This window comes from Cupressus sempervirens, chromosome 7 (assembly GCF_028749045.1).
Source record: "Cupressus sempervirens isolate cs-2001-9-10 chromosome 7, ASM2874904v1, whole genome shotgun sequence".
Classification (NCBI taxonomy): Eukaryota; Viridiplantae; Streptophyta; class Pinopsida; order Cupressales; family Cupressaceae; genus Cupressus; species Cupressus sempervirens.
The window spans coordinates 230445918-230518006 of NC_143124.1; positions in this window are offsets into that span (position 1 = coordinate 230445918).

The following is a 72089-nucleotide window of genomic DNA, read 5'->3' on the forward strand; positions in this document are numbered from 1 at the left end:
GAAAAAAATTTATGCAATGATGATATGTGGATGGAACAACCTTCATGGAATGAATCCATGGGTGACTGAGGAGGATGTTATATGGAAGATTTAAATCAACTATGTGACATAGTGTTTCTTGAGTAGCTAGGCCAACTCTGATAGGGAGCAAGATGGTTCCTTCATTGGTGCACTCCAAATTGTCATATGCCTTGATGTTGATCACTTCATTGATGATAGCTACCTCAATATATCCTACCTGCTGATGAACTTTAGAGTACATAGATTCAAAGCCAATCCATTATCTATCATGACACATTTTATTGAAAAGTTAGAAACCATGAAAGCTATGTGAAGTGGGAGGATATGATTAGGTTCAATTGCTAGGATATCAATGGTCTTGAAGGATAGGGAACATGAGCCTAAAAGATGTCCAACCAAGTTGCGAAACTCACTGGCATTTATTTTGGAGGGGATACATGACTCTTGTAGATTACTGTCAAGGATCTCTTGATAAAGTGGGCTTGTCTGTAAGAGATCTAGGATGGAGATTTAGGATGGCATGTTTCCAAGATGTTCCAAGATGTTATATAGTCCTAATGAAGGTGATTCTGATGGAGATTCTTGAGATGGATGTGGTTGTGATGGTAGCAGTCTAGATTGTGTAGATGTAGGTGGGCCAACTATATTGAGTCATGTCCAGCGGGTAGCAACTGCACACTGGTTATCTGGTCCCTTGATGTTTACGATGTTGATGGATGACTCAACTTTTGATATGTAACAAATAAGGCTACCATAGTATAAGTATGTTGAGGTATAATTCTGAGATGTATCTCGATTATCACCTTGTTCACTCGGAGCATTGTTCGGTTTGTTGATGGGAGGGTTTGCAAGTGCTTTTCCTTGGTTTGTGTTATGAGGAGGGAAAGTATTTTGATACATCATTAATCCTACATTAGGTGAGGGTTGTGCCTCCACTATGATCTCCTTCTGGTTAATGAGGTCCTGTACACAATCCTTAAGCTGCATGCATTTCAGGGTAGTGTGTCCTTTGACACGATGGAATTTTCAATATTCATTATCCTTGTACCAGGATGCTCTAGACTAATTGGGTTCCAATAGTTGTGTTTATGGATATTGAACAATGTTATCCTTGGAAAATTTTTCAAAGATTGCATCAAGAGGCTCCCCCAATGGGGTGTATGTGTGTGGTTGCCTTTGGACATAGGGTTTAGTGCCTACTAAAAGTGTGATAGCATTAGTTTGGTTATGATGCACAGGTACTTGCTGATGGGTCTACACAGGTGGCTAGTGATACACAGAGGGTTGTTGTTGACAAGGTTGTTGTTGACAAAATGTGGTAGGAACATTGGTAGCCACCCCAATAATATGACCTCAGTCTTGGGTGTTTTCTTTGTACAGTTTGATGACACCATCCTTAATGAAGCCTTGTTCAAGGCCTATCCCATTTTCCTTGATGTCCTTGTATGTTTGCAAATAGTTCATAACCATACGATGAGTGAGGCTAGGGTGTGCATTGTTTATGAACATCTTGAAAAGATGATGCTCATGGATGGTACCAAAAATCTTGGTTGTGAGAATCTGCCAGCGTTTCAAGTACTCTACAAGGCTTTTTCCTCCTTTCTATTTAGTATGGACTAGGTCCACTACAGATAGTTCAGTTTCAACGAGATGGGTATACTGAGAAACAAAGGCCTCAAAAAGATTTGCAAAGGTTTTAATAGTTCCCTAAGGGATACAACAGAACCATTCCAAGGCTAGTCCTCCTAAGCTCTTGGGAAAGAGCCGTATGAGGAACACATCATTATAGGCTACCTCCTGACAATGCATATAGAATTCCTTAACATATGTGACTGGATGACTTTTCCCCTTAAATTTGTTGAACTTGAGGATCTCAAAATTTTTAGGAAATTGTGTCATCATGATGGTTTTGTCAAATGGGTATGGGAAATCATTCTCAAATTTGAAAGTTTTGGAGTCTATCCCATCCTTGAGAGCTTTGAGAGTGTTTTTCATCTCTTCCCATTTAGAGTTTATAGGTTGGGGAGGGAGTGCCCCTGATCTCCATGCCCCCAGTATAGGATACATACCAGAATTTGAAGTTTGATATGACGAATCCTAATGGCCATATGTTGTGTATGGAAAAATGGGTTGTACTACTAGTGGAGTGGATGTTATGGCTTGTTGGAATGTGGCTTGTGCATACTATTGCATTTGTTGAGGAGATGGTTGGTGTGATAGGTAACCATGAGGTTGTTTCCCTATGAGGTAGTTTTGTGTGGGTGCTTGAGCATACTGCTGGTGTGAAGACTATGGCTGAGATGGTGGTAATGTTGGTAATGCCTATGCCCTACTTTGGGAATATATACCATGCCCAATATATGTGGGTTGTGTGCCTGCCTGAGAGTATGACTGATTTTGAATAGGTGCAAGGTAGTTAATCTGTGGAAAAGTATTCATTGTAGGGAATTGCAATGGTGGTGGGTTGTGGCTATTGCCTAAAGGTGGCATGGAGAAATAGTTGGTAAGAGGTGGGAGTGAATAACTCTGTGAAGTGGTGGATGATAGTGTCTGAGGTGTAGACATGACTACAATGCTAGGGGGAAGACTAGTGATAGGTCCCTGTGTTGCAACAATATCCAAGGTCCCAAAGGAAAAGTGCCTGAAGAGCTTTGGTTAGTTACAAAGGCATTGATAGTGATGTTTGGTGGGATGGAAGATGAGGTATTTGACCCTAGTAGTAGGATGTGAGCAGTAGATGGACTAGATGTGATTTGGGGTGGAAGCAAAAAGGTAGTGTTGCTAGATGCAAATGGAGGATTTGATAGAGTAGAAAAATGAGTGGTGGAAAAAAATGTAGATGGTATACTCAAAGTTGGTTGGGATGTAGTATGCACTAATGGTTGAGTGAGAGTGGGATGGTTTTTTTGTGGAATGGGAATTGGCACCTAGGTTGAGGATATATTTGGGTCTACTATTCTACCTGAGGTGGTTGGCATCCAAACAATGGGTGAGTAGGATGTGTTATGTCAATATGTGGTTGACACCCAAACTCAAAGATGCCAACATTATCCCATAAGAAATTTTCCATGATGGTTTCCTTGTTTTGATCTATGATGGCATTTATGATGGTAGCATGACCAGGTTGGTTCATGAATGCCTCGATATCTATGGATAATCCTTGCTCTTCTAGGATTTGTGGTGGTGGATTTGATGACATCATGGATACTACAGGGTACAACTGAGCTCAAGGTGTGTTACCACTCTGACTAGGATCCATGTCTTTCTTTTTCCATGTGTTCCTATCAAAATGTGTGGTGGGTGGCATAAAAGGATGATTTTCCTAAAGATGACAATGCAAAGAGGGATGATGCTAGATATGTATGATGCTTGAGGAGTCTAAATGACATGGTGCTAATTGCAAGAGATCGTGTTTCCCTAAAATATGGATGTGGAAATGTGAGGGTGATGTGAAATATGTGGACCGAACTTTTGGCTCAAAGCAATGTGGGACACAAATGACAATTGGTTTCTAGCAAATGCTATGTTCCTATGATAGTGAGATATATGATGTAAATTTTTTTTTAAGTAAGTGAGGTAATAATGGGAGATGCTAGGATTTTAACAATACATGTGGAGGATTCTTTTTCAACAACCTAAGATGGGAGGAGATGATCTAACCTTAAATGCTTGTGTAGGATAATGTGATTCCTATATGAGAGATGAAGCCTATAAGTGCACAAGTGTGTGTGGAAAAAAGGGGGGACCTAATCAAAATGAGTAGTAGTAGAGTTATTTATAAGGCTTTGATTAACACCACATCAGAGGGTTAGGTTTTGGATTTTGTAGTCCCACTCAGTTTGTAATGCAACCTTTGCACTATCTTTCTCAATTTGATCTAGTTTGGCAATCCTCGAATTGGGGGTGTTTTTCTTTTGCTTTGCTTCGATTTCTTTATAAACTAGTATTTGGGGAATCTTGACCTTTTTAAACTTAGTCTTGGGATGGCCTGACATGAGATATTTCCAAGAGATTTTGATCACAACTATGGGGTTTTGAAGGTAGCAACTATGCTAAGTATATCTTTGAGACCTTGGGTTGGAACATAAATCAATTGAGAAATACAGGCATTGGACTTCAAGATTTTCTATGAATGAGTTTGGCTAACAAGCTTCTAGGTAAGGAAAAAATGTCACATTTTCAGTCAAGTAGGTTGATAGGAAAAGGTATTTTGAAAAGAGTAGCTTTTGGATCTTTAGAGAAAAAAAGGTTTGTTGGTAACTAGACTTTGTTGGGTATGTTTGTGGGTTTCTAGGTAATAAGTATAGGTGAAGATAAACCAAGATAAGAAGACATTTGTTGCGAGTGGGCTTGCTAACAATCATTTCTCATATGGAAATATAAGATCTTTTAAAGATAAAATGTGATATTTTTGGTCAAGTAGATTGATAGAAAAAGGTAATTTGAAAAGAGCAACTCTTGGACTAAAAAAGGATTTGTAACTAGGATCTGCTTAGTGGTTTTTGCTGTGTTTTGAGAGAACAAGTATAACTTTTTGATACAAAAGGACAAATTGAACCAACGAGACAAGCAGTTGTTGTGAATGGACTTGCTAACAACTGTTGTTCAAGATAACAAAGGTGGAACTTCTTTTCTGATATGGGGATTATTATGAGAAAGTTTCTCAAAGGAAAAAGCAACTTTGAGAAATACAAATAGTTGATCTCTTTGGCAAAAGGATTTTGATAATAACCACTAAATTATGTATGTTCAAAAAATGTTTTTCATAGGTCTTGAGTGCAAGTAAGATAGTTCAAACACACACTTAATCCCTAAGGTCAAAATTTTGATTGCAATATGCTATTCAATGAACCACAACTTGGTGTCTCCTGATTATAGTGTAATATTTCCCTCTAATCGAAGAGGTGAGTCAATACAAGAGTCAATTGAAAAATGATACACATTAGAGAATCTTCAAGGCATGGCAAATAGAAGTTCCCCTTTTATGAGAACAACAACCCTTGGAGATGAAACCAAAGTGGCCTTATGCCTCTACGAAGGGAGCATAATGGTGAGTAATCTTGGGGGATGCTATTTCCCCTGTACCGCAAATGAACATACCATGGAAAAAAAAGGTGAAATAATTTTGACTAAGAGGGTTGTAAATGGGTTTGTGGAGTCTCTTAAATGGTTTTTATTGGATGTGATCCACTTAAAAATCTATTTTAGACATGCTAAAATTGTGGGAAATTTTTCCCACCTTAGGCTAGGCCCAAAAACATTTTTCCTGAACTTAAGAGATAGAGCAAGAAATTTTACCTTCCCCCTAATTTATATACTGGCCAGACTTTTTACTAGTTTAAACTTCTCGCCAAAGGGGATGTGCTTCCTAGAGGTGGATGAACTTGCTAGAATCACTCCTAGGTTGTTGCAAATGATCTCACTAAAAACTTCTAGTACATGTGTCACATATTTTAAATGGTCTTACTTTGCATGAAAAGAGAGAAGTCCAAGATGTGTGGAAATGCACAATCTCAAAACACGTGAAATAGGGGATTCATTATTATTTGGACACTTTAATCCTCTATTCTATGATTTTAAAAAATACATGTGTTTAACATACAAAGATTCATTCCAAATTCACAATTTCATCAACAAAAGGAAATTGAGTCAAGAAAATGAATATCGAGCACTAAAGCTTCAAAGAGGATAGAATAAGAGCATTTTAACCTTTAGGGCATTCAAGATTTGATGAAGTTTATTTTAAGCCCCAAATTTGAAGTGTTTGCACATAATTCTCATTAACACCTTAAAATGAAATGTTCATCACAATGGTTAATTTTAATCTTTAATCATTCATTCCATAAAAGACAAAAAGCAAGATTTGTTCAATTTTAAGTTGTTTAAAGGAAGATTATGATAATAAAACCTACAGAAAACAAGTCAGCATAAAAAATTGCATAGAAAAATATTAGAATTCTAAGCAAACCAGCTAATAGTGCAAACCCATGGGTTCAGGCTATGATCCTGTAGGCACAGGAACATAGGAAAGGGTCGCGAGAACGCAATACAAAAACTGGTGAAAACTGCAAAAAAATAGGCCACGGGCTAAAATGGCATAGTACGATCCCATGAGCAAGTGATCTCGTAGGAAAATTTATGAGAATTCCCATATGGGAATTCTTTAGCAAGTTTGAGTGGTCAACATTAGAAATGGTTTTGAAAATTTGACTTGGTTGAAGGTCACATTTCTACAGGTAGTTATCAGTGATCTTGCAGGCAGTTCTAGCAATCCTGCAAAAGAAAAATTGGTAGGGATGCAGAGCTAATCTGGGACACATTGCAATAGCTAGTTGGGGATGAGTAGAAAACTCACTATCACAAGTACATGTTCCCACTACGAATAGCCACACTCTCGCGGTCACAGGATCACAAACCAAGCTTGTTTTTAAATGTTTAAAAATGAAAAATGATTAGATGGCCAGGAGCACAATTTCTAAAGGATGACCTACATACCTAAAAAAAAATTAGCAAAGTTATTACAAAAACACACAAGAAAACAAGGTTACTTTGGTTAGTTAACACAAAAAACCCAAAAATTGATTAGATTGACCCAAGTGTGGCATCCCACCAGGCATGCCAAAATGTATAACCTAATTTAGTAGTGTAATATGAATACTACCTATCAAATGAAAGCATTAACAATACCAAACAAGCAAACACATAAGATAGGACCGGTTGTTATCACCACAAAAAGAAGCAAACCAAGAATAGTAGGCTCCTAATGGTATAACACATGATATAATGGATTTGTCTCTGATTAAGATAGATATGTATACTCACAAGTATGCTCAAGCTTTAAGTGGATGGATGGTGTGAATGAAGCAAGGTTTCAACAATGGATTCATGGAGTGCTTTTAGCATTATAATGGTATTTTGGTAGTTTTCAAGCTCTCAAAATAGCATTATAACTTTGCATGGAAGGTGGCTTCTCATAGTGAAGGGAGAGGGTTCAATTTATAGGCCAAGGGGTAGAGGAGTGGATGGTCAAGATGTAAAAATGATGAGATGGTGAGGGATGATCAAGATGCACTCAAAAGGGAGCACATGGATTGTGCTTGTTTAAGGCCAATAGGGAGGTCACACTTGTTGCAAAGAGGATGAGTGTGAGAGGATAGGATATGGGTTGGTGAAGGTCTTAATGAGATGTGTAAGAGATGTGTAAGGGTCATTAATGAGGATGTAAGAGGTGTGGTTGAGTTTGTTGACTGTAGCTTGGGTTAGCAAGTCTTAACCCATGTTTATGGTTGTGCACATGATTAGAAAGGGGATTAGGATTAGCTTAGAAGGGGGGTTAAGAGATGAGTAATTTGGCTATGATGGGATGGGTTAGTTAGGAGGCTAAGTGAGGTTAGTATGGGTGAATGGGTTGGATTAGGGGTTAGGATAAGGCTTAGGAAGGGTTTTAGGATTTTAGATATTTTATTAAATGATTTATTCAATAAAATGGGAGTATGGAATTAAATTGAATAGATTTGAGGATCTATTCAATTTAATAGAGGAATAGGGATTTAATTCATAAATTGATTTGGGGTGATCATTAGATTTTATCAATTGGACTATAGTTAATTAAATAAATTAATTAAGGGATGATTATTAATTAATTAAATAGTAAATATTCAATCAATAATGTCATAGGATAAAACTAAATATGATTACTTATTTATGTAATCAAATTTAGGTGTCTACAACTAGTACTCGGTTAACATTATTTTTTGGCACTCAATTACTATTGACACAACTTGATCTCCTTGAAATTATAGCAAGAAAAACTTGATTCTTTTTCATTTCCTTTTCAAATTGTTTCCCATTAACCATGAAAATTTTCATAGTAGTACAAACAACCTCATCTAGACTTTTAGTCAAAGGCAATAATATTTGTTTCTTCGCATTCACCCAAAGAGCATATTGATTCAATCTTCCATCATGTATAGCATATCTATCATATTTTGAAAGTCTACCCAAAAAAATATGACAACAATCCATAGGCATAATATCACACAAAATTTCATCAAAGTAATGCCCAATCTTGAACATCACAAGGAATTGCTCACTTACCAATATCATATGCTCATCTTTGCTCCATGAAACATGATAGGGTTTAAGATGTTTCAACCTCTACAACTATAACGTTGTAACTAACTCTTCTGATGCCAAATTTTTAGAACTTCTACTATCAATGATTACCTTGCAACATTTTCCAGCCATCTTATATTTTGTATTGAAAAGATTTCTCCTAAGGATAGGTTCTTCATCACTTCCCTGATTACCTAAGGTTCTTCTCACCATCATATTTTCTCCAACCCCAAGTCCACTTGGTGAACCCTCATCATCTCCTTGAATCACATCATTTTTATTACCTTGCCTACTTTTAGATGATCTACATTGAACAAATACATGTCCCTCTTTACAACATCTAAAATAATTACCATGAGAACCATCTCTAGAATAAAAATTACCTCTTCCTCGGTAAGAACCAGTACCACTTTAGTAAGAATTATCACCATTCCAGTAGGTCTTTTCTTTGTCATCATTCTTCCATTTAGATTTTCCTTTATCTTGCACAAAGTTATTAGATCAACCACCTTCACATAGGATCTACCTCTGCCTCTTTGGAATCTACCACCTCTACCTCTTTGTCTTTGTTCATGGTTCTTTGTCAAGATCTCCTTAGCTTTCAAGGCATATCGATATGCTTCTTCCACACTCTCTAACTTCACAAAAGTTATTTAATCTAGAATTCCAGATCCAATCCATTTATGTAGCTTGCAATTTTCTCAACATCATCATACACATGTCCAAATTTTATGTCCAATCTATAAAATTCTTCAGTATATTCCTTCACACTCATGTCTCTTTGTCTCAAATTCTACATCTTTTGCAACAAGCTAACTTGGTAATTAGAAAGAAAGAATTTGTTCTTTATCTTGTTCACCATCTTCACCCAAGTTTTGGTCTTTTCCTTTCCTCTCCTTTGTTTATAAGTTTGAAAATGCTTCCATCACAGTGAGGCATGCCCTTTCAACCTAGTAACTATAATCTTCAGCTTCCTTTTATCATGAATGTTTTCATACTCAAATAACTTCTCCATATCAATGATCCAATCCAATATAGTATTAGTGTCCAATTTCCCATCATAAGGAACAACTTCTACAATAGAATTTGAATTTTCCCTGGATAATACTCTCAACAACCTTGCTTTATCTTGATCTTCTTCAGGTTCTAGATTAGGGTTTGGTGCTACTGCTTAATCATCACTTACAACATCAAGATGTGCTCCTCTCATTTGGGCTATCTCCATAGCATCTAATTTGGCTGCAATTTTCCTCATGTATCCAATATTACATTATTACCATTTCCTTTACCTCAAACCATCTTTACAAATCAGGTTCTTGCAATATCATAACCCTGTACAAGTTATAGGTCAAATCCATAGATCTACAACCCTACAACCCAATTCACTTAGGGTTCTACATGATCCAATCACCACAAGGATGAATCTCAATCTCTAATACCACTTGATGCAGTGAGAGACAAAATAACTAGGGCCAAGTCACACCTAGCTATCCAATCCACCCTACAAGAGTTAAAATAGTGGAAACAAATGACAAGGAACAACACTAAGGAAGGAGAGAACAAAATTCTTATTGATTCATTAGATAATTCACATACCTGCCCAGTTGTAAGGCCTTCTAGGTTACAACCAAATACAAAAATTATAGCTTCTAGATTCACAATCCAACTTTATATTCACATTCCAATCCTCTAAGTCTCTTGAATCTGCCTAAAAACTCAACCCTAGACTTCCTTAAATACTTTTATAGGCATAGGTTGGTCTATCAAAAAATTAAATCTTACATTTAATGAATGCATAGCCACAAGTTGGCTCATATCAGATATTAACTACCTATACCAAAATTAAATGCAAGCAAGCTCAACCCGAACTGGAACTAGACACAAATAACTCAGCAAAGAAAGACTTCACAAAATAATGGCACTCAACACCACACAAGCTAGACATCCAAAGATTCACTTGAAATTAACTATGAACTTGACATCCTTCAATACTCAACAACCACAAAGGACTCAGCAATCAAAGGATCACTTGGCAACCAAAGGAATCACTTGACAATAATCAAGAACTTGACCACCACTAAATGCTTGGCACCAATTGGCATAATGAACAAAAGTACAAGATTACAAGGCAACTCAGGATGCTCCTACATCATTAAAGGATTTAACTGATGTACTTGATAGAATTAATAAGTGGCTGATCTATGATCCGCAACTATGATTTGTTGAATGAGGTTCCTTAAATTGAAATGATCACCTGGCTATGATAGATAAGTCTCTATTGTACCATATACTACTTGTAACCTTCAACTCACACTCTTCTTCTTATACTTCTTCATATACTCAATGAATAATGCATTTGGATATGATACAATAAATTACATACATATCAATCTATTTAACTGCTTACTAGAGTTAGCTACAATACCACATTCATCATAATTCATGTTGGCCTGATTTTTTGCTTACCAATTTTTTTGCAAAATACCTATGAAAATCAAGAATTTCTTCATCCAGATTGCCTAGGGTTTTAGAAAAAATGTCATTCATGTCAAACCCTAGTGCTTTGCTTTGTTTTGTTTTTTGACTACTTGTAGCCTTCAATTCACACTCTTTTTCTTATACTTCTTCATATACTCAATGAATAATACATTTGGATATGATACAATAAATTAAATACATATCAATCTATTTAACTGCTTTCTAGAGTTAGCTACAATACCAAATTCATCATAATTCATGTTGGCCTAATTTTTTGCTTACCATTTTTTTTGCAAATACCTATGAAAATCAAGAATTTCTTTGTCTAGATTGCCTAGGGTTTTAGAAAAAATGTCATTCATGTCAAATCCTAGTGCTTTGCTTTGTTTTTTTTTTTTTAGGGTTTATGGTTTAAACCTTTTGTTATGGGATACATTTAAAACCATGCATATGTTCATATCCCTAAGTTTTCGTTTGTTATCTCTTTTATATATGTCTTGCCCCCTTATCATTCTCAAGTTGTGATGTTGCAATTACTTGATTGCAACATCATCCCATTTATTATGCTAACAGTTTGTGAAGGTGTGACTATGCGATGGTGGTTATATTTCTTGGTTTGTGGAGTTTTGCAGCTGTTAAGGAGAACTCTATGCTCTATGATGCGACTAAGTGATTAGAGGTAGTGTGGTTGTCATGGCTTCATGGGGAGAATTATGTAGTCACATTTTATGTTACAACTAGGTGATAATATTAGTCATGTGGTTAATTACAGTATGTCCAAAACATTACATGAGTTTAATGGTTACCTATGGTTAATGTTGCAACTAGGCGATGGCTTGGTTCAGGTGCTCGTAGGGTTTACATTGAGTTAAGGATTTTAGGTCATGATGGCATGATCAAGGTTTAAATTTCTCTTTAGTCACATGATTGCATAGAGTAAAGACTAACGTAAGGTTTGAGCAATGATGGTGCAAAGTTCTTGGGATCACACATTGATTTGAGTTAAGGTGAAATCATGGGTTAGGATAATGAGGAAGCGATGATTTGCCACATGGAGATGGTGAGGCTGTCATGTACCCTTTTCAAAATAATTAAAAATAATAAACTTTGCTAAGGCAGGCAGGCTCCAAAAAGGTGATGGGTTAGAAGATTCTGTTAAGGGTTTGGTTAAGGCTTTCTCATCCTCAACCTTACAGGAAGCTATCAAAAGAAGCTTGCAACTTGAAACTTGCGTGCCTATAAAATTAGTCACTAATCAAAAACCCCCAAATCTTTGGCAACATAAGGGAAATTTTCAAAAAAAGACTTTTCCAACACTACCACCAAAAGATGTGAAGAATGTGGCAAAAAAGAAGGTAGATGAAGAGACTAGGAGTGAATTATGAAGGAAAAAGCTTTGTTTTACTTGTAGAGAACCATGGGTTCCAGGACATAGATGTTTGGGGAAAGGTCAAGTGCACTATATTGAAGTTGCTTCAAAATTTGATTCAGATGAGCATGAGGAATTTCATGATACTAAGGAGGAGGTAGAAGAAGAGAAAGAAAAAGAAATAAGCAAGGATGGCACTTTAGCAGCATTATCAGGAGTCCCAAGATACCATCCCTTCCGAATTCGAGGGGTACTAGAAGGGAAAAGGTTGACAGTTCTTCTTGATAGTGGGGCAACTCACAATTTTATTGATGAGGGATTTGTCATGAAAAGAGGGCTTAAAGCAAAAGATTTTGAGGGATTCAATGTTACTGTAGCTAATGGATTCACTATGCCTTGCACACGGGTGGTGAAACAACTCAAGATGACCTTAGGAGATTATGAGTTACGTGATGACTTCTATGTGGTTGGTATTGGGGAGATAGATCTTGTATTGGGTGTCCAATGGTTGCACTCTATTGGAGGCTATTGCACGAACCATCAAACTATGGAGTTTAAATTTCATTCCAATGGGAAAGAAGTCATATTGAGAGGTTTATCGAATGGAGCACCTAGGGCGATCTCTGCAAAGAGGATGGAGAGGACTTTTCGAAGAGGACAAGTAGCATGGGCAGCAGGAGTCATGATCCATCCAACAAACTCTCCAAAGAATCAAGGTAATTTCCATTTTGAAATTCAAAGTATTCTAGATAAGCATAGTATAGTTTTCAATGACTTGCCTCCAGGGTTACCACCAGATAGAGGTTTTGAGCATGTTATAGAGTTAGAACAGGGTGCCAAACCAGTTATAACAACCCCATACCGCCATCCAAGAGGTTATAAGGAAAAAATTGAAAAAACTATTCAAGAACTCTTGGACATGGGATTCATAAGGCCTAGCTCTAGTCCATTTGCATCATCTATGGTACTTGTCAAGAAAAAGGATGGTACAATGAGGATGCGTATAGACTATAGGGCTCTAAACAAGAAGACCATAAAAAAGAGGTATCCCATACCATGCATAGATGAACTCATTGATGAGTTACATGGTGTTGTATACTTCTCAAAAATTGACTTAAGATTAGGGTACCATCAAATCCGAATGAGGACTGAAGATGTGGAAAAGACTACTTTTAGATGTCACTTTGGGCACTTTGAATTTCTTGTTATGCCATTTGGCCTCACTAATGTACCTGCAACATTCCAATCTTGTATGAATAAGGTATTCAGCCAACATCTTCGAAAATTTGTTTTGGTATTTTTTGATAATATCTTGATTTACAGTAAAACATGGGAAGAACATCTAAAGAATATAGACACTATTTTGGGAATCTTGGAGTAGCAATCCTTCTATGCTAAGCTATCTAAATGTGAGTTTGGTTTGATAGAGATCCTATATTTAGGACATATAATAAGTTCTAAAGGAGTACAGGTTGATCAACAAAAAATCCAAGCAATTTTGGATTGGCCTCCACCCACCAATCTTACATAGTTGAGAGGTTTCTTCGGGTTGTGTAGCTACTATAGGAGATTTTCCAAGGGATTTTCTCAGCTTGTTGCCCCCTTGACTGATTTGACAAAGAAAGGAGCTTTTTTTTGGACAGAAGAGGCACAAAAAACTTTTGATAAGCTTAAGGAGGTAATGAGTTCATGCCCTGTGCTTGCAATTCCAGATTTCTGTTTACCTTTTATTGTTGAATGTGATGCTTCTGGAGAAGGTATAGGGGCTGTCCTAACTCAAAGGGGACATCCAATAGCATTTGAGAGTAGAAAATTAAATCAATCAGAGAAAGGTTACTCCATCTATGATAAGGAAATGTTGGCAATCATGCATGCACTTCATAAGTTTAGACAATATTTGGTATGTGGGAGATTCATTGTAAAGACAAACCATAATAGCCTTAGGTTCTTCTTGAACCAAAGGGATTTGAATGATCGTCAAAAAAAATGGGTAAGCAAATTGCAAGCTTATGATTTTGATATTGAATACATGAAAGGAAAGAATAATGTGGTTGCTGATGCTCTCTTAAGAAAGCCCACTTTGTGTTCCTTATCATCTATCTCTGCTGATTGGAAAATCTCCATAATTTTAGAGTATGCTAAAGATTCCTTTGCCACCAAAATTTTGGATAAGTTAGTGGATGATAATAGGTACAAGGTTGTTGATGAATTGATTCATTACAAGAATAGGATCTTCTTAGTGCCAAGATCAAAAACTAAGGAGAGGATATTGAGGGCCTTTCATGACACACCTTTGTCTAGTCATCAGGGATACTTCAAGACATACAGGAAAATTCAAGAGCGGTTTTCATGGAAGGGTATGAAAGAGGATGTCCTTAAACACATTAAAGAATGTATGGTATGCCAGCAAAGCAAGAGTGAGCAAAATTTTCCTGCAGGGTTGTTGCAGCCACTTCCTATTCCTGAACAAAAATGGGAAAGTATTTCTATGGAATTCATCACTGGGTTGCCCAAGGTTCAAGGTAAGGATTACATATATGTGGTGGTAGATAGACTAACTAAGTATGCACATTTCTTTCCTATCACATCTAATTTCAAGGCATCACAAGTGGCCGAATTGTTCTTCAAGGAAATTTTTAGATTACATGGCTTGCCTAGAAACATTGTTAGTGACCGAGACAGTAGATTCCTCAGCTCTTTTTGGAAGGAGCTCTTTCATTTGGTAGGAACTGAACTCACTCCCAGTACTAGCTATCACCCTCAAACAGATGGACAAACAAAGATAGTTAATAAATGGATAGAGGGATATTTGAGGAACTATGTTTCAAATCAACAATATGCTTGGGTGAAATGGTTACACCTAGGGGAGTATTGTTACAATACATCTCATCACATGTCTATTGGTATGCCTCCTTTTCATGCTCTTTATGGTTATGATGCCCTTTCCTTTTTTGATCTAATACTTTCTGATAGCAAAGTACCTGTAGCAAGTGATTTCGTCAAGCAAAGCCAAGACATAATAAGGTCCCTCAAGGATAATCTACAACATGCACAGAACCAAAATTTTTTTATATACTGATAGGAAAAGGATTGAAAGATCTTTTGAGGTGGGAGATTTGGTATTTGTTAGGTTGCAGCCATATAAGCAAAGCACCTTGAAGAGGAATGGGGCAGAGAAACTCAAGCCAAGGTTCTATGGGCCTTATAAGATCATCAAGAAGGTAGGAGAAGTAGCTTATGAATTGGAGCTCCCACCAAATAGCAAAATACATAATATTTTCCATGTATCTTGCCTAAAGAAGGTTCTAGGCCAGAAAACTATGGTATCTACAGAATTACCACCTCTTGATGATGAAGGATAATTAGTTTTGATACCAGAAGAGATTTTGGATACAAGAGAGAAAAGATTGAGAAACAGGAGCGTCATAGAGCATTTGGTCAAATGGAAAGGATTACTACTAGAGGATGCAACTTGGGAAGGAGCACATATTCTTGATAATTCCAACCTTCATTTCTTAAGGACAAGCAATATTTGGGAGGGGAGTACTTGTCATGTCCCCTTTTCAAAATAATTAAAAATAATAAACTTTGCTAAGGCAGGCAGGCTCCAAAAAGGTGAAGTTTCAGAAAAAGGGGCTAATCTTTGGAAACCAATGGACTAATAAATAAAAAATATTATTAAATTATATTTTATTAACCCCTCTTGGATTTGAGTTAGGGTTATGCCGTATTTTAAGGGGTTTGGAGGCATTTTGGGATCATTCTAGAACTTGATTTTTGCTGATTTTCTTGTTGTTCTTTAGAGGCTGCCAAACCTGTGGAGAAGGAGACCCAAGAATGAGAGTTTGGAGGTTTCCAAGAAGGCTAAGGATGGGAGTTTGAAGCCATTCCATGTGCATGCTCATACAGAGTTTTCCTTTGTGCTGAATAGTGCCGATTTGTAGGTTTTTGCGGTTGTTTTTGGTTTGAGTTTAGTGTTTTCAGTTGAGTGTTTCATATCAGTTTGGGTTGCTGCTGTATTTCAGACTTTAAGATGTTAAAATAGAGCTGAATATATGTGTTGGGTCGTGATTAAACTTCTGAGATAGTTTATGAGTGTTTTTGTGGTGTTTCCGGGCATTTTTGTGTTAATTTCGGGAGCCTGATTGAGCATAGTTTTGTCCTACAATTGTGAGCTGTTGTGTAAAGGCTATACAAATCTGGAAATTTCATTTTGTAGGCTGTTATTCTGCTGAAATTTCTGTAAAAATGTCCATTATCAGATTTATTAATAATTTGTGAAGTTGTGAAGTTTTTTGGCACTAATTTGGACATACCCGATTTGGGTTTTATTGAGAAATTGGCGGATCATTGTAATATTGGTTGTTTGATTTTAAAGATCTGATTTGAGGCTTGAAATATCATGAAAAATCAGTAAAGGGACATTTCAAAGGCCTTCTTTATTTTTTTAGTCAAAGAACACAAGATCAATGACTTATGATTGATCACAAAACTGACAATTTCAACCTTACAAGAGCACAAGTTTTCAACACATGGAGGAATGAAGACAAAGCCAAAGGAAGGCTTTAGTGTTTCCTGACCATCATATCTTCTAGGATCAACTATAGGCATTTTCCTAAATTTTTAAGATTTGCATAGTTTAAAGAAAGCAGGGATACGCCAAGTTGACATGTGTACTAGTGGGTCTAAGGTAGCAACAATAAAAAATGTTTATCACATGTTCACAAGGATATAAAATTTCAAGAATTTTAAGTTGTGAAGCTACGACAAGTTGCATAGTAGTGGAGTTTTAACCCTTCTCACATGGTCGCATATGGTTAGCTTTAACCCTACATTTATGTTGCAATAATGCAAAATATCTTGGTTCACATGGTCACCAGAGTTGAATGATAACCATGGGTTAATGCAATGAAGATGTGACATTCCACCATATAGATGGACACAATGATGTGGAAATGCAGTGTCAGAGTGAGTTGGTATATGATTGGTCATATGTACAGATGCAGTTATCAAATGAATGTTATCTCTCAGCTGTTAGATGGTCAAAGATCTTGGGTTGTTGCTTTGTCAAATTTTGAAAGTGTGCAGAAGTTAAAGATGTGGAAATTCAAAATTGGTTCACGCCTACTCTTTTATTACCTTTACATCCTAACTTGTCCCATTTTATCATTTCACTAACTTTGATCTTTTGTCCAACTTGATCATCAATTAATCAAAGTTTAAATTATCTTAGAATCAATTCAAAACCATTTCAATGTCATCATTTCATCATTGATCCTTTAGGCATTATTACATCCTTCAATGCCTTATCAACAGTCATCAATACATGTCAAGTATCCTTGGCATATCATCATTTTTCATCAATTTGATTTTCAACATTATTGAGTCCTTCAATGTTTAATCATGTCTTTATTCAATCAATTTAATAGCATTGACTATGTCTATTGATGTTATTATGATCAATCGTTTCAATCAATTTCAATCAATCTTGTGACATTTACAATGTTTATTAAATGTCATATGTCATCAACCCTTGTCATGTGTCCTTGACAAGTCATCATTTCTTGTCATTCATCTAGCATCATCTATTTCATTCAATCATTTCTTCGGTTCAATACAATATCATCACATTTGATTTGTATTTTCGTCATGATCCTTTAATAGGATTAACTTGCATTTATTTCATCATCTTGGCCAATCGATTTGTTCATTTCTCCTATAGGATTAGATAACCCATAATCTATTCCTATTTCCAATTATTTAATTTTATCCCCTCTTATTAATTATTCCTATTTACTAACCTTTATCAATTAATTAATCTTTATTAATTAATTGATTCTATTTTCATGAATCATGGGATTTCCTAATTTCCTAAATTCTAATTTCTAATTTCCTAAATTCTATTTCCCATTTCTCATTTTTTTCAATTTTCAATTTTCCTAATTCTATAATTTATAATTTCCACTTTAGAGGGAATTATGAGTTTTTAAAATTCAAAATTTCCCACTCTTACTCATTCCTAATTTTCAGTTTAGACCTCTTACATCTTTCTACGCATTTTTCTTACACTTTCTTCTTCCATTTTTCTTAAACACTTCTATGCATAATTCTTTCACATCGTCATAATTTTTCATATTGTGTCATAATTTTCTAAATTTAATTTCGTCATAGAAAATTCCAAAATTCACATATGATTATGACATCTTTCTCTTTTCCATTCTTTCTTTCCATTTCTTTCATTTGGCTTTGAAATCCTATAAATTGAGTCATTATGCACTTGTTTTTGCTAACACGATCCAAGTATTCTCGCTATCATATAATCTTGCTATCATATCATTATCTTGCTTTCAATTATAGATGAATCTTGTCAAGTAAAGCTACATCAACATCAGCTCTATAGAGAAGAAAGGATAACATTGGAACATCATGTGAAGGGAGTGTTTTTATGAGTTTTTCATGTTTATTTATGCACCTTTGTTTCAATGGCTTCAATGGTAGATTAGATTGGTTTGCATTTATTTAAAAGTTTGTGGTTGCTTTGACTATGTAAATTTACCTATTTTCTAGTCCTACATTTAGTGAACCCAATGTGAAACATACATTCTAATACATATTTACTTGTTGTTTAGGTGCAAGGAGGAAGATCTATGTTCTTTGGAGTCTAACCTTATTTACTTGCAGGATCTCTTACTTTTGGATCCAAAATGAACAACAAAGTCACCTACCTTAAATAGGGATTTAAAGGATCTAATGTCATCTAATCTAGCCTAATTAGAAAGAGAAAAGAAAAAAAAAATTTCAAAATGTTTTTCTATTTGCAACATATCTTTATTAATATATTATATCTCATTTCCTAATGCTACATTTTGTGCTTGCAATATATAATGGACTGTATTCATCATTGATGGTACTGGGAGTTTCTCATCATCAAACACATTAAATTTGTTACTACATCGTTTTGCTCCACTATTTTGCAGCTCAGGTCTGCATTCCATTAATTGAATAGCCCTCTTTTTAAAAACCTTGCATTTTCAGCATTAAATATTTCTTGGTTTTGAGCATTAATAACCTCCTTCATTGCAGATTTTTTGCTCTATTTTTTGAGCTTTAGATCTTTTAACAAATTCACTTTAACTTTAGATATGGCACGTGAGACTTAGAATTTAAGGTTTTTATTTTTAGATTTCAGATTTTTGAAGTTATTAAATTAGATTTTTCTCTTAATTTTTTATTTAGTTATAATAATTAGAATAGATGTAGATTTAGTTTTTAATTTATGTTTAGATTAGATTTAAATAAGTGGGCCGAATTTTTTGTCAATTCTAATTTAGTTATTAGGAATATATTAACATCTAGTTTTTAGTTTAAAATAAATTTTTAGTTTTCTAATTTAGATTAGATATTAATTTTAATTTTAATTTAAATCTGATTTTTAGTTTACTTTGGATTTTTATTTTTATTTTTATTTTAATCTAACATAACTTTAGGTTTGTCTTGTTTTGTTAAAATAGATTTGTTTTGGCTTTTAGAAACTAATTTTTAATTTTTAGAGACTAATTTTTGTGTTTTTTAATGCAAGAAGGAGACCTCCATTTTTTATTTGACAAAGACAAATACCAAAAACTACTAATCCATTTGATGCAAGATTATGATGAAGACCTTGTGTGTTTGTTAAAACATTGTGTATAGTTTTTAGTAGATTAGCAAATGTCTAGTTTTGGTGCTCTAAAATAAAATTTTCTATTCTACTTGGTGTTTTAGTAGTGTTAATAAAATCCCAAAGGGTTATACAGATGTATCCAAGCTCCCCTCGCCTTCGTGGATCTTGGGTGTAAGAGAAATCTGTATAATTCTTTTAGACAAGCCTACCTTTTTGATATTGGGTATTCAAAGGATGACTTCAGAGTGGTAACAAGCCAAAGCCAGGTCTCCACTCTAACCATTCTATAAAGGATCGATTGTGGGTAATGCCCAATTGATGGTATGGCTGGGTGATAGCTCTCCTCTAGTACTCTTAGAGGTGCATCAAACCCTGGTTCTCAGGGCTAGGAGACCTCCTATATATGTTTATCATCCACCAACTGAATAGAGTGTCCCAGACTAAAAACCTTTGTTGTAGTGACCAAAATCCTTCTATCCACTAGGGTCACCCATGCCCATGAAGACATCTCACACTCTCATTGTCCTTATTAGAAACAACAATCCCTTTGGAAGTGATGCATGTTGGGAAGTGGATCTAGATATGCCTGAGAAATGAGTGCACTATAAGGGGGAGCCTATGCTACCAAGATTCTAGGCTGTTTTCTCTGGACAAGCATGACTAAACTTTGGTTCGAGTGAGAATTCAGTGGATACAATCCTTTTAGCCTAGGTTGTAGTTTGTTTGTTCATTTTTAACAACAACCATTCTATCTATTATGTCTTCCATGAGTGTTTTCATTAATCAAGATAATTGCAAAAAAAATTGTACTCACAAAAACACATTGAGACCTTTGAAACATAATTACGAACATACACTTGTTGACATTTGAAACAATTACAAACATAGAAACTTGTAGCCTTAGTGTTCATTGGCATGACCCATAGGAATCATTTTCATCTTGCATAATCATCATTCTATTGAACTTAGGATATCTTGCATGGCTTATCCTTCACTTTCATTTTTCATCTCTTAGTCCTTAGCCCTCATTTTGATCCTCTCATAAGTCAAATTTAGCACCTAGGTCCTTGCATATCTCTCATAATCTTCACTTTAGTCCTAATTTTGAACCTAGGATATTTGAATTTGGTAGAAAAATCCAAACAAAATATAGGTCTTAGAGCATTTTCTTGTATGGATGAGTAAAGGATCTTGATCTTGATCTTTGTCATTTGTCTTTTATCATTTATCTTCTGAGTCAAATTTTGTCTATGTCTTGATGAATTTGACTTGGTCCTTTTTGATCTCTCTTTCTTGGTCAAGATCCACTGCTCATCCTTATAATGTTACACTCTTTGATTAATATTTTCCAAATATTTTCCTTCAAAATTCAAAACCTTTGCATATCTTTAGTTGCATTTTTCATAACCTTTGTTTGCACCTTGCATAAACCTCATTTTTTTCAAACTTTAGTTTGCATATCCTTAGCTTCCTCATACTCATTTTTCCTATTGGTTCATACCCTCTTAGTTTTCATATCATTTTAATTATCCTTCAAAAATATGAAGAAACAAAAGTGCATTTTCCATAACCAACCATTTCCAAAAATTTCACATATCAAACTCTGTCAACTCCAATCCTTTCAAAAACCAAACTTTTCTTTGCATAGGTTAACCTTTCCACAACTCTTCATATCCCAACAACATCAACTCTTTTCATATTTGCATGCTTAAACCTTAGTTTCATTATCCAAAAATCAAAAATCCAAAAAAAAAAAACATTTTGCATAATCCCTTAGTTACATTTTGCATAAATCCAAGTCCAAATCCAAACATTTTGCACGCATGTCCTTAGTTTGCATTTCAAAAATTCCAAAATCCCAAAACCCATATATTTTCATCTCATAGCTTAGTCCAAATTCAAAAAACATTTGCATGCATTTAGACCTTACCATGTCTTAGTTCCCATTTACATCTCTTAGTCAAAAATCAAACAACATTTGCATTTTCAGCCTTTGCAAAATCATACCTTCATTGCATTTTCATACCTTATATCCCAAAAAAAAAAAAAACAAAGATCTTGCATACCTTAGTTCATTCTTGTACTTAGGTGCATACTAGGATATCATGCTAGTTTTCAAAAGGGCTCAATTATCCAAAGAACCACAAAGTCAATATCAACCTATCTCCACACCTCAAGCAGAAATACAACAACCTTCTAAGACAAGATGAAATAAAACACAACAACCTCAACAAATTGGTCCTATAAGCATGTATCCTCCAATGGATAACACCCAAGAATTTCAAAAACCTACCTTCATGGGAAATTAAATAGACACTTCATTGTTTGCAAATTACATGTGTAACTTGGGGTTTCCACCTAGCACTTCACCTTCATATGGACTAGTCCAATTGGTCTCACCAGAATTTGTACCTATGCAACCAGGATTTGGAGTGTACCCACAACAACCCAAGATGAAAAAAGTGGTTCGTTTGATTTTGACAAACCTAACACAAGTATATTTCATTCTTCAAACCCACAAATGGAACCTTCAAACAATTTACAAACCATGCAAAACACCTATGATGACTCTTCTGATGATGAGTTTGGAACCCTTATTGAACAAATGGACAAAGCATTTCAAGATAAATCTTGTTGAAAGAACATCAAACACATTATGACTCAAGAAGTATTAAAATTCAATCCTAGATTAGAGGAGCATAAGTCTAAGAATTGAGAAAATCTAAACTTGGAAGAACTTCCACCTTTGATCAACTTAGACTTAGACAAAGGGAAACAACTTTTGGACCCATCAACTACAAAGGTAACATCTAAAAGACCTAAAAAAGAATCAACCATTGAGGTTCCATCATGAACTACCTTTGGATAAATCAACAAAAATACCCTTTTTGATGCACCTCCCATACTTCAAGAAGAAAATAATCTCAACAATGCCCCACAAAGGTACATTAGAGGTCGACCTTAATCGAATGATTCATCAACAAGAGATACTGTAGGATAACTAAGGATATGTATACAATGGGAATGCCTGATGTACATTTTTTGAAAGATATTCAATAAAGTACCCCTTTGCTTTTAACATTACCAACTATGACAATGTCAACTAATATGGGGTCAACTATAAATGCATCCTGTTTAACAACAACTATTGTTGCAAGTGAACCTGTTGAATTAAAACAAAAGAGTCTCATTGACATTATGCTAGTTCCACCAAAGAACATACAACCTAAATAGAAACAACAGTTTCAAAAAAACTAAGTGAATATGATGTCGCAAGGAAACACCTTAGAACCTCAAAAGTATAAGGTTCAAGATCTTAAGATGCGATTTGCACCTTCAAGACATAGTCATCAACCAAAGCAAAAAGAACAAAAAAAAAAAACAATACATGATTCAAGCATCCAATCCTCCAATTACACAACATAATCAAAATGCACATTACATACATGCGATGTGGCAACAAAAATACAACAAAAAAAAGAAATTTATGCCTAAAAACTACGAACAAAAAATGAATAGTTATAAAGATACATGTCATGGAACCAACAATTAGCAAAACAACAAGAATACCAACAAAAATTACTACAACAACAACCTTATGTGCCATAAAATTTTTAACAAATACCATTACAAAAACATCATACATTTGTAGACATCAAACAACAAGTGGAGGTACCCCAAAAATATGTACAAAAAATTACACAACCACAAAAATAATCATTTTGCATTCGTGGTGCTAACATACCACCGCCACCTAGTGATGGATCCCCATATGCTTTAGATTTAGATGCATCAGAATAGATCCAACATGACTCTCATCGAAGTAAAAGGTCAACCCATAATCAAAAAGGGAAAACAACTAATTTTGATTCCATGCCTAATGATGAGATGTTCCAAAAGCTTAAACAATTGACTAAGCAAGTTGAGGCATTGGAATTTCAATGTAAGAAATTTTTATACACTGAATGGGATTTATGTCCTAATTTGTTTGATAAAAGTCTATACATGCCTCCATTTCTAGAAAACTTTGATACACCAAGATTTGATAAATACCGAGGCAAGGGAAATCCAATTGACCACATTAGAGATTTGTGTGCCTCTTGTACTGAAATAGGTCAAGAAAAAACATATCTTATGAGGTTATTTCCTCGAAGCCTTGGTGGACCTACACTTGAATGGTACTCTAAACTATTTGGCAACATCAAATCTTGGAATGATATGGTAGAAAAGTTTATATCCCATTTTCCATTCAACATAAAAAATGAAGTTACATTATCTGATCTATGTGCAACAAAGTAAAAGATTGGAGAACCATTTATGATATTCTTACTATGTTGGAGAAATCTTGCTAGTCAAATTCCAATGGCTATCCCAGAAGAACAACAAGTGAACTTATGAATTGAGAACCTAGTTCCTGAACTGATGTATGAATTTAAAATAAAGAGTTCTAGCACCATTTCCAAGTTAATGAAAAAAGGAGTTAGCATTGAAGATGCCCTTTTTTGAAAGGGGTTCCTAAAGATCAACAAGGATACAAACAACACGAGCTCATACACTAATAAATAAAATTTCTTTTCTAAAAAAAATAATGTCACAAATGATGGTATTATGGATGTTTGAATGATTAGCACTACACAACCCAAGTTTTCTATCAAGGGTTCTATTACAAATAACACACAAACTACATCTCAGACAATAACTCAAACGAAAACCTTTGATACCTCATCTCATAATCGATTTAGAGAACCTCCCAAAAATAAGAACCATAAATTTACACCCTTGATGTTGCCACTTGATGTTTTCCTAAAATAATTGATCCAAAATAACTTTATACAATTACCAGTAGTCAAAGATGAACCATAAGTAAAGCCTTCTTGGTGGGATGACAAGAAGTTCTATGATCACCATCAAACAAAAGGACATAAGAAAACTTCTTATCTTCAACTTAAACATGTAGTTGAAGACTTGATAGACCAAGGATTGGTTGAGATGGATCCATCATCATTATTATCCTCCAATACTGATCACACCATTTTCAAAAATCCTTTGGTGGACCATGATAAAGGAAAAGCCTCTAGTTCAAATTCAAAGGCTAAATCCAATGTTAACTAAACCCACACTAAATATGACTATACTATCAACTTCTTTGAGGAGATTGATACACGTGTCCAAATTTACCATCAAGAACCAAGATCTCCACTATGTTGTTACTACCCATTGTACCAAACTTACCTTACTAGGAGCTCTTTCTAAACCTTTAGCTCCTCTTAGACCTGCAATTTCCTCTAGACCTCTAGATACTTTTGATTATAACCTTATTTTCCAACTTGGAAAGACTCTTGCACACATATCTATTCTTGATTTTATATGCTCATCCCCTCAGCACCAGAAGATCCTTGACCAAGCATTGAAAGATTCTATAGTTCCCAATGACATTGATGTTGCCCAATTTCATGCTATGATAGGGAACTTGTTAGCATCACAACATGTCACTTTTTCACCTCATGATATTCCCCAAAATAGACTTAACCATAATGATCCCCTTCATCTTGAAGTCTTTGTCCGTAATGCTAAGGTCATACGAATCTTAATAGATGGTGGAGTGAGACTTAATATTTGTACCATGAAAGTTATCAAAGGTCTTGGATACTCTAAAGATGAAATTGATGCCTCCTGTAGGATCATAATAAAGATATATGATGATGGTAAACATTTCTCTAATGGGTTTATAATACTACCTATCAGAGTTGGTCCTATTATGGAGAATACATTATTCCAAGTCATTGATATTGAAATGAACTGTAATATGATATTGGAATGCCCTTGGATCCATGCCATGAAAGCAGTTCCATCTGTAGACACCTAAAAACCATTAGAAAATAAAGTATTTTTATTTTTTGAAAAATTCCTGATGACATCATCATTTATTAATTATTTATTTATTTAATTAATTAATTTATTTTTATGCCATTAAATCCCTTTAGCTTAATTAAAAATATTTAATTAAGGAATCCCTCCCAAAAATGTTTAAATCTTATTTAAACATTATTTCCTTATTTATTAATTATTTAATTAATAAATTGACCAAAAAACCCAAAATAAATAAAAATTTATTTTTTGCCCAAAACTTGGCCAATTTCCTTAAGACCACTAACCTCTTCCAAAATCTTCTAATCCTTCTTTAATTTTGATTAAAGGCTAATCCCATCATTTCCTACCCCTAATCCCAACTCAAAATATTTAATTAACATTAAATATTAATCCTCATCTTTATTAAAAAAGTTTTAATAAATATCTCCTCAACCTAAACCCTTGAAATAAATAAAACTTTATTTATTTCCTAAAAATCTAATTTATCCTCATCCTAAGAAGTTCTAGACTCTTCTAGAAAGTCTTAATCCTCATCCTAGGAAGTTCTAGACTATTCTAGAAAGTCTTTATCCTCATCCAAAGTCTAGACTCTTCTAGAAGATGTCTTTAAACCTAATCCTAATCCCCTCCTAACCTTGTCACATTCCCTAAACATGGGTTAAAACTTACTAACCCAAGCCAAAGTTAACAAATATCTCCTCCTTCACCCACCCTCATTAAATGCCATCCACTTGCCTATCCCTAAGCTAATCCTAAACCATCCTAATCCATCCTCTAATCATTTGCACAAGCCTAAGCAAGCTTAAAACCTTCCTGATCAAGCCCAAGTCAAAATTCCTCTCATATCCCTCAAAATATCCCAACCATAAAACTTTATGAAGTCCACTAGGCCATAAATGACTCTTCCAAGCCCTTTTATTGCTCTTACAAGCCATTATGAGGGTCTTTATGAAGATTTTATCCCTTGAGCCTCCTTTGTTGACTCATCCTTCCCCATTTCTCCATCCTCTCACCTTGTGACATGTGTCACTCCCTGATTGGCTATAAGGAAGCACAATCCATGTGCTCTCCTCTCATGCAATCTGAGCCCTCCATGAGCTTTTTCCCATCCTTGCATCTTAGCCCTTAATCCCTCAAGCCTCTTGCCTATAAATTGGATCCTTCCCCTTTGCAAAACAACAAAATCCATGAAGTAAAGTCATAATACCATTTTGAGAAGCCATTTTACATCAAAACCATACACTCACACCCAAATTACAACTCCATTTGAAGCCCTTTTTGAAGCATAAGCTTGAGCATACATCCTATCTGTTTAGACAAAGCCACTCAACAAGAGAGTTTCTTATTGAGAGAGCCCATTAATGGCTCATATTCTCAATTGAGAGCTCATCTTAGTCTATCTTGAAGTTTATGAATTTCTTTTAGTTTGTAGAAGCTTTATTTAAATTTGGTTTCTATTAGCATACTAACATTGCTCATATACATTTTGGCACGCCCGGTGGGACCCCGCATGGGTCATCTTCATTAGCTTTTTTAGTCAAGTTTTGTATGTCATTTGCTAATTTTGGCTAATTTTGTTTGTTTTTGTGATTGGTAGGATTGTATACATTGGTTTTGTAGGTCCACATGAGCATGAAAAAGACAAAGGAACTCATAGTCTATCTCATAGTGTTTGCAAATTTTTCAAGCTTATAGGTGGACAAAGCACTTGAAATTCTTCTTCCTCTTCTTGTCTATATTCTTCTTATTCCATCTACTTCTTCTTCTTCTTCTTGTGGGAGATCTTGGCCATTTTTTTTTTAAGGAAGCAAAATCATACACACTTCTTTTTAGTGCTTAAAATGAACCCCCAAATCATACTTAAATCCATTAAAAAATTAAAAATTTGCAAAAAAGAAAAAATCTTTTAACAAGTTAAATTAAACCAATCCAATCATTTGCATCCTTGCAACATCAAAGTTTTAGATGCATTCATGCAAAGTTAGGAACACTTCATTTTTGGGAATTTAAAAAGAACTTCAAGTTTCCATTTCAAAAGGTTCAAAATCAACACTTAGTGCACACTAAAATCTAAATCAAACTCAAAGCATCAATCAAGGATAAAATGAACCTCATTTAGAAATATTTTAAAGTTCTTTTAAAAATCTCATGAAAACTAAGAGTCCTAAATGGTTGCCAAAAATTGTCCTAAAAGCTTTGTTATTTGTTCCAAACAAATGTCTTGTTGCAAAATCTTGAATGTTTCTTAGGTTTTTCATGCATCAAAACAATCTAGGAATATCATTTTTGGGCTTAAAATAAGCAAACTAGAACACAAAATCTTGAATGAAAACCAAAGTCCAAAGAGTCATTTTCACTTTTGAGTCCAAAACAATCTTGAATGATCTAATGTTTAAACAAAGCACTTCAAAGTTCTTAAAACAACACACAAAATCTCAATCTTGAATGCTCAAAAGGAAAAAACTTGAATGTTTAATCACTTGTCTTTGAATGCATGTTGCTAAAATCACTCTTGAGTGCCATGGATTAAAATCAAATTTTTCTTTAATACATGATTAAAACAACAAATCTAATCTTGAATGCCAAGGATCAATTAACCATTGCAATATCAAACACTTCATTTGGAGCTTCTAAAATTGAACAAAAAAAATCTCTTTTCCACATGCAATTTAGGTAAAGTTTGATTTTTGGACATTTAAGAAACTTTGTTAAGTAAAATAAAAATTTGCAAAAATCAATTTGAGTAGTTCCTTGGAATCACCTCTTTTCTAATCACCCATCAATTCAACCATTGGTTGCAATCTCTGTGCCATTTATGGGGATGGGTCTACTTGAAAAAGGTGTTAAATGTTCCACAATCTAACTCACTCACTTGGTCTTTGAATGTTTGCTTTAACTTTATACAATCTTTTAAATGACCAAAAATCTAGATTAAATCGATCACACTTCAAGTTTGGGAACTAAAATTGAACAACTATTGACGTGGAGGGCCTCCGGGCGCATGCTTGGTAATCGAGTTTGACACATCTTTGTTTTGGGCTTAAAACAAACTCATACTCAATCTTGAATGCCTAACAATCAATGAACATTGCATGGTTTGGACGCATTTTCAATGATGCTCACATTTATTATGTTGACAATCTCTTGAATTTCATTATGCTAATGATGCTGTCAAATTGGAATGAACATTGTATGCCATAATCACAAGTGTCTTCAATCATAGCTTACAAAATCTAAATCATCAATTGGAATAAACGTGTGTCTTTTAAAGTGCAAGATCATGTATGTGGTCTTGTTTTACACTTTTTAGGAGGCCTACTTGAGATTTCATCAGCCCTGGGGATGACCTCAACTCCAGCATTCCGACAGAGTATAAAAATTGGGAGGTGAATCTAAAGACACCTCTCTTGGAATCAAGATTTTGTCACTCAGGCTAAGCCTCAAGGAAGTTTATACCCTTGAGAAGTGAAAGAGGAGAAGTGAGTTACCACTCCTCTCGACTATGTGACATCTTTTTGGTTTCATCTATGGATTTGGGCCTCACGTACCTTGCATATATTGAGGACTCCCTAGCTATAACAAGTTTTATCCTTGTAGAAAGCTTCCTAGGATGTTGGTGTATTTGACGTGCTTGCTCCAAAATTTTGTCTGCTTGTTTGTTCATAGCTTTTGAATGAATGTTTGCCAACTTTGGTCAAAATCCCAAAAAAGCATAAATCTCCCAGCTCAAGGCATACTTAGCATAGTCACTTCCTCATTAGAAAATCATCCAAGCTCCCCCGCTGCAACCGAATCTATCTAGTTCCTTGCTTTAGAACAGTCCCAAATCCAAAGTCTCTCCAAATCATCCCCCCCCAACCAGCTAGCAACCCAATCCAAAATCACACCCAAGCCTTTAGAGATTTGTTGTCATTTTGCTAGAATTTGCTATCCAATTAATCTAACCAATCAACCAATCTCACCAAGGTTATCCCTCTGATAGAGCATTGTCTAGGGTAATCCAGCTTTGTCATTTATATCCCTCATCACCTTGAGTTAAAGGTTGGGATCCACAAGTGGTCAATCTTGTGTCATTCCCATAGGATCATTAGTCTATCCTCAAGTTGACACAGCCACTAGCAAATCTAGCGCACAGGAAAGCAAAACTCTCACTTTTTGACAGCATACCCTTGAAGTCTTCCATCCATAGGAAAGACAAAGCTCTCCAGCCAATCCTCCTTAGGTTTGTCATACAGCTTTGACTCTCCCTAGGAAATCTTTCATCAACCAATCCAAAATCTGCATTTAATCCAAATCCAACCATGAGCTTCCATGTTCATCCATATGCAAGACCCCATGCCCATTCGACTCATCATCAAAACATGAAATCCCAAACCTATCAAATTGCTTAAAATCCTTCCACTTCCTGCGACCATCAAGATCCCACCACCTATCAAATCCCTCCAAATCCTATCCACATCACCTCCAAGAATTTCCCAAATCTCCCATAATGACCCTTATGCATCCATCTTCTACTCACCCATCTCCACTACTGAATCTCCCATCAATCCATCTGCTACCTTTGAAGAATCCATCTCTTCACCTCCTATCGCACCATCCACTCCAATCCAATCCTATCAAGATCTTACCCAAAAGCATGCTGACATCCCCCAAAGCATAAATGAAGATATCATCATACCATGTCTTCCATCCATATTGCAGTCACCATCCCCTCCATCTCCAAAACCTCAAGCCATACCTTCTCTACTGCAGGATATCTTTTCATCCCATCAGCTAAATCAAGATCCTATCCTACCATCTCCTCCACTCCATGCTTCCATCTTACCACCTATCCAAGCTATTTCACCATCTATAATATACCCTCTTGGTTCACTTACATTCATTCATAGTGGCCTCCTCTCAGCAGAAGAATTAATAATAGTATCTCCCTATTGCAATACATCTGATAAAGCACTTCCACCATTTTTTGCAAGCAAAAAGTATCCTTGGCTAGTTTAAATGCTCAATCGATGGCATTATCAAGGCCAAGGTTTAGGACCACAAGAGCAAGGAATCAGAAAGCCTATTATTGCACAAAAAAATCTAGGATTTCATGGTCTTGGATATGTATCCAAAGGCTCACCATCTAAAGGTGTTGGTAAACAACACCCCCAAACCAAGCCTATCTCCAAACCCCCTATGCCAACCTCCCATCACTCCTTCAAGAAATCTTATGTCATCCCCCCTCCACCATCTTTGCAACCTAAAACAACCTACCATATCCCCCCTTCATCCGCTAAATCCATTTTGGGTCTCTATGTCCCAAAATATACCATCCTCCATCCTCTTATCAGCCATCATTCAAATCCTATTCCCTCCATTCCTATGCAAGATTAGAAAAGGCATATATCGAAGCACATCATCCATCATCATCCCCCTACACGCTGTCCCGTATCCTCTCCATCTCACAAAGCTTCTCCTAACCATCTTCCCAAAGCTTACCACAACAATGTAAATGCCAACTTCAAAATGCATAAAGCTAAAAATCCACATCCTAGTCAATCATATGTCTATTCTAAAAGACATACTCCAAAAAGGAAAAATCCAATCAAAGAATGCAAAATAATGCAAAAGCCTATGAAAAGAAAATCCAGAACCATGTGGATCCCAAAGAAAAAATTTGAAACCCAATGCATAATGGCATCCACCATTTCTTATCCTCCATCCAGTGACTCATGTCCCCCATCTCCTAACTCCATCTTGGATGCCTATATCCCCAAGCACGCTTCCACAAATCCTCCATCATGCTTGCATCTACCATCTATCCCCCATATGCTCTTTTCACACCCATCCCAACATGTGCCAATGTTGCTCTTGCAAGCATCCCCATCTCATGCTCCTTTCCAACCTTTTCATCCCTCCATCTCCTACCATCAATCCCATCTAATCCAATCTATTGCATAAATCACACATCCGGTGTACCAACAATTAGCAACAAAATTGAACATTCCAACAGCCAGTGAAAAATCCCAAAAAAGCCAAAATGGCCGAAGAAAGCCAAAATCATTCTAGCTAAGTCCAAAGTCAAAAAGTCAAAAAAAATAATAAAGTAAAATAAAGCGTCCACTAGTGAAAACTTGGCAATTCAAGTGCCTTGGACAAGTACCATGATGAAAACTTGGCAAACAAGCGTCATATGTAATCCCGCCATCCCTAGCTTAGCCTATCACCCTCATGCTTTTGGTCATCTCTTGACATCCAACTCCATCTTCCAATCTATCCACCTATCCTCCACCCTCCATCTTCCATCTCACACCATCCACTTATCTCCTGCAGCTTCAGCCAACCATCCCAGCTATCATCCATCTCCCTAGCCCCTTCAGCTTTTTCCATCCTAGCTTTGATCCTATCACATCCATCATAAGACCTCCTTCCACATGTTATCTTCTGATTGGGGGCACTATATTCCTTGGAGATCTTGTCTTGTCCATCCTCGTCATTGGTGTCTAGCTCTAGGCTATCCTCATGCAAACCCAATGTCATCTCTTTATATCCATCATAATCTTAGCTATCTACCATCCTATCCAGCCATCTCATCCTGCTCCTCTAGCTATCCTTGGTCACAAAATCTGTCATCATCATTGGATGCATCCTGCCAAATCCATATCTTTCGCTATCACCCTACCCTTAGCTTTCACATCTTGCACAACATCAAACCATCCTGCTATCCTATCATCCTGAGATTTTGCCTACTTGTAACTATCTTGGTCAGCTTCAGCTTGTAAATATCTTGGTCCATCAGCTGTTACATCCTCTTTAGCTTAGTACCATTGTATCTATCCAGCTTTCATGTCAATTCCTCGTTGATCAGCATCTTGCACACATCGCACAACCCTTGGTTAGCTATTCCAATTCATCCTTTAACTAGATCTCCTATCACCAAAGTGTTATCCTTCTTAGTTTAGCTTGCCAGATGCATCACTCATCTAGATCCATCAGCTTAGGTGCTCTCTGATAGATTCTTGTAGGATATCGATTTCCTCATGTCTGATCTTGGTCTGTTAGTACCTCATCCTACCCATCTCGTTGGCAAATGTATTTCTTTTGGATTTTCACTTTCTTTTGATTTGGAATCTTCCCTTTTGGGTCTTGAAGTATCTTTTCAAAGAAATCTCCTTCTTCCCTCCTCAAGGTTTCCATGGTCTTCCATATCATGGTATACTGCGAAATGGGCAATCTGGGTGTATGGTCTTGATCAAGTCTTTTGTTTGTTTTTCTTTTCTGGTTGTGGGTTACCCAGTGTCGGTTCCACTCTGATTCTTTCGAGATTCATGTGTGATACTGGGGCAATCCTTGCGTGTTTTTTCTGACTCAGTTCATCAGTCCTCTAGACAGTTGGTGAAAAGGCCTTGATGTTCTTGGTAACCTTGGCAATTAACCAACAGTCCTATAGCAAATCTAGTGCTCAACTACATGGTGGTACTTCTCTTTGAAGTATCCCCTTGCTAAAAAAAAAGCCTCAATGGTTTTTCTTCATCTCCATTATCCAGCATCCGTCTCTCCTACCCCAGCTTATGCATCAATATCTCTTTGAATCACTCCTCACCTTTAGCTTTAGGGATCCACAATCCTAGTCTTAGGGATCCACCAATCCAAATCAATCCACCAAGCCTCATCTTTCGAGATCTACAATCCTAGTGCTAGGGATCTCCGAAACCCATCTTCCGCCAATCTAACTCTTTGAAATCTTGTTGCATAAGCTTTTTAGTCCCCTCATCCATCTCCCCATCCTGGATTCCTTTTATAGTGCTCCGCTCCTTCATCCTCTACAATCCTTGAGATCTTAAGCTTGCTTCCTCTTGTGCCTCTGATTCTCCCTTTATCATTCTCCTGTAGTGAGAGTTTGAGATAACTAAACCTCTTCTCTTAAGCCAATCTGAGTCTTCTTGCTCATCTCAGATTCTTGTACTTTTCAAGAAGTCATTGAGCCTCACTTTCTCTCCTCGCCACCTTCTTGAGGGGGCATCTTGCAATCCATTCTCTCCTCTTCTGCTCTAGCCTTGGGCATCTTATTTTCTTATCTTTGATGCCATGCCACTAGCGGCATCACATCAAAGAGGGGCAAAATGTGGACACCTAAAAACCTTTAGAAAATAAAGTATTTCTATTTTCTGAAAAATTCCTGATGACATCATCATTTATTAATTAATTAATTAATTTATTTTTATGCCATTAAATCCCTTTATCTTAATTAAAAATATTTAATTAAGGAATCCCTCCCAAAAATGTTTAAATCTTATTTAAACATTATTTCCTTATTTATTAATTATTTAATTTATAAATTGACCAAAAAACCCAAAATAAATAAAATTTTTTTTTTTTTGCCTAAAACTTGGCCAATTTCCTTAAGACCACTAACCTCTTCCAAAATCTTCTAATCCTTCTTTAATTTTGATTAAAGGCTAATCCCATCATTTCCTACCCCTAATCCCATCTCAAAATATTTAATTAACATTAAATATTAATCCTCATCTTTATTAAAAAAGTTTTAATAAATATCTCCTCAACCTAAACCCTTGAAATAAATAAAACTTTATTTATTTCCTAAAAATCTAATTTATCCTCATCCTAAGAAGTTCTAGACTCTTCTAGAAAGTCTTCATCCTCATCCTAGGAAGTTCTAGACTATTCTAGAAATTCTTTATCCTCATCCAAAGTCTAGACTCTTCTAGAAGATGTCCTTAAACCTAATCCTAATCCCCTCCTAACCTTGTCACATTCCCTAAACATAGGTTAAAACTTACTAACCCAAGCCAAAGTTAACAAATATCTCCTCCTTCACCCACCCTCATTAAATGCCATCCACTTGCCCATCCCTAAGCTAATCCTAAACCATCCTAATCCATCCTCCAATCATTTGCACAAGCCTAAGCAAGCTTAAAACCTTCCTAATCAAGCCCAAGTCGAAATAAAAAAGCCCAAGATTAGTACACAAAATGCCACTTCTACTAATTTTACTAGTGGAGATGGACAACTTGAAGAAAATTTCTATGAGAATACATCCATTTGTATTGAGAAAGCTAAAGAAGAACAAGAACCCACTCTGGAATATCTCCTAACAAGTATGGACCTGGGTTTACTATCATGTAGAAAAAGGTTATGATGGATGTAGTGGTCTTTGATCTCAGAAACAAGGAATAATTGAGCCTATCACTAAAAAAGGATGACCTCCTAGTTTAGGGCTTGGATTTAGGCCATTGTGAATAGGTCCTCCTAGTACTAAGCTACCCTCATGTGAGGTTGTGGATGTTTTGAATGATGAAAAGGCATCTGAGAATCTCTAACCTAAAATTGATGATCTTGATAGCCATTATACACTTGACTATATCTTTGTTGACCCTAATAGTCCACCTATGGAGAATAAACATGTTACTATAACTCCACCTATTGCTCAATATTATCCTAAATCTTGGATTGTCATACATTGGGATCAAGGTCCTCCAACTTTTGAACATGGCCCCAATGATACTATTGAATTTGATACCCATATATATACCTTTGACCAAAACCCATTCAACATTTATGATGACATACACTCAAGTTATCTTGAACTATTGGATTGGGACCAACATGGACCACTGATCTTTGATACATTTGAAAATGATTATGCTCTTCTAAAAGCCTTTGAATTCTATGAAGGCATTATGATTAGTGGCCATAAAGAAGAAATTTCTCTAGAATTGAACTAATTGGTATATCTTGGGGAGTCAAATCCATCTTCCAGTTGCAAAACTAAAAACAAAGAGAAAAATGGAATAAATGATAAGAATAGGTCTCTTGGTGAAAAATGAAAGCTTCCATTAGGCCATGAAAAAGAAAATGCTAAGAAACTCCTAAGGATATAAAGTGAACAAGTTGATGCAATGAATATAAGTGATCTAGTTTTCAACATGTCACAAAGTCTTTTTCTCTTTATACTTGAGCTCTCTTGATCACCTTCATGTGGAAAGTTTTTGGTCTCAATCCTCCTAGTTCTTCCTTGTATCCATCTATTTATGACCAAATCCTACTACCTAATTTGTCCAACAGCCAAAATCAAACCTCTATCTGGCAAGCTTTTGAGTACATCATCATCAGTGACATCCTATATAAAAGATCCTTTGACACAACTATTCTTAGATGCCTTGATTTGTGAGAGGTAGATATTGTCTTGCATGCAGTACATGATGGTATATCTTGGGGCTATTTTAGTGGTTTCATTTTAGCTACAAACTTGGAATGAATCCTATGTAGTTATAGTCACTTGCGGGTCCAAAGTTTATCAGCTGGTAGCACCAACAATAGATTCATTTTCAGCATTTGTTAACAACATTCATGATTCTTTCCAAAAAGTCCTAAAAAAATTTAAAAAATACAAAATACAAAAAATTCATGAAAAAAATGAATGCCTTGATGAAAACTTAGGAAAAAGGCATCTTGGCATGACAAAAAAGTGGAAAAAGAGAAAAATTCCATCCAAAAGTGAAAACCTAGAAAACAGGCACTTTGGGCAAGTACCATGGTGAAAACTTGGCAAACATGCACCATGTGTAGCAAGTCGTTGCTCCTCCATCTATTGGGATTCTATTTGGTTTTGCACCTCATTCCTTGATCACACCATTTATATTCTGAGACATTTTTAGTCCTCGATCATAGCCTATGAACTAACTAATATCTCATGTTATTTTCTCATATTTCATCAGTCTGTCCATACCTTGTCCTTGGCCTCTGTATATATTTTGCGTCTTATCTGGGGGCATTTACTCTCAAATCCCATGAGATTAAATTTGAACTAGAGAAAACTTCTTGACCATAGTTAGTCCACTAGACTCATCATTCTTATCAGATTGGAGATGACATCATGTACATACATTAAAGACCTAAAAAAATCCAAAAAATTCACATATGATTCTGAAAAAATCTTTAAATCGTCAAATATAATCTAGAAAACAAGTTCAAAAAAATTAACAAATGTCCCGAAGAAATCCACAAAAAATATCATAAAATGTCTTGAAAAATTCAATAAAAAAAATCATAAAATGTCCTAAACAAAACATTAAAAATCAAATATGAACTAGAAAACAATCCTAAAAATTGCAAAATGTCCTAAAATAAAAAACACTACAACACAAAAAAATCAATTTTTTTTCCTTCAAAAACACCCCCCACAAAAATTTAAAAAATCTTGAAAAATTGTATTAAACCTTGTAGATAATCAATGTAAATAATCACTCATTTTGCTAAACACTTGCACATGTAGACTTAGACTTAAATTTTGTGCTTCAACAAAGTCATGCTTTGACAACGTCCACACATAACTGCTTGAATCAATCTTCAACAATCAACCTATGAAACATCAATCTTTGAAATCCCAACCAACACCTAATAAAGCAAGTAATAATAGATCAGAATGGTTGTTGGCTCACATTATTTAGTGAGTGTTTTATTTTTTCCTTATTTTCTTTTAATCATGTTCCTGTGCTACTTGATGATATAAATTAATTTATGAGAGCGGCTGGTATGGTTCATGATCAATTTTGTCTTTGTTTTTCAAATTTTCTTTGGTAGTTTGGGGCATGACTATATGCCTCGGGGTAGCTAAGGTCATTCTTTGTCTACATCGTGTTTGTTTATGTAAAAGGCTTGCAATTTTTCTCTAGCTCTCTATGTCACGATGCATTGCATTCCATTTCTTACATTAAAATAAAGCTCCTATGACATAACATACACTTATGGAAGAAAGATTCATCACTCTTCTTAGTCTCATTTCCTTCTTCTACTAATGTTTCTTTAATTAATCTCTTTCCCTCATCATCTTTTCTTTTTGAAAAATTGTCTTCAAGTCAATTTCTTGCTCAATTTTTCGAAGGGGCACGCTACATCCTTTTTTAAATTTCATTGGGGAAATGGTCCTTTTCATTATTATTCTTTGACACAATGCTCATAATTGTATTGTATCAAAGAGGGAAAAAATGTAGATACTCAAAAATGGTTCACACCTACTCTTTTATCACCTTTACATCCTAACTTGTCCCATTTTATGATTTCATTAACTTTTATCTTTTGGCCAACTTGATCATCATTCAATCAAAATGCAAATTATCTTAGAATCAATTCAAAACCATTTCAATGTCATCATTTCATCATCGATCCTTTAGGAATTATTACGTCCTTCAGTGCCTTGTCAACATTCATTAATAAATTGTAGGTATCCTTGGCATATCATCATTTTTTATCAATTTGATCCTCGACATTGTTGAGTCCTTCAAATTCTAAACATGTCCTTATTAAATCAATTTAATAGCATTTACTGCATCTATTGATGCTATTATGATCAATCCTTTCAATCAATTTTAATCAATCTTATGACATTTAAAATGTTTATTAAATGTCATATGTCATCAACCCTTGTCATGTGTCCCTGACAAGTCATCATTTCCTGTCATTCGTCTAGCATCATTTATTTCATTCGATCATTTCTTTGGTTCAATGCAATATCATCACATTTGATTTGTATTTTCATCATGATCCTCCAATAGGATTATCCTACATTTATTTCATCATCTTGGCCAATCAATTTTTTCATTTCTCCTATAGGATTAGATAACACACAGTCTATTCCTATTTCTTAATTATTTAATTTTATCCCCTCTTATTAATTATTCATCTTTACTAACCTTTATCAATTAATTAATCTTTATTAATTAATTGATTGCATTTTCATAAATTATGAGAATTCTTAATTTTCTAAATTCTAATTCTAACTTCTCATCTTCCTAAATTCTAATTTCTAATTTCCTAAGTTTTATTTCTCATTTCTGATTTTTTTCCATTTTCTATTCTCCTAATTGTATAATTTATAATTTCCACTTTAGAGGGAATTATGAGTTTTTAAAATTTAAAATTTACCACTCTTACACATTCCTAATTTTTATCTTACACCTCTTACGCCTTTCAATGCATTTTTCTTACACTTTCTTCTTCCATTTTTCTTACACACTTTTATGCATATTTCTTTCACATTGTCATAGTTTGTCATATTGTGTCATAATTTTCCAAATTTAATTTCTTTGTCATAGAAAATTCCAAAATTCACACATGATTATGACATATTTCTCTTTTCCATTCTTTCTTTCCATTTCTTTCATTTGGCTTTGAAATCCTATAAATTGAGTCATTGTTCACTTGTTTTTGTTAACCACAATCCAAGTATTCTCGCTATCATATCATTATCTTTCTTTTAATTGTAGGCAAATCTTGTCAATTGGAGCTACATACACATCAACTCTGTGGAGAAGAAAGGATAACATTGGAGAATTAGAGAAGGGAGTTTTTTAATGAGTTTTTCATGTTTATTAATGCACCTTTGTTTCAATCTCTTCAATGGTAGATTAGATTGGTTTGAATTTATTTAAATTTTTTTGATTTCTTTTACTATAAAAATTTACCTATTTTCTAGTCCAACAAAAGAAAGTAGTGACACACCCACTTGCCACATGTCCCTATAGGCTAGGATATAATGAATGCAACAGTCAAATTTTTAACCCTCATTGCATGGTTGCATCAAGTAAGGGTTAACCTAGGGTTTCAGCTGTGAGGTAGCAATATGCTATGTTCTTATGATCAGAGGTGTTAAAGTATAACTATAGGTTAAAGTTGTGGATGTAGGATTGGCTGAGGTGTGACAATAAACAAGAGAGGGTAGGGTCAATTTTTTAATGAGTTTGATATATTTGATCAATAAAATTGAATCTATTTCATTTAATAGCTCATTTGAAAAATGTAATCACTATTAAGTGCTGATGGAGTGATCTTGTTAAAGGTGTTGTAACATTGTGACATCACAAGGTCACATGGTGGGCCTATCTCAAGCTATCAGATGAATATGCTTTGATAAATACAAGTGTCATTCATCCAATATTTTTTCCTCCCAAAAAGGAATGGGTTACAATTTTATGCTTAGTCATGACATCATGAAGAAATGAAAATGGTTTTATGATGTTATGATCTACCATGTTGTTGGGGGAATATTGATCGAAAAAGGCCAAATGCAGTCATTCATTATATCTCTATTGAAAAGGCAATTAGAGTCTAACATGTGGCATGCTTCAGGAAGTATTAAGAGTCAAATGACAAGATGGGACATGTTTCAAAGGAGATGTTTTGATTGATAAAGGCTAAAAAACATTCATTCAACATCTTTTCATTGAAATGGAAATTATGTATGTGGTTAATTCTTAGTTGCAATTATGCAAACAAATCTTTTAGTCAATGAAAATGCTTAACACATCATTGCACAATTTAGGTCTATATTTTGTCTGATGATCCTAGAGGTGTGAAGTAGTTTAAGGGAAAATATTGCTTGATCACAATAGTTAGAAGGAAAAAATGTCAGATAGCTGCAAGGTTGTGATGATGGTTGGAATGAAGAGGTCACAAAGTCATAGGTTAGTAAAACTAGTCAAGAAAAGTAGTAGCGAAGCTACAAAAATGGTTAAAGGCTAAAATTTCTCCATAGTAATGACTGGAATTCAAAACGTTTAAAATGAGATGGTGAAGTAGCGATCAAAGGGTTTGCTTAAGGGTCTTTTCTACATCACAAGTCAAAAGGTTCAACAAAATTTTAAAAGATAATATGTGAATTTCATTGGGTAGTCAATTGGGTTTTGACCCTAGGGTGCCGAATGAAATATTAAAATATAATGCAAAAATAGAGCATGGTGTAGGTCAACACCAAATAGATGGATGCGTCGATGCTAGAGAAAAACAACTTTGATGAAGATTAGATTTTTTGGTAGAGTAAGGATATGGTGGAAATCAAATAAAATTAGTTTCATGGAATGACCACCAAGAAGAAGTAAATATTTTGTCAGGTAGTTGAAGAATTCCATGATGAAAGGCAGAAGAGGACAAACCAAATCTAGTTGAGGACTCTTGTAGAAAGTTCCACCATGCTGATTTAGTAGCCATTGTCCTAGTTTTGTCCAAATACAAAGAATGCTTTGAATGCAATATCATTTTAATATCTCTATGTATTGTCTTCTAGTTTGATTTTGACATGTGTCCTTGTTGATCTCAGATTGGTTTTGAAAAGTGAGTGTCAACACACTTAAATTACTTAATTCATGCTGAACAAGTAACATATGCCAAGAAAAACATAGAGGATGCCAAGTTCACAGTGAGTGCCAAGCCACTCATGTGTTGAGTCACTCAAGTCCCAAGTAGACAATGTATGCTAAGTAATTTAGGAGTCGAGTGAATAATGGATGCTAAGTGATATAGGTGCCAAGTCACAACAAAAAGATTAGTGTATGCCAAGCATTAGAGACTTCAGGTATTGAGTGAGACAATTTTGATTTATTTATTTGTAATGGCACAAACAACTATGTAAACCATTTTTGAGCCAACTTAAGGATGAATTACGATATTTTGGAGATAAGAAAAAATCTTAAGTTAAATTCTCAATGTAATAGCATGCAATCAATCAAAAAATGGGAAGATTTAAGTGGAAAAATGGATGAATCTCAGTTGTAGATTCATAACTAACCCTAAGTCACAAAAGTCCTTAAGGAAGAAAAACCTTGAACTCTCATAAGCATATGTCTATGTTGTTGAAGGAGTGAAGAGAGAAGCTTGCATGTGAGAAAAAGAGCATTCATGGTGACTTGGAAGTTATGAAGTGAGATTGCATTGCATAACCAATTAGAGAAGAACATAGGGAAGAGAAGAGTAGAAAATAAAGGGACATCTAATCAAGAAGGATCAAGAAAACATTGTTTAGAGGTGATAGATGTTATCAAGAAATAAAGTGCTAATCATAGGATCAAAATGAGACATTCTAACAGGTGATTTCAATCAAAATGTCTTAACCGAGTAGTCATAATAGGCTATATGAAATTCTTTAACAAGGTGCTTACTTAATTGTGATTTAAGAACACTTTTAACAAGGTGTTGAAATCCTCTAAGGTGAGACCTAACCGTCTTTGTAAGCCTTTAGTAGGGAAAACCTTTCATAATGTAGATCATGACTCATGATCAAAATATTGTAACCTTAATTGGATACACTTTATTACTGCATTAGTGAAGATTTGTAGGTGTCATCCCCACCCCACTTTTACCTTCTCACTTGGAGGGTTTCTAGGTAATCATATCCGATGTTATGTGTGTGAATGATTTTATGTGTTTACATGATTTAGATGTATGTACTTTACATGTTATTTAAATTTATCCATTGAATTCATGAGATGGATATGTGGTGAAAGTTTTATGGGTCCAAGCTTAAATTTCAACAATTGGTATCAGAGCCTTGTTCTATGAAAGAGAAGTTTTCTAGATTTGAGGAAAGATCTTGAAATGGAAGTCTACAAGTTAGGAAAGACTATTGAGAATTAGGAGATTGAAATAAATCTAATTCTATATCAATTGAATGAAGCAAGAGAAGCCTTAAAGAAATCATTGAAGACAATGAAGGAAATCGCTATTGAGGAGAATGACACACAATACAAAGAGATAGACACTACTAAGCTATTTGCAGATGGAGACTCCAATAAATTTTATGCAATTATTTTAGATCTAATAGAAAATAATAGAGTGCAAGCCAAGGAAATTGGAAATCTCAAGTTAGAAAAAATAATCACAAGCCATAATGCTATGAGAGGTGATTGAACAAAAGAAGAAAGACATGGAAGACAAAGCCATGATTGAATAAGATAAAACAGTTTTGGCCAATAGATTGGAAGAGAAATCATTAGAGCTAGCCAAGATTTCCAACATGCATTTGGATACTCTAAGTCAAATGATGAATGCAAAATATGAGCTAAATGTCAAGGAAATTGTGATAAAAACATTGAAGTTGTAGAATGAAAAATTGAAGAGTGACCTCAAAAGGGAAAAATAATTTGCTAAATGTTTCAACAAACCAAGTGAAGCTGTCAAAAAATTTATGCAACTAATGATATCCCATAGATCTAGTAATGATACATTAGGATTGGCATACACAAGTATTGAAGAAGAAGAATCATCCAAAAGTGCTGAAGAAAGGAGAAATAAAGGTAAGAACTCCAAACCTACTTGTCATAATTGTGGTAAGAAAGGACATACTACTAAAATTTGTAGGAGAAAGAATACAAATTAGAATGTTAATCATAAGAGCATGGTTCACTATCATAAGTTCAACAAACAAGGTCATCAGGCACATGAATGCAGAAGCAAGACAATGCACAAACAAAGATTTGAAGGATATTACTACAACTTTCAGACGTATGGACATAGAGCTTTTGAATGAAAATTCAAATCTATGTGGTCATCAAACAAGAAAAAAAAGGTAAGGAACAATGGCAACACTTATAACTAGGATTATAATACAAGATATAATTGTCATTATTGTCAAGAATATGGACATGTTCCTGAGAATTGTATTAGGACACACTTTAGAGGTGACTACAAAAGGTGATTGAGTCAAAAAAAATGTTTTAGCTATTTGAAGACTGGTCACATCTGTAGGTATTGTCCAACAAAGTCAAAGGCACCGAGTTGTGAATTTGACAAAGGAAAAGGCAATGTAGATGTTGAAAATGCTAGAAATGAAATGAACAAGACATGGAGAGGAAAGATGATTGCAACACATCAAATGGAGAAGGGATCACTTCACCCAATGGGTTAGGTGATCACACCTCATCAAACTAGGCAATCAAGAGGTATGTGGGACTGATATTTAAAGGTTTTATCATACATCAGCTCCAAAATAAATTAGTTCTAAAAAGATTACATTAGCATGAATAAAGATGCAAGATGTTATTATAAATCCAAGATAAATCTTTGAGTTTTTCATGTTACTACTGAGCATGAAATATTTCCTATGTGTGTCAAGTAAAATGCTAGAAGATGCCAAGTTCATAGTGGTTTCCAAGTGGTTAAAATGTTAATGGATGCTAAGTGAGCCTAAAATTGGTTTATGTTGAGCTTAGAGCTATGTAAGTACTCAACATTTATTGCAAGGTTCTTAAAGGATATTTGATCAATTTTAGCTCACTTTTCATCATTTCAAATTCAAGAAAGAGTGAACAAAGTAGAAGGTAGTCTAGAAATCCATCCAAAGTAGTTGTAGAATATTTTAGCAATGATCTCACAACAATTCATCAGATTTAATAAGGTATTGATCAAAAGCTGAGCTACAAAGTTTAATTTTTGCAAACCCTAGTTTCACTTTATGGCATCTAGTTTGAAGAATGTAGAGGGAAAGGAAGTTTTGAGTGTTTACTTAGTGAGTAACAAAGTCAAGCAACCCATTTTCAAAGCTATTCTTGATATTACATACAAGGAAGACCCTTTTGGCGCATTGTCAATGATTCCACTGAATGTGATAATGGTACAAGATGTGAGAAAATGCTATAATTGTAAGATTGGTAGCATTGGAGATCTAGAGATTAGGGAAGCCTACAAAAAATTCTGTGATAATGGTGTTTTGAAGGAAGAGTTCAAAATCATTGAGATAAAGGGATTAACTCGAGCCTTAGATTTTCCAAATGTGTTTAGGAAAGAATGGATAAGAACAGTGCTTAGTTGAATTCATGATGGTTCATTATGGCTGGACAATGGACCTATCAAAATCACTAAGAGAATAATCCATATGTTTATTGGTTACCCAATGCTAGATCAGCCTAAGACACTAAGAAGAGATTTGAAGGATGTGATTGAGAAAAATACTAGACCTATATGGAACAAAAGAGGCACAACAATAGACACAATCATTGATCCTCTGATAGTCTTTGTTGCAAGGGTTATATCACACAAGTTCTATCAATATAGTAGATTAAATAGTGTGCCTTTGTATAGCTATGGATGTGGATACACACTTGTAAAGAAAGATCACACATATGATCTAGCAGAGCTACAATTGCAACAATTGATGGAGAATCTTGGAGCAATAAAAAAGAAAAAGAGTGCACAATGTAGGTTCTATATTGATTTTCATATTCTTTCATGTACAAAAAAAATTCCCTTCATTTGGGATAGTGGGATGGAAAACTAACAAATCAGTTGTAGTATAGATTGGTGAGTACATTGAGAAATTAAGAGAGAATTTTGAATCTTTAATGACATGTTATTTTGAGGATTACAAGAAGTCAATGAAGGAAAGACTGAGAATACCAATATCCTTAGTTGAGAAACACTGTGATGATGTATGTTTTTTTGTGGATGCTGATTATACATTTATACAAGCTACTACACCACGGATGAGATGGTTGAGACCCTTAGGTTATGAAATAAATGTGGATGAGGCCTTTGCAGCTATAACAACCTTACTAGCAAAAGAGGTAGATAAAACTATAAAAATATTTGGAAATTATGAGATGGTAAAGTCCAAAATTACCATAGAATTGAAGATTGCCTCTACCATAAAGAAAAAGGAGAAGATAGTGAAGAAATTGAATGCTAATTTTGGAGAGGGTACCAAAGAAGAAGAAGAAGAAGAGGATGAAGAGGAGAAGAAACCTAAGCACAAGCACCTCTTCCACTAACTCAAGGTATGGGAGAAGACTAGGAAGAGGAGGAGACTAAAGGTGCCAAGGGAGAAGAAGCCAAGGAAGCACCTAATACTACCAAGCCAAAGAAGAGAAAAGCTAAGACTCAACAAGTGACTAAAACTAAGAACATAGCTTAGTTGAGTCAGCTCAGGCCTATTGCACCTACTACAAGGGCTAGTACTTGCGCAATAGCCCAAAAGGCCAAGGAAAAGAAAAAAAAAAATAGAACATGGAGGTCAAGAGAAAAAGAGACCAAGAAGAAAATATGTTGCACAAGCATATTCTGATGAAGAGAAAATAGAGTCAGATGGCAATAGCAAATTTAAGTTGGTGAGTCATAATCGTCTTTCAGATCTTGAAAATTTATGTGAAAATGTTAAGAATAGTGTAGAATTGTCAAGGTTTTCACATGTAGGTTTTGATAAGTTGGGAAAAGTAGAGAAAAATCAAGTAGAAGAGGCCATATATGCCATGATGGAAAAATTCAAGAAAACTTCACTAGAGATTGCCAACTCAATGTATAAGAGTCTATATGACAAAGTTGAGTAGAAATGGCACTATTGTCTAGATTTGGAGAAATAAATTGGAGAAACCTCTCTAGCCCAAGTGATGCCAAAAATATCTAAGGTACAAATTGCTAAGGCTGTAAAGAAATATGTAGTTAGGTTTGTACCTAAATATAGAGCCTTTAGCATTTTGCAAAACAATATTGAGGATATTGTTAAGAAATCCACTCAGATGTGGAAAGTAACTTATGGGTTGCCTACAACAAAGGAAGTTGAAGAAGAACTCATAGAGGTCAATGATGATGAATGAAGGTACTATTGAGGGAGGAACAAACATGCATATAGATGACAAGTCAATAGCTAAAGAAGAGCAACATGAAGAATAGAGTGTGCAAGACACACAATTGCCAAATGTCTACCCTTAACATGTAACAAGTAAAAACACTAAAAAAATAACTATTAAGGATGTTTTTGATCTACTAGCTCAGAATATCAGTCTCCAAATAGAGGAATATCTCAAGAAGATCCTAGATTAGTCCATATTACAGACAAAACTTTGTGATAATACTATACTGGTCAGTGTGGATGAACTATAGAAGATAGTGAATGATATGAAAATGGAAAAGGTGAATCCATAAGAACTACCTTCTATCATGCCTCCAGTCACAAATGTATAACCTTTGGTCAAGATTAAAAAATTCATATTAAATAAGGTTGATACAATTGCTAAGATTGGTATAGTAGAGAAGAGCATAGTGCAAGTCAAGTCATTGTGGCAGAATAGGGAAAGGCTAAAGAGAGTGAAATGAAACAACAAGTAAAGAAGAAAACTACCATCCAAGCCCTAGTTACCTTACTAGTATTTTACACTCCATCAAGTCATAGTCTTCAGAAGCTGAGCACGGATGCTACTCCATTATAGACCTCAGTGCCAAATCCTAGTTCATAAAAGGTAGAAGAAGTAATTCAATATGGAGATGTGATCCTTGATGAAGAGATTATTTTTCCTAAGTATGAGTATGATAGCATGACTATAGAACAAATGGGCATATTCTAGTAGGTCCTAGCAAGAAAAAAGCACCAGGAAATGCTTAGAAGGGAGCACATGTAGAAATAGGCACTATAGGATATTAAAGACATCTTTTGAGATGTATTTAGTCTTCCAACTCCTGATGAGACCAAGCCACTATTGGAACAACTGACAGACATAGTGGAGAAGGTTAGTAATGAAGACCTAGATACTAATGCTAAATTGCTAGAATGGTCAGAAAAGAAGTTTCAAAATAAAGTGAATGAGAAAATATCAGGTGATACAACACTAACAAAAGTTGCATTGGCAACTAAGGTTGAGGATGTGAAGAAGGTAGTTGAGAACATATTCTCATTGTACACCAAATTGTGCAATCCCTCACTGTTCACCCAAGACACTAGAAGTCACATTCTAAGTCTAGAGAGCCAAATTATTGCATCAAGTACAAAACTACCAATGAATCAAACTTAGAGTGAGAAGAATTTTAGGACATTGCTTCAAACATAGAGTCAATTAGTTGTATTGATAGTAGATGAGGCCAAGATAAGGGCCAAACTGACTAGCATCTAGGCAACTCTCAACCCCCATATGGAAATATTACACAATGAAATAGGCTATGTTGAAACCCTAATGAAGAAAGACCCCAATATTTCTACGTTATATGGTCTAGTCCACCTTGCTACTGAGTTAGCTATCCAACTCAAGTCATTGGATGTAGCATGCAAGAGCTGGGATGCAACTCTCAATATAATATTGGATGTCCATAAATCTTTTCTTGAAAAACATAGAATAAATGTATAACCCATTGACATAAGTGTCAAAAAGGGGGAGAATTATTTTTGGGGGAGAAATAGAGAAAGGGGGGAGAATGAAATAAGAGAATGGGGGAGATATTACTTTTGGGAGATATAAAGAGAGTAAGAAATAATAGGAACAGAGAAAAGCCATAATCAACTAAGGGAGAGCAAGCATCAAAACATATTAGGAGTATCAGATGAAAAAGTATCGACAAACCAACATGAAGTCAAAATGTATCAATACAAAAACATTTACTCAGTAGGATTACAAAATTTTGGTTATAGAATAGACATATTAACTTAGGGGGAGTTATCAAATTTTGATGTATACAAGTTGATCATTTTTTTTGTAAATTTGAGGTTTTGTATATAAGCCAAGTTATAGATATGTTATGCTTGTGAGATTAAGGATGTTAATGTACACTCAAGAGTTTTTGACACTCATGTCAAAAGGGGAGATTTTTGATCTTAGATTGGTTTTCAAAAGTCAATGTCAACACACCTAAGTTACTTACATAGTTCATGTTGAACAAGTAACATATGTCAAGCAAAACATAGAACATGTTGAGTTCATAGTGAGTGTCGAGCCACTCATGTGATGAGTCCCTCAAGTGCTGAGTAGATAGTATATGCTGAGTAATTTAGGAGCCATGTGAATAATGGATGTCAAGTGATATAAGTGTTGAGTCATAGTAGAAAGATTGGTATATGCTGAGTATCCGAGACTTTAGCTGTTGAGTGAGACAATTTTGATTTTTCTTTTTGTAATAGCATAAAGAACTATGTAAACCATTTTTGAGCCAACTTAAGGATGAATTACAATAGTTTTCGATAAGGACAAATCTTAAGTTGGATTCTCAATGCAATAGCATGTAGCCAATCAAAAAATGGAAAAAGGTAAGTGGAAAAATGGATGAATCTTAGTCGTAGATTCATACCTAACCCTAAGTCACAAAAGTCTTCTTAAGGAGGAAAAAAACTAAACTCTCATGAGCATTTTTGTATGTTATTGAAGGAGAAAAGAGAGAAGTTTGATTGTTAAAATAAGAGCATTCATGGTGACTTGGAAGTTATGAAGTGAGATTGCATTGCAGATTTAGTTAGAGCAGAACAAAGGAAAGAGAAGAGTATACATGAAAGAGACATCTGATCAAGAAGGATCAAGAAGAAATTTTTTAGAGGTGATATATTATCAAGAAATCAAGTGCTAATCATAGGATCAATGCTGAGACATTCTAATAGGAGATTTCAATCAAAACCTCTTAACAGAGTAGTCATAACAGGATGTATGAAATCCTTTAACATGGTTCTTACTTAATTGTGAGTTAAGTCCTTTAGCAAGACACACTTCTAATAGGGTGTTGATATAATCTAACAATGTGAGACCTAATAGTCTTTGTAAGCCTTTAAAAGGGAAGACCTTTTGTAGGGTATATATGACTCATGATCAAAATATTGTAACCTTAATTGGATACACTTTATTACTGCAATAGTGAGCATTTGTGGGTGTCATCCCCACTCCAGTTTTACCTTCTTACTTGGAGGGTTTCTAGATAATAATATCTTGTGTCATGTGTGTGAATTCTTCTATGTGTTTACATGATTTAGATGTATGTACTTTACATGTTATTTTAGTTTATCTATTGAATGCATGAGATAGATGTGTGGTGAAAGTTTTATGGGTCCAAGTTTACACTACTAATTCATCCCCCCTCTCCCCCCCCCTCACCTCATAAGTTTACCATTCCTATTGTAATTCTAATGGTCCACTCATCTATTTCTTATTGCAATCCTTTATAAGGATTTCCTAGATGAGGATGAAGGAGTTCCAATTTTGGTTCTAGTGTTCCAGTATTAGAGAATTTTATGACTACTATGATCCCACTATTCTTTAGTATTCCTTTGTTATTAACAACAATGTTGTAGTTTCTTGTAAGAAACCAGTTAACATATTTGTTTGATGTGCATATTCTAAGTCTTGCATACATTTGATGTATTGACTTCAACGAGATTAATAGAAAGATTTATTGAAAGTTTCAATCTAAAATTTGTCTCCATCTTCATAAGTTAATAATTTTTTGTTGATATACATATAAGGTACATATTGTCCAATTGCATCTTGGCTTTGAAGTTGTATGCCATTGCATATTTTTCTATTGGGTCAAGGACCTGAGTAAATTTCTTGATATACATTGACATAATTGTAAGGATCATGAGAGGATATGATAAACATGAATTTCATTTTGAAGATAGACGTTTGTTTACAAGGTGAATGGATAAATCAGATATCTAAATATATAAGTATATTTGGATATCCATGTGTATGTTTTGACTTAGTGAATGCCCAATGGATAAGGGACATTCTCAATGCATGTTCCTATTGTTCATACCTTAGTCTTGCTGATATTTAACATCATTAATCAAATCTTTTCCCTTTCATGTTGAAAGAGCTAAAAGAGTTACCCTTGTCTTATCTAGTTCATAGGTTGTGTTATCTGCTTTAGAAGATTAAGGGTATTATTTGCTTTGTTAGATTCAAGTCTATTCTTTTGAATACTAGTACCATATAAAGGAATCTAAGGTACACTTGCCTAGGTTTTGTAGAGCTTGAAGTAGAAGGGTATAGGCTTATAGTTGGTCCAATGGTCACATTAGGACAATAGACCATCTCTGTACACTAGTCCCCAGCAGTGGTTGTTAGCATAAACCACAGACATAAATAAAAAACTACAGGCAAATATAACCAATAACAGAAAATAATAGATCACACAAAAATGAACACAAGGCACCAAGATTTAACATGGTTTACCCAATCCCTGGGCTACGCCCACCAAACAACAAGTCTGATCTTATTACAATCCAGTGATTACAACCTGATTATAGTTCGTAATCCCTTACAGCTCAATACCACTGCGAGAAACAATTTTGCGTCACAACATCATAATGAAAATACCCAACCCTAAACCCTTTATACAAGTATTCAACTGCTTTAGGGTTATAACATGTTAGCCATAAATTAGCCATAACTTTCTTGATCAGTCACCATAATCTAACAATCTCCCACTTGGGGACTGATTAGGCTCCACACTAAACAACAATATCCCACTTGGAGACTGATCCTATAGAAATACCACTACCACATGGGGCTCCCACTAGATCAAACCACCCTAGACTCTGCTATTATTTTATTCATGTTTAGTCTAGAAGACAAACTAAAGTTGGAGAGGAGTTCAACTTCTCCCTTGTTACAACCTTTGTCAACATATCTGCTGGATTGTCATTTGTGTGTATCTTCTCCAGCTATAACTATCCATCCTCCAAAATTGACTGAATGAAATGGTATCGTTACTGTATATGTTTGGTCTTAGAATGTAGAGCTAAATTCTTTGCAAGATGAATGGCACTCTGACTATTTGTGAACAAATAATTATCCTTCTGAGGATGTCCAAATTCTTCCAAGAAGAACTGAAGCCATATCATCTCCTTGGCTACCTCTGTAGTAGCAACATACTCTGCCTCTATAGTGGATAGAGCATTAATCTTCTGTAACCTAGAAACCCAGCTCATGGCTGCCCCACCAACAGTAAAGAAATAACCTGTAGTACTCCACCTACTATCAATATCCCCTGCCAAATTTGAGTCAACATAGCCCTGGAAATTAGTAGTAGAGCCCCCAAAGTGTAAACACTTATTGGATGTTCCTCTCAAATATCTGAAAATCCACTTGATAGCATTCTAATGCTCAAATCCTAGGTGACTCATATACCTGCTAATGATTCCCACTGCATATGCAATATCTAGCCCAGTGCATACCATAACATACATCAAGCTTCCGATAGCTGAAGCATAGGGTACCTTGAAAATTTTATCCTCCTCTTCTTGTGTCTAAAGACACATCTCCTTAGTCAACTTCAAATGACAAGGTAAATTATGTAGACAACTTTAGCAGTCTCCATAGAGAAACATTGCAACACCTTCTCAACATAATCAGCCTGAGATAGCGTTAATGTTATGTTCTTGCTATCTCTAAAAATCTTCATACCAAGGATTTTTTTTTCTACCCCCAAATCCTTCATAGAAAATGCATGTGCTAACTGGCATTTCAGCCCCTTAATATGATCCATGTTAGACCCAACTACAAGCATATCATCAACATATAAACATAAAATAATGTAGCTATCAATATCCAACCTCTTAAAATAAACACAATAATCTGAATGACACCTGTTATAGCCATGCTCATGCATAAACATGTCAAATTTTAGATACCATTGCTGAGGTGCTTGCTTCAAACCATATAAACTTTTCTTCAATTTGCACACTAAGTTCTCCTTACTTTTGACCTCAAAACCTTATGGTTGAGCCATATATATTTCTTCATCCAAATCACCATGAAGGAAGGTTTTTTTAACATCCAGCTGCTCTAAATGCGAATCTTCAGTAGCCATAAGACTTAAAATAGTACATATAGAAGTCATTTTAACAAGAAGAGAAAATATCTCATCAAAATCAATTCCCTTTTTGTGTGCAAATCCTTTTACAACTAAATTGGCTTTAAATATTTTCTTACCTTCTTCCTCTTCTTTCAACCTATAAATCCACTTATTCTGTAAAACCTTTTTACCTACAGGGAACTTGCACAAATCCCATGTCTTATTCTTCAGCAAAGAGTCCATTTCATGTTTTATTGCAGACTCCCACTGAATCTTAGTATCCACCTGCACAGCTTCATCATAACTTTTAGGTTCACCAGCATCAGTAAGTAAAATAGAATACAAAGAGGGAGAAAATCTTTATGGAGGTCTAATTTGCCTTGTTGACTGTCTAACATTCAATGGTGTGTTTCATATTTTTTGTTGCGGTTGTTGCACATCATGAGGAATGGCTAGAACATCAATTTTTGGAATATCATCCAGCACTACATAATCATCTTCTTTCTTCTCATGTTGCTGCAATAGATCTTTGTACAACACTTTCTCATTGAATATGACATCCCAACTTCTAACAATTTTAAGATTTTCAAAATCCCAAAGCCTATAACCAATTCATTAATGCCATATCCAACAAAGACACATTTTTTTGATTTAGCTTCTAGCTTGGTTCTATTTTCAGAGTCTATATGAGAAAAATTTTCACAATCGAAGGTCTTGAGAAAAGAATAACTCACCTTCCTACTAGTCCATGCCTCCTCTGGAATACCACAACCCAAAGGAGTAGAGAGACATCTATTAATCAAATGTACTATAGTATTGATAGCCTCTACCCACATATGTAAGGGCAACCCAGCATGCAACCTTATGCTCCTTGCGTACTCCATTATAGTCATGTTCATGCATTTGGCCACTCCATTTTCCTGTGGAGTCCTTGGAATAGTTTTCTATCTATGAATACCATTAGTGGAGCAATAATCTTCAAATTCATGACTGCAGTACTCACCACCATTATTAGATCTGAGACATTTTAATTTCTTACAAGTCTCATTTTCAACCAAGCATTTCCATTTCTTAAAAGTTTGAAATACATCAGATTTCTATCTAAGGAAATAAACCCATACTTTTATATTTGTATCATCAATAAATGTAACATAATAATGAGAGCCACCAAGGGAAGATACCTAAGCTGGTCCCCATACATCTGTATGCACAAGCTCTAATTTCTCCTTTTTGTTTTCTTTCCCAGTCTTTACAAAACTCACTCTCTTTTGTTTTCCATACACACAACTTTCACAGAAATCCATATTAACACATTCCAGACCTCGTAAAACTTTCTTTGAATGAAGTACTTTCATACTTATCTCACTCATGTGCCCAAGTCTATTGTGCCATAGTGCTGTATCAGAATCTACATCAGCTATTTGTTCTCCTTGCTCAACTGCAGCAATTTTTCTTGAACATTCATTTTTCTCTTAAACAATCCAAGTAGAATGAACAATATGACCTATACAAAGATATAAGGTGCCTACTTTCACACCTTTTTCTACTACGAGGGAACCTTTTGAAACCTTCCAATTTTTATCATTAAAAGTAACTACACAACCCTCATCACCGAGTTGCCCCACTGAAATTAAATTCCTACTTAGCCTTGGAACATGTCTTACCTCATGTAGTAGCCAATGATTCCCATTCTACAACTTAATCTTAATTTCTTCCTTTGTAGAAATCTGACAAGGATCATTATCCCCCAAATAAACAAGCCCAAAATCCCCTTGGACATAATCAATGAAATAACCTCTATGAGGTGTAGCATGAAATGAAGCACTAGAATCTAAAACCCATGAATCTTCAACACTTTCTAAAGATAGAAGCAAAGCATCCTCTTCGAATTTGTTACTTACCACATTTGCCTCCTTGTCTCCATCTTATTTATCTCCTTCATTTTTTTTTCAATTCTAACAATCTTTCTTTTTGTGCCCTAGTTTCCCAATGTACTAGCAATCATTTGGTCCTCTCGATTGAGACCTCTTCCCCTTTGACTTTCCTCTTGATTTCCCATGATTTCTAGAGTTACTTCCTCTCTTAGTTGTTCTGCCCCTACGTTGTGCTTTCAAAGCACTTCCTGATGTAGATCCACATGAGGATTTCCTACAAGTTTCCTCACTCAAAACAACATCGATCACATCTTCACATTTTAGGGTACTAGCTTTAGGAAAAAAATTACTCACAACTATTACCAAGCCATTCTAGCTTTCAGGCAAAGAACACAAAATCAAGAGAGCCCTATTTTCTTCATCAAAATTGATACCCACAGAAGATAACTGACTAGTAATAGTATTAAACTCATTTAAATGATTTGGAATAGATCCACCTTCTACTATTTTCATATTAAATAAATGCTTCATGAGAAATACCTTGTTTGAAGTGGAGGGCTTTTCATACAGTGTCGCTAGGGTTTTCATTAACTCTTCTATCGTCTTCAGTTTTGTAATATTAAATGCTACTAATGGTGCTAGGCATAACCGAATGCTTCCAAGTGCCTTTCTGTCCAAAAAATCCCATTCAACATATGACATAGTTCCCTGATTCTTGGCTTTGGCTTCCAACAGCTTCCATAAATGCTTTTGATATAGATAGTCTTCCATTTGCATCTTCCATAACTGGAAGTTCTACCCATTAAACTTATCAACCCTCAACTTACCCTCATCTACCATTGCTCCCACTCAACCGTGAGACTCCCACTCAACTGTGAAACTTCCCTACAAAGGATAACTAAAAATACAACTAGGCTCTGATACCACTTGTTATGATAGACCATGGACATAAATAAAAAACTATATGCAAATATAACTAATAACATAAAATAATAGATCACACAAAAATGAACACAAGGCACCAAGATTTAATGTGGTTCACCCAATCCCTAGGCTATGTCAACCAAATAGCAAGTCCTATCTTATTACAATCCAATGATTACAACCTGATTATAGTCTGTAATCCCTTACAGCTCAATACCGCCGCAAGAAGCAATTTCGCATCACAACATCATAATGAAAATACCCAACCCTAAACCCTTTATACAAGTATTAAACCACTTTAGGGTTATAATATGTCAGCCATAACTTTAGTAGGAAATCTACAAATGGAAAATCTACGAATAGTACCAATTTTTTTTTTTTGGGGACGATGCCCTGAACTCCACTAATTATGAAGTATGTACAGTAATTTCATAACTAGTCACCACAATATAATAGTGGTATAGGTACCTATGCCTCCCAACCATGTGGAAACTATAGGCCCACTCCCACCATGTTGATGGAGATAATGATCCGACCACAAACACACATAAAGCACAATGTCCATAGTGAACACTCATGCCAGACAATATGATGACTAAAACAAGAACATAGACAATGCATAATCTATAGGTCCTAGTTAGACACTCAATGAGCTATTAAGTAGGGGCTGACATCATGGAGAGTCACTTTTCATTGACAAGTCCAAGCTTTGATCGTGTGGATTCAACTCCCTAACTGGAAGGCTCAAGCACTAAACATTTTTCATTATCTTAAATTTTATTACCACCCAGTATTTTCTTTAGTTATAACTTAATTAAAGCTCCCTCTGCCATACCTATGGTGCCATGATTGATAGGCTGCAAGATAGAAGTCCCCTCCATATGCTACCCTACCCTACCCATTCTCATCCAACGATGAGTTCCCATAGGCATGCAAATTCCCAACCCAACCCGAATGATCATAACTTTTGGAAATACCAAGGAAGATTGGGCCTCACAAGTCACCCGAAAAATGTATGTCAACATACTTGTGTGTGGCACACTACTATCATGAAGATCATAATACAAGGATAGGATGAGAACACAAAATAGAAATTCACTCAATCAAAAACATACTTAGAAGGAAAGATGTGACACGCATCCCAATGCAACATAAAAGTGCAACAGTGGTCTGACTGACATCCAAATGAATCATCTAGGTACACAACCAACATCATGCCAAGGAAACTTGAGAAAATTGGGAGGCACACAAAATGAGGTAGAAACCCAAAAAAAAGGAAAAATTTGAAATTAAAACCCATTTGGTCTTTGGGTACAAAAACCTCAAAAATCTAATAATATTTGGGTTCAGACACCGTATCCAAAAATGGCAAATATAACGGTACAAAACCCCAAACCTCCATCCCAAAAACAAGGAAAATGTTCATACCCAACCAATTGGGTAGAACCAACAAACAAAAATAGAGGGGAACACTAATTCTTAGCCTCTAGACAAACAAATACCAAAAAAAAAAGCTAAAACGAAGTAGAAACAAGAAAACTAGAAAGCCCTACCTGATAATGAAAGGGGAAAAAATTGAAAATAGCCTGACAAAATAAATAACCCATTGAATCTACATAAAGTGATGACAAAGCAAGGCTCCTCGAGTTAGCTCCAATGAGATTGATCTCACAAAAATCCCAAGCTCATAGCTCCCAGAACAAATAAAAATCAAATCCTTCAAAATAGGATTTTAGAAAAGCTCTCCAAATTTCTAAAATCTAAAATAGAATAAGTGGGGAATTAAATTCCTCTTTCCAAACTTATTCACTTATAGAGTGAATAGTCAATTAAGGCAAATCGCTAGTTAAACTAGCTAGAATTTGAATTGACCCAAATGAAAATAGGTTATTTCTCATAATAGAAATTCACCTAAGGCAAAGCTACCATAAATTAAATTGAAAAATATTTAAAGCTTAAAAACCCAAAATCATAGAAAATTTCTTAACACTTTCGTGACAAAGAAAACCTCTAAATGCACAGACATGCTCACTGGTGTAATCACATAATGGAGATGAGTTCAGATTTAATAATCACCAAATTTAAACAATTGAAAAAAGGATACGTTGACCATACATGGATGGCATTGGTAAAATATGAATAGCTAAATCACTAACTCCATAGGCCACTACGAAGGATATAATTCCTACATAGTAAAACACATGATCAAGTGCAATTACATATAATAACATACCCAAAGAAATTAATGCATTAAATACCCAGTTAATCCATTTACATCACTCATGTTCACATAAAGCATAAAGAGACAAGATGAAGTAAATAACCATAGCATGAGATCCATCTCATAGCACAATCCACAAATATGTCCAATAAACCAGATAATCATATATCATCATAGATCAACTGTCATCTTAAAATGGCATCAAAATGCAATATGATAAATTAAACAACATAGCAGTATAACATCTATAATACCAAATCAAAGTATAATGTTTGACCCTCAGGTCATCTCAAGGTACAAATAAAAGAGTATCAAGTATCTCTCGAATCAAAATAACAACAAGGTACAAAATCCAAACATGAGAGGCACTACATCCTCTTGCACTAGCATAAGCTTAATCCTAGAAGCTGGTAAAAAGATAGGGGTACAATCCTCTCAAATGTGTAGCATCTTCTTAATTCATAGAGGTCTCATCACTTAGGTCCCATTGGACCCTTACTTGCTTAATGTCCCAACCTCACAAGGTTAGCCTCCACTACTATAGAATAGGAATGGGCTCCAAAGTAAGTTTCTTGTCTGCTACCTACAAAGCATCCTAATCAAGAACATGGGTCACATCCAAAATATACTGCCTCAAAATAGGAACATGAAAAAAATTGTAGATGTGTGGTAGTCTAGGTGGCAATGCTAGTCGATAAGCAACAAGACCAATCCTCTCGAGGATCTTAAATGGTCCAACAAAATGTGGCACCAACTTAGAGCCTTTCTAATAATGGATGGGGCTCTTCCTCAGATGCACTCTAAAAAACACCTTGTAACCAATAGAAAAGTGACAATCCAACCTATGGCCATCTGTATACTTCTTTTTATTATCCTGAGTAGAAACCAAATGCTCTCTAATGTGTACAACCTAATACTTCATGTCCTAAAGCATCTTTGGACCCAAAAGAACTCTATCCTCTAAATGATCCCAACTCAAGGGGGTATGACATGGTCTACCATACAAGGCCTAAAAAGGTGACATACAAGGAGAACTATGATACTTGTTGTTGTATGAAAGTCATCTATATACTTATTTTGACTATCCTGAGCAAAAACCAAATGCTCTCTAATGTGAACAACCTATTGCTCCATGTCCTGAAGCATATTTGTACCCAAAACAACTTGGTCCTCTAAATGATCCCAACTCAAAGGGCTATGACATGCTCTACCATAAAAGGCTTGGAAAAGGTGACATACCAAGAGAACTATGATACACATTGTTGTATGAAAACTCAACAAGGTACAAATAGTCCTCTCACTTCACATGCCTATATATAACATACATGTGAAGCATATCTTCTAGATCCTAATTCACTCTCTCAGTTTGACCATCAGTCTCTAGGTGATAAGCCAAACTAAAACTGAGTTGCATGCCCAAAGCATGCTGGAGAGACATCCACAGTGCATAAGTAAACACTAGATCTCTATCCAAAATAATTCGATGAGGAATCCCATGCAAATGAAAAACATCCTCCAAGAAAAAATGTGCTATTGAAGAACTTGAGTAAGATGCTCTCATGGATGAAAAATGTGCTACCTTGGACAACTTGTCCACTATCGCAATTATATAATCATGCCTATGTGATGACATAGTCAACCCTATGATAAAATCAATAGATATCATATTCCATTTTCACTTTGGAATGGTATGTGGTTGCAAAAGACCTACTAGATGCTAATGTTCTACCTTCACTCTCTAACACTCAAGACATCTAACAAAAAAATTAGAAACATCATGTATCATCTCTACCCAAAAGTACAATTGTTTGAGATTAACGTGCATCTTCTTCACATCAAGCTGCGTAGAATATGATGAGTGATGCACTTCTGACAAAACTAAGTATGAAGATCACCTGACATATGTACATAGATATGCCCCATATGTCACATTAGTCCATCAGACTCAAGCATATAACCTAAAAATCTCCTCTCAAGGGTACATCCAGAATCAATCTCTTCCCTCACCTCCTAATACCAAGTGTCACTAGGAAAAGCCTCCAAGATACACCTTCACAAATCCACTTCAAATGACATCACTGCTACCTCATGTTGCCTCCTACTCAAGGCATCCATTAAGAAATTCTCCTTCCCTTTAATATAATACACATCAAGGTCATATTTTTACAAGAACTCTATCCAGCGACGCTGTCATGCATTCAGGTTTATTTGAGTAGAGATATACTGCAAGATCCTATGATTTCTATGCAACTCAAACATGTGTTGCAAAATAAAATTCCTCTAATGGATAAGGGAATGCTCCAAAACCATGAGTTCCAAATCATGTGTGGGGTAGTTAAGCTCATGGTCTTTGAGTTTTCTAGACTCATATGCAATCACTCGACCATCCTACATCAACACCACACCCACGCCTTTCAAAAAAGCATCTATGCAAACCATGAAATCACCTACAAGATTAGGCACTATAAGGACAAGTGTATTGTTCAAACACTCCTTAAGAGAATTAAACATTCCTCTCACTACTCTAACCAAACATACTTCTTCCCTTTCTGCTAAAGAGAAGTGATGGGATGAGCTACTTGCGAGAAGTCCTTCATGAAGCGATGATAGTAACCCACCAATCCCAGAAAATTATGGACTTTTGAGACATTAGTGGGTACTGACCAATCCATGATAGCATGAATCTTCTTTGGATCCACTGCAATTCCATCACTAGTAATGATGTGTCCCAAATACTTCACCTCTGCCTAGAAGAACCCACATTTACTCAAGTTTCCATACAACTGATGGTCTCTCAAGCACTGCAACACTTGATGTAGATGGACTTCATACTCCTTGACCATCGTCAAATAGATCAATATGTCATCCTAGAAAATAATTATACACTAATTGATCTAAGTAAAAAATACACCATTCATCAAACTCATAAACACTAATGGTGCATTAGTTAACCCAAATGGTACAATTGTGAACTCATAATGCCCATACCATGTACAAAAAGTTGTTCGATGAATATCAACCTCTTAAATACGAAGTTGATGGTATCCCAAAATTATATCAATCTTTGAGAGCACTTGTGCTGCCTTTATCTGATCGAACAATTCATCTATCCTCAGCAAAGGATAATGATTCATCACTGTCACCTTATTCAACTACTGGTAGTCAATGCACAAATACAAAGAACCATCCTTATTTTTCATGAGATGACTAGTGCACCCCATGAGGATATAGTAGGACAAATATGGCCCTTGGCCAACAATTCCTTCAACTACAATCTGAGCTCACTCAACTCCTGAGTAGTCATGAGATAAGGGGTTCATGAAATTGACTCCACTCCTAGTACAAGATCAATTCAAAAATCTATGTCATGTTGTAGTGGCATACCTAGAATCTCATCAAGAAATACATCAACATACTCACAAAGGAGTGGGTGATCATCAAGTATCAACATATGACTCTCAACTTCTTCAAGATCACTGACAAAAATAAGAAACAATTGAAAACCCTTTTGCACACTCTGCTTCAGCTGATTAGCTAAGACCATCCAAAGTGAGACTAGTCTTAGGACTCCCAAAAGTTCCACCTACCCACCTATATCATCAACATACTATACCAATTTATGGAAATAATCTGTATTCACCTAATGGATGGCTAACTAATCCATGCCCAACATAATTTTGTACGATCCTAAAGGTAGAATCTGTAGATCCATCATGGTGGTGAAGGTACCTAAATTCAAACTACAACAACCAACCAAAGGATATACAACCACTTTGGAACTTGAAGCTAACTCAACCTGCTACCTATCAACCTAACATATTGCCACTAGCTCACATTTTTGAATAAGAGACAGTGAAATGAAAGAATATAAAGCACCAAAGTCATACAAAATTAAAGCTAAAATACCATGAAATGTACCTATAGCCTCAAATATTGTACCTTAATTCTTAGCTTGATAGTTTTCAACTACCGCAAAGACTCAATGATTCCTTCCAACATCTCCCATAGTAGGCTCAGATCTCACTGTGCCCTTACTAGGTCTTGAAGATTGTTTAATGGAGCACTCAAAATATTTATGGCTACGCTAACAAGAGGAATAAAAATCTCCTATGAAGTTGGAACCTATTCCATGACTACCCTAGGTAGCACTAGGATAAGGTGCACTACCCCTGCTAGAATTCTGTTGAGCACTTTGAGGAAGATGATCTTGTTGAGATTTTTGTTCTTAATTTTGGTTATCTCCTTTCTTTCCTAAGGTACTAGAAGATTGTCCACCTTTTCCGCAAAACCTCTTCTTACCCTTACCATGATAATTTTCTTGAAAGGGCTCTGATTGGGCTTGGCCCTTCACATAAGATTGGTTAAACTACACATCTTACCCTAAATTTTGAGCACTTTGGTTCTGAGAACTAGATCTACTACTGAAACCTCTAGCCATATTTTCCTCTACAATACGTTCCTTCTCTACAATGAGAACAAGAGTTGTAGGATGATGCATACAAAATTCTCCAATGAGGGCATCCTTAAGGCCTTGGATGAAATTATGAGCTAGGAGTAAATCGTCATTTTTGTAGCATGAATACTGCTTGAGCTCAAAGAATCAAATTTCATACTAATTCACTATCATGTTTCCTTGCTGGATTGCATGGAACTCATTAGCATGAGCCTCCCTAAACCAAGGAGATAAGAATATCTCACATAATCTCTCCTCAAAAATGTCCTAGGTAATATTTGTAATGCTAATCTAGAGCTTCTGACTCTCAATATTCTACCAAATGGAGGTGTGGTCCCTCGCATAATGTGCCCTCATACTAATTGCATATGGGTACATGGTGAAGCAATGCTCAATGTCTAATAACTAAGTTTCAGCCTTGAGGCCACCCCCTTAGCATCGTATAATGGTAGTTTGGATTGTTGAATAGACTTCATGATATCCAACCTAATGGAATATTCACTATTGTGGTCCCTACCACCCCAATGGAGCGCTCCTCCCCCTAGTGGAGTATGAGAACATTCTCGTTCATGTTCCTCCTCTCTATGGTCTGAATGATGGGAATCCCCATGATGGATCCCTCACCCATGTTATGATCTTGTCAGCATTCCTTTGCATGAGGGCCCAACTGAGAAAGAATTTCCTTGAGCACTGCCATCCATGCCCCCATGACATTCTGATTTGTGTTACCATATTCTCCCTCTCCTTCTTGATGCCTCTCTTCCTAGCGTTCTTCTCCATAGTTACTGCTATGGGTACCACCTTGACCACTAGGTCTACATATAGGAGACATAACTATGGGAAAAATAAGATACTGTCAAAACAATTGGATCACAAGCATAAGAGTCAAAACCATAAACTAAAAAGATATCAAATAATCAGACATAATATAACAATACACAATGAAAAACTAAACCATAGTAGAAGCATAACATAGAGATCCCAATGTAGCAAAATGGGCTCTGATACCAAATGTAATGTCTTGCCTAAAGATATTTGGAACAAGGATGAAATACAAGCAGAGATTTTTAAAAAAAAAAACTATGAGTGCACATGACAACATCATACACTGATCACATAGATCAAAATAGAAGACTTAACCACCATCCCGATAACCAACAAACTTCTTGACACCACTACCCAAACTGACACAACACAACAAGAAATAGGAACCCAAAATGACAATACTACCAAGAATTTGAGATTTTCCCAACCAAGGAAAATTAAGTCAACAAAATGGGTACTAGAAAAACCAAAAATTGATCCCTGAAAACTAATGGAGAAAGCTCCAATTTTCTGCATGAGAACCTACCTCTAGCAGAATTCTATGCAAATATGTGCAACATGCCATGTGAAGAAATACCTTTTCGCATGAAGATGTGCTCAATGGCTTGATAAAGTGTTTGGTCATACAACCAAGACACTCAAAAATAGTGTAGGATTTCATTTGAGAAAGTGCCAAGCCATGTGAAGAAACCCAATACACCATGCGAGATCTTGCAGCCTCGTGTGAGGAAGTGCAATCTCACATGAGATCTCAGGACAACACACCATAACCAAAACTAGTAAAAAGCTAAGAAAACTAAGTTACAAAGTTCCTCCACATCAGGGAGTACAAGATTCCCATTTTGAGGTAAGGACACTTGAACAATAATTGGAAGACAAAAAAAACCATCTAACCATCTAGCAATTAGTGAAGGGAAAGGATAGAATGATAGATTGTAGTGTACTAAAAGAAACATCACATTAAACATAAATAACATCGTAATGAGAACTACAACCAAACTAGGTACACAAATCCTCCCAACCATAATAACATCATAAGACATCATGGCCCCTAGCCATTCTCTGTGCATAACCTCCCAAGCTACCGATCAGATCATCGATACTATCATAGAGGGACATCACTACTAGAACATACTACATCATAAGCGTAAGAAAATATAACTTGCTAGAAGTAAAGCATAAGATAATCCTACAAAAAAGATAACATCATGTATCATATGATAATCATCATAATAAGGAAATATGATAGTAACTAACATCATCTAAAAATGATATACAAGCATTCCAATGAAAGTATAAATCACAAGAAAGCATGCTCCAAAACTTGAAGTACCAAGTGAAAACATCCAACAATGGTCATACTAGGACAATATACCATCTCTATACATTAGTCCCTAGTAGTAATATAGGTAGCTACACATCCCAACCACATGGAACCTACAAGCCCACTCTTTCCATGCTAATGGAGATAATGATTCAACCACAAACACACATAAAGCATAATGTCCATGGCTAACACTCATGCCAGATTGTATGATGACTAAACCAAGAACATAGACAATGCATAAACTACAGGTCCTAGTTAGACACTCAATGGGCTACTAAGTAGGGGCTAACATCATGGAGAGTCACCTGGCATCAACAAGCCCAAGCTTGGATCGTGCGGATTCAACTCCCTCAATGGAAGGCTCAAACACATAAGATTTTTCATTATCTTAAGTTTTATTACCAGCTAGTATTTTCTTTAGTTATCACTTAATTAAATCTCCCTCTACCATGCCTATTATGTGATGATCACTAGGCTATGATATAGAATCCCCCTCCATATGCTACCATACCCTACCCATGCTCATCCAACGATGAGTGCCCCTAGGCATGTAATGTAATGAAATAACTTGCACAATAGAAGGAATAATACAAAATATTACATCAATGCTTGATAATAGTTGAGATTTATAGGTCACTTTGAGGGGGCAACCTCCAAATATCTCCAACAAAAACACACTTTTTAATCTCTATGCTGAAATAAGACTCACAACCTCCTATATATACTTAACTAAACCTAGGTTGAATAGACACAACCCTTCACAACACCTATTTCTAAACTATAGTATAATAATGATAAAATGACTTAATTAAGGATTAAGATAGCCAAGTTGACTATTCATAACCCTATATACAATAATATTAAGGACACAACATGCCCTCTCTCTTGAAAGAAGCATTGTCCTCAATGCTAACCAAGTGTGGATTCTTTTGAATGAACTCCTCATCCTCCCATGTGGCCTCTTCAACTAGTAAATTCTTCCTTTAGATGAGATACTGAGTCAGGGTTTTGTTCCTCAACTTCTTCATGCGTATTTGAAGAATGCACTCTGGTTCCAAAATTATTCTTCCTTCTTCTCTGGTAGTATTGTTTGTGTACAAATGTTTTTCCCAATTACCTTCTTCAAACAAGAAACATGAAAAATTGGATGTATCTTTGTTGTTGGTGGCAACTCAAGTTTGTAGGCAACACTACCTATCTTTTGCATGATTTGGTATGGTCTATAATATCTTGGAGACAACTTATTATTTTTTTTTTTTTGTTTTATTGAGATTTATTTATAAGGCTGCAATCTCAAGAAGACCCAATGCCCAACTTCAAAATTTCTTTCACTATGATGTTGGTCCACTTGTTGTTTCATTCTATTTTTTGCCATAGCTAAATTCTCCTTGAGTCCTGAAAGTACTTGTTGTTGATGAAGCAAGTGATCCTCCACTACTTGAACTATTGGTGACACCTTTAATGATGATGTGATGGAAGGAGGATGATATGCATAAAGTGCCAAAAATGGAGACATTTTTGATGAGTTATGAAAAGAAGTATTGTACCACCATTCTGCAAGAGGAAGCCAATCTACCCATTGAGATTTTTTTCCTAAAGTGAAACAACATAGATATCCTTCCAAACATTTATTAACCACCTCAGTTTTACCATATGATTGTGGATGGTATGAAGAACTATGAGCCAATTGAGTACCCAAACATGAAAATAAATCTTTCCAAAAGTGACTAGTAAAGATAGGATCATGATGACTAATAATAACCTTAGGTGTACCATGTAGCTTTTGGATATTCTCCAAGAAAACTTTTTCCACTATACTTGCTGTAATAGGATGTGATAATGCAATAAAATGTACATATTTAGTGAGGTGATCAATTACTACCATGATGACATTATGGCCTTTAGATTTGGGAAGCCCTGTGATGAAGTCCATGTATACCTCTTCCCAACATTTGCTAGGAATAGATAAAGGCTGCAAGAGACTTGGAGTCTTAATTGTTTCTCCTTTATTTCTTTAACAAACCAAAAATTGAGCCACACACTTTTGAACATCATCTTTTAGCCCTTCCCAAAAAAAATCCTGCTTGATTGTATGATATCTCTTCAAAAATCCTGAATGACCACCAATTGGGGACTCATGTAGTTCTTTAAGAATCTTGTGTTTAAGAGTGGAATTCTTGCAGAGATGCAAGCATTCTTTATAGTAAAGAATATCGCCCTTTAAACAAAACTTATCTAAACTACTAGGGTCACTTTTGATTTGCTGGATGAGATTACTTGTTGCAACATCATTTTTCCACTCTTATTTGGCTTCTACCACCCAATTCTCTTGTAATATTGAAAGGACACACAATAAGGCTTCATATTTTTCATCCTTCCAAGAAAGTGCATCAGCCACAATATTTTCCTTCCCTTTCTTGTATACAATTTCAAAGTCATATCCCAACATCTTAGTGACCCATTTTTGTTGTTCTTTTGATGATAGTCTTTGTTCCAAGAAATATTTTAGGCTATCATGATTAGTCTTAACCTTGAAGTGTCGACCCATTAAATAAGGCCTCCATTTTTTAATTGCATGAAGGATTGCTAACAATTCCTTCTCATAAATAGGCTTGAGTTGATTTTTACCTTTTACTTGTCAACTCTCAAAAGCAATTGGTCAACCTTCTTGCATGAGAACTACTCCTATCCCATTACCAGAAGCATCACATTCCATAATGAATTCCTTCATAAAGTTTAGAGTGGCAAGCACTGGAGTTGTACATATAGCCTTTATCAATTGCTCAAATGATACATTAGCAGATTCATTCCATTGAAAAGAATCCTTCTTCAATAGAGTTGTAAGGGGTGCTGCTATGCGACCATAATTCTTCACAAATCTTCTATAGTATCTTGTCAATCCCAAGAAACCCCTCAACTTCTTAATAGTTTTTGGAATAGGCCATTCCATGATAGCCTTAATTTTTTTAGGGTCCACCTTTACTCAAACTATGTGTCCTAAATACTCCACCTCTTTAAGACCAAAAGAACACTTAGATGGATTAGCATAGAGTTGATGATCTTTGAGTAATTGTAATGCTTGATCTACATGTTGCAAATTTTCCTTCCAAGTTTTGCTATAAATTAATATATCATCAAAGAAAACTAACACAAACTTTCTCAAGAACTTCTTAAAAATGGAATTCATCAAACTTTGGAATGTAGATGGTGCATTGGTAAGACCAAATGGAATTACTAAAAATTCATGATGACCTTCATGAGTTTGAAATGTTGTCTTGCAAATATCCTCCTCCTTAATCTGAATTTGGTGATAACTTAATCTTAGATCTAACTTGGTAAAATGCATAGCTCCATTTAATTCATCTAGAAGATCATCAATGATTGGAATAGGAAACTTATCTTTAATGGTATACTAGTTGAGCACTCTATAATCTGGACACATGCACCAAGTTTAATCCTTCTTATGTACCAGCACAACAAGTGAGGAGTAAGCACTTTGGCTATGCCTAATAATTCCTGCCTCTAGCATTTCCTCAACAATTTTTTCTATCTCACTTTTTTGTATGTGTGGGTACCTATAAGGCCTAATGTTTGGTGGTTGACTCCCTGGAACTAGTTGTATGGCATGTTCATGATTCCTTTTAGGTGGAAGTCCTTTAGGCATATCAAAAATAATTGAGTGACGATCAATTATTGCTTGTAAATCTAAATGAGTAAGAGCCTTAGATTGAGAAACTTCTAATGAACATAACTGGGCCACAAATCAATTTGCACCTTTCTAAAGAAGTTTTTGCATTTGATGAGAGCTTACCATTTGTGGGAATTTTTCCTTCAATCCCCTTAGCTCTACTACCTTTCCTTGTGATTGAAATCGCATGAATAGTTCTTGGAAGTTCATCTCAATTTTTCCTAATGTAGTAAGCCATTGCACTCCCAAAACAATATCTGCTACACCAATGGATAATTTAATGCTATGACACTTTCCTAAACAACTAATTATGTCTCCATCTATAATCAAAACTTGAAACTCTAGGGCTGGATATATAAAACAATTTAGATGAGTTCCCAACTTTTTGTTGATGAAATTATGAGTACTACTTGAGTCAGTCAATACTATTACTTTCTGCTTCTTTAAGAAACCCACTACCTTGAGAGTTTGTGGTGCAGTAAAACTCAAAAGTGCATGACAAGAAATGATTGGTTGGGAATCATGTGATTCCTCTCCTGACTCCTTCTCCTCCTTTGATATGGGTTCATCCTCTTCTTACTCACTTGGACCTTCAATATAGAGCAATTTCTTTTCATTGCATTTATGTCCCCTACCATGTTTGCTATCACAATTGAAACACAACCCTTCTGCTCTTTTTTTTGCAATTTGTTGTGGAGTCAACCTAGTAGGTTGAGGAAGATAAGGTGTTGAATATCCTTTTTCTTTTGCCACATTAGCCCCCTGATTTCTAGAAATCAAGAACTTCACCTCTACCCTACGTGCCAATGTAAAAGACTCATTTATTGAACTGGGACAAAACATGTGTACCTCATGTTGAATGTGATCCTTGAGACCACCCAAGAATAAGTCATTCAAGTTCTCTTCCATAATTGTATCCACTCTTAAGGATATATTTTGGAATTTTTGAATATAATCCTTAACTGATCCTATTTTCTGAAGCTTAGCAAGTTGGCTAAAGAAATTTTCTACCACACTATCGCTATATTGTGCTTAGAGTTCTTCTGTAAAAATTGACCATGTTATAGTGAGACCCTTTTTTCTCCTATGAGTACAAAGCCAATGATACCAAATGAATTGATCTAGTGCTAGATATAAGGAAGCCATCATAACCTTTTGTCCATATGGGATTTGATGTATTTCAAAAAAATCTCCATTTGCTTTATCCATGTTAGAGGATCCTTGCCATCAAATTTGTGCATATCCATCTTTGGAAAAAAATTCCTAGATCCTATAGGATTAAAATTTGTGTTATCATTTGTTGAGTTGGAAGTTTCACCTTGATTTCTTGAGTGATCCTTTCTTGTTTCTTTGATATAGGTGCTTAACATGCTTCGTATGTCTGATATATCTCCTCGTAGGTCACACATATCCTTCTTAACCTCTTCCTTGAACTTACTAAGTTCCTCATTGGGCTGACTATCCTTTGTTGTTTCCAAATCTTGATTAGAGGATTTCCCTAGTGTGGTATAATTATTTTTACCTCTTGTTGTAGGCCCCATCATGATTGAAAGCAATGTTTTTGACAAACAATCCCCAAAAAAATTTTGCTGTCTTGAATAGTTTTTGTTCGCTTCAACTTTTAGGACTGTGTGCAAATTTGGCAAGATATTTTTATTTCTTGAATATCGGCAGGGTTGATCTGTATGCAAGGAAGCCACATAAAATAATACAACACATGTTTGAGTATTCACACCCAGCCAAACAACGTATACATCTTCAGTGTAACACCACAAAGCTTGGTGTGTTTATAGAAGAGAGCTCTAATGCTTTCAGGAGAAATTTTAGAGGGCATTGGTTGTAAGGGACCATGGTAATTGTATGGTGAGATTGTCACTTGGACTGAGGTCGAATACGATGAGAAAAAAATAAAAATAAAAATTTGCTGCTACGGTGCCAAGATCATGCTTTGATACCACTTGTAATGAAATAACTTGCACAATAGAAGGAATTATATGAAATATTATATAAATTCTTGATAATAGTTGAGATTTATAGGCCACTTCGAGGGGGAAACCTCCAAATATCTCCAACAAAAATACACTTTTTAATCTCTATGTGGAAATAAGACTCACAACCTCCTATATATACCTAACTAAGCCTAGGTTGAATAGACACAACCCTTCATAACGACTATTTCTAAACTATAGTATAATAATGATAAAATGACTTAATTAAGGATTAAGATAGCCACAAGTTGACTATTCATAACCCTATATACAATAATATTAAGGATGTAGCATGTAAATTCCCAACCTAACCCTAATGATCATAACTTTCAAAAGTATCATGGAAGATTGGGCCTAACAAGTTACCTGATAAATGTACACATGTACTCATGTGTGGTGCACCACCATCATGAAGATCATAGCACAAGGACAGGATGAGAACATAAAGTAGAAAGTCACTTAACTAAAAACAAACTCAAGAGGAAAAATGCGATACACATCCCAATCCAACATAAAAGTACAATAGTAGTTTGACTATCATCCAAATAGATCATCCAAGTATATGATCAACATCATGGCAAGAAAACTCGAGAAAATAGGGTGGCATGCAAAATGAGGTAAAAACCCCCAAAACTAGAAAAAATTGAAATTAAAACCCATTTGGTCTTTGGGTACAAAAACCTCAAAAATCCAATAATATTTTGGTTGGGACATCATATACAAAAATAGCCAGCATAACAACATAAAACCCCAAACCCCCATCCCAAAAATAGGAAAAATATTCATACCTGACCAACTAGGTAGAACCAACAAATAGAAATGGAGGAGAACACTAGTTCTCAGCTTGTAGACAAACAACTACCAAAAAAAAAAGATGAAATGAAGTAGAAACAAGAAAACTAGAAAGCCTTACTTGATAGAAAAAGGGGGAAAATTTGAAAATAGCCTTATTAAATAAATAATCCACTGAATCTACCGAAAGTGATAGCAAAGCAAGGCCTCCTTGAGCTTGATCCAACAAGACTGATCTCACAAAAATCCCATGCTCACAGCTCCAAAAAAAAACAAAAATCAAATCCTTCAAAAGAGGATTTTAGAAAAACTCTCAAAATTTCTAAAATCCAAAATAGAAAAAGTGAGGAATTAAATTCCTCTTTCCAAACTTATTCACTTTTTGAGTGAATAGTCGATTAGGGAAAATTGCCAATTAGACTAGCTAGACTCTGAATTGATCCAAACAAAAATAGGTTATTTCTTGTAATGGAAATTCACCTAATGCAAAGCTATTAGAAATTAAATCAAAAAATACTTAAAGCCTAAAAATCCAAAATCATTGAAAATCACTTAACACTTTTGTGGTAAGGCGAACCTCTAAATGCACAAACATGCTCACTGGTCTAATCACATAATGCATATGAGTTTAGATTTAATTAACTTTTGAAAGGTTTTAATTTAGATAATTAAAATAAGTATACATCAACCATACAGGGATGACATTGGTATAATATGAATAGCTAAATCACTAACTCCACAGGCCACTACTAGGGATATAATTCCTGCACACTAAAACATATCATCAAGTGCAATTGCATATAATAAAATATCCAAAGCACTTAATGAATTAAATACCTGATTAATCCATTTACATCACTCACGTTCACATAAAGCATAAAGGGACAAGAATGAAGTAAATAACCATAGCATAAGATCCATCTCATAACATAATCTACAAATATGTCCAATAAACCAGATAATTAGATATCATCATAGATCTATTGTCATCTCAAAGTAGCATCAACATGCAATATGATAAACTGAACATCATAGAAGTATATCATCTATGATACTAAATCAAAGTATAACATTTTATCCATAGGTCATCTCAAGGTACAAATAAAAGAGTATCAAATATCTCTCAAATCAAAATAACAACAAGGTACAAAATGCAAACATGAGAGGCACTACAAACTAAGTGTTAAGTCACTAATAGAAAAATTGACCTTAATGTCAATAATCTCCCCCTTTGGCATTAGTGACAAAAATAGTTATCATACCAAAATATGAATTCTCAAAATTACAAGTTAAAAGCTTTCTTTGTCAACATTCTATGACTTCAACTCTATTTTGACTTACTACTATTGTAGCTTAGTAAATTACTCTATTTTTTTTATTTTTCAAAATTGCTTTTGTAAACATTTTCTTCTTAGCTATATATATACTTATCTGTATATTACTACTCCCCCATACATGTCTCTCTCCTCCCACACACATATATCTAGAGTATGATAATCTTTTCCCCTCTTATCAATAATATTCTTCCCCTTATTATTAATAATCATATCTTCTCCCTCTTTTTGACATAAATGCCAAAGGTGCAAAAATATTTACAAGTTAATACCAAAATGTGACAAGAAATCAATGTGTACCTTCCAAATGATTGTCATAGTCTTGTTCCAATTTTCTTGTAATACCTTACTTGCTATGGAGAAGTTATTGTCATGGATGAGTGTCTTTGCATGTGCAATGTGACTTTGTAGTGCATCCATGTTTGGAAGAATCATTACCTAAATTTTTGCAAGTGTGCCCCTAATTCTAACTTCTTCCCTTAATAGTTCTTCCTAGAGATTTATCAGATATATGATCTTTGTAAAGTGTCTAGAACTACAACTAGGGTCAAGTGATAGTTGGTGTGCACTTACCTTCATATCCTCATCTACATTAGATAATTTATCCTTGATTTCCTTTGTAAAGATATACCTATCACTCAACTTGAAAAATAATGAAACAACATTATTGATAGATGTTTCTAGTGTAGCAAGAATAGTAGACAACTTTACTTGATCAATAGAAGTCTTCTATGCTACCTATTCCAAAACTTTATTTTCAAATTTTCTCTCAACTCTTTGTAACAATTTTTCTTGTCCATTTAGTTCTTCATTGTACTTGTGGACAATCTCAACTAACT